Genomic DNA, 72,089 nt, shown 5'->3' on the forward strand with positions numbered 1-72,089 from the left:
AGCCAAGATAAATATTATTAATTTATCCATATTATTAATTTTTAAATATTAACATAAAATTTTAATTGAAATAAATTACCAAAAAATGAGACTTTTTTAAATCGGGAGAAATCTTGATATATTAGGTAATACCGTCGAATACCAACTGCCAAGTAAATTTATTTTTATTTTTATTTATATATAGTTTAATTAATTTAAATTTATTTTTTTTATAATTTTAAATGTTATAATTTTATTTTTTTGTTGTTTTTTAGAAAATGTGACATGTCTTAAATGTGATAATTGATTGGAAAGAGGAATATGTAAAGTCATGTATAGATAATCAATTTTAAAATTTTGATTATTATTATTTATATAATTAATTAATTATTTAAATTATCTTTATTTTATATAGTTTAATTATTTTAAATTTATTTTTTATAATTTTAAATGTTATAATTTTATATATAACTTAAATGTTATAATTTTATTTTTTAACTTTATTTTTATTTGTTATTTTTTTAAAAATGTAATATGTCTTAAATGTGATAATTGATTGTCAGGAGAAATATGTAAAATCATGTATAATTAAATTTGAAAATTTGATTATTATTATTTATATAATTAATTAATTATTTAAATTATCTTTATTTTATATAGTTTAATTAATTTAGATTTATTTTATTATAATTTTAAATGTTATAATTTTATTTTTTAACTTTATCTTTTTTGTTGCTTTCTTAAAAATTTGACCTGTCTTAAATATAATAATTGAATGTCAGGAGAAATATGTAAAGTCATGTATGAATAATCAATTTTGAAAATTTAATTATTATTATTTATATAATTAATTAATTATTTAAATTATTCTTATTTTATATATTTTTTAATTAATTTAAATTTATTTTTTATATTTTTAAATATTATATATAATTTAAATATTATAATTTTATTTTTTAACTTTTATTTTTGTTACTTTCTTAAAAATTTGACCTATCTAATTGATTATTTAAATTATCTTTATTTTATATATAGTTTAATTAATTTAAATTAATTTTTTTATAATTTTAAATATTATAATTTTATATATAACTTAAATGTTATAATTTTATTTTTTAACTTTTTTTTTTTGCTTCCTTAAAAATTTGACCAGTCTTAAATGTGATAATTAATTGTTAGGAGAAATATGTAAAATCATGTATGGATAATCAATTTTGAAAATTTGATTATTATTATTTATATAATTAATTGATTATTTAAATTATCTTTATTTTACATACAATTTAATTAATTTAAATTTATTTTTTATAATTTTAAATGTCATAATTTTATTTTTTAACTTAATTGATTATTGTCGTTTATTTAATTCTCCTTTTTTCCTTAGTCTACTCTGAAGATGTGCTATATGTTGGACTTGGAGAAATTAAATGCAAATTAAATTTATGTTTTAAAAATTATGTTAAGTGAGTAAGATTCAAATTGTGTGACAAAGCGTGGGAAAAAAGAGAAATTTAATGGTGGCATGTAATTTGATAAATTAAGAGAAATATGAGAATTTGAAGAAAGATAAATTAATAAAAGAAAGCAAATATCTCTCTCTCTTCTTCCTCTCCATTCCCTTTCAACCCTTCAATTTCCTCTCTTCTCCTTTCTCAATTCTTCTTCTTAAATTTTCTCTTCTTCTTTACTTTTATTTAGTAAAATTTAACCATATATTTTTTACCCAGTTTGATCTTCTGGTGTAACATAGCACCACTATTCTGTCAAGTGAGTGATGTGAATACAACTAAGAAAAATTAGCCCTTGAGGGTTCGTGTGGTAAGCACATATGAGACAAATACATGTGAAAATCCCCCCCAAAAAAAATCTACCCTTGAATGCATATTTCAGAATAAAGATGTTGGTTATCGTTTATTCTTTTTTTTATTTCCTGTTATTGTGTAATTCTTTTTGTTTTTTACGCATTGTTTTATTGTATTACATGTTAATTTAGGTTTTTTTTTGTTATATGCTATTCCTACATCACCCCTTATGGGTCAGGCTCAGTCCAATGGGCCGGCTTAATCACCCAGAGCTCAAAAAATCACGGCGACCTCGTCAAATGAAATCCATACATCACCAAAGCCTGAAGCCCACAAAGCAAGCATTTTGCGAGCTCCTGTAAAACCCCCTAGCGAGCTCTCAAAGATCGACTAACGGGCTCGCTATAAAACCCTCAGTTCGCTAGACCGCCCAGGTCGCTGGCCTAAAATTGTCAGCTCGCATAAGTGATAAAGCTGTTGAGAAATCAGAGGTAAGGACTATTCACTTTATTTGCAACAGTCCATGCCCCTCGTAATGAGGATCCCACTCCCGATTTTATGTAGATGATAAGGGCTGTTTGTCCCCCATTATCTAATCATTGTATTTCTATATGTTATCTAAATTGTAAAAGCCCTTCAGTATAAATAAGAATCATAGATATCATAAGATGTAAGGACAAGGAGAATAATCAGACACCGTCATTCTGAAGGAATAATCAGAGTGCGGTCGTGGAATAGGCATCATTCTGACCGAACCACATAAAAATTTTGGTGTCGATTCATGTCCGAGATCTTTGTTTTCTTCTTCTTGGCACTTTGGACTTACTCACTGCGGCCCAAGATGAATCGGGGTCGGCTGAAATTGAATATCGACAATTTTTTACATGGTTTCGGGACAGAGTTATGTGCTTTTAATTGTTCGTCTACCCTTGAATGCATATAAGGAAATCTGTCAAAATATGTAATCCTTTTGTTATATTTTCATGATTGTAACACGATTATTTTATTTATTTTTTACTTCTTCATTGTGATTTTCATTTATTATAACTACTAAATTATATAACTTTCACTTTAACAATTTTTTTTTTTTTAAGATATCCATGCATCGCATGGGTGATCCACTAGTATATATTTATAATCATATTAAAAATATTTTATTACAATTGAAATTCGTTCATTATAATATTAAATAAGATGATTACATGTACTTAATCACAATAATGGATAGATGTTATAAAAGTAACATCTTAAAGAGAACATATATGCCTTTGCTGACTTCTCTAAGGTTTTGGTATGCTTCTTGAGATGGGGTCACGTAGTATTTGTTGAATTTTTCACGTAGCTTTGTCCAATGAAAACCCAAAGAATCTTAAACCAAAATTAGTCATCCTACTTTTATAACATTATTGTGAGAATACCACTTTAATGTAATGGTGTCAATTAAAATGTAATTAATATAAAATTTAATTTATTTTTTTAATTAAAAAAAATACTCCTCCAACCAAAACTCATAAAAGGTTTGACTCTTGCTAACGAGGGCGCTAGCGACAATCATGAGTTTTGGTGTTGGAACCCTTTTTATGTTGTAGCTATAGGGGAGAATAAGTTTTGGTGTTGGAACCCTTTTTATGTTGTAGCTATAGGGGAGAATAGATAGAGAGGGAAAACGAAAAAGAAGAAGAAGATGATGATTTTGAAGCATGAAAACGAAAAATATGGTCCTAAACATTTTTTTTGAGTTGTTTTTGTAATTTACAAAATGTTATGGGATCGTTTCACAAATTACGTAGAATGGCCAGAAATGTGTTTCTGGGGATGAGAGGCGACAGTGATGGATGATACAACAACAGAGGGAGGGGTGTGTAGTGATGGAAAAAGGTGGCGAAGAGGGAGGATGTAGCAGTGGCTAATGGCTAGAGACGAGGTGACGACAACATAGGGAGGATGTGCAGTAGCGACAAGAGATGAGGGTCAGGGCAGTGACAAGAGGTGAGGCAACGAGAAGGTCGAGGCATCGATGAGACAACGGTGAGAGGAATGTAGTGAGAGACGATTGCTGGAGAAAAAGATGAATAGACAGCAAAGGAAGGGAAGAGAAAGAGAAACAAAGTTTTTTGGAGAGAGGATTATAAATATATCATTTATATTAGAAAAATGATGTAATATCTAATATGTATGTATAAATTGTTGAAAAAAAAGAGGAATATGATAATGTGTATGTATATATATTAAATAATATATTTATAAAATATATATCTAATATGTACATACTAGGGAATGCCCGTGCCTAAAGGCACGGTGTAAATAATATTAAGATTAAATTTTGAATAAAAATAAAAATTAAAGTTATTGTATAACGTTGTATAATAAAAAATAAAAAAATTGAATTAAAAAAAATGCTCTATAATCTAAAGATAGAAACGCTCCAATCTCACTCCATTTGACAGAAACACTCAAATAAAAAGAGAAACACTCATTAATTAAAAATTTGACAAAAACGCCCATTAAGATTTGAAATGCTCATTTGACAGAAACGCTATATATATGCATTTCTGTTAATCTATATGGATTAAACATTATCTGCAAATGGATTAAATATTAAGATCTTGCATTAAGAATTATGTGAAAGAAATCTTTGCAGAAATGAGTGAAAAGAGGGAAACAGTTAAAAAATGAAGTGAAATGGAAAGTGGAGTGGAAATCAGTAGGAAAGAAATCTTGCATTAAATATTAATGCAAATGGAGTTCATTTGAGATGAGAGCGTTTCTGTCAAATGGATTAAACATTAAGATCTTGCATAAACATTAAACATTAGATTCCAAACGTAACTCGAATGAGCAGCAAACACACAAAATATATTTGCAAACATTAGATTCCAGAACACACAAAATATATTTGCAAACACAAAATATAAAAAGGAAACATTATATTGCTTCTATGCATACATAAACATTAAACAAAGAACAACAAATAGAAATGTATACATAGATTTGCAAACATTAGATTCCAAATTGAAAACATTAAACATTAAACATTTGACAACTTCCTTCACAATCTAATAATGAGCAACTAACACACAAAATATATTTAAACAACGAACACCATCATTTCTGGCGTACATTACATACATACACAGAAATACATACACATATGTGGCGTTGGTAGGGACGACGGGGACGGTGAAGCGAGCTGCATTGTGGCCGGGTGGCAGCGACGACAGGTGTGAGCAACTGCAGGGGCGATGACACACGTGTACAAAAAATTAATAATTTTAAAATATCAAATGTACAAAAAATACACTAAATTAATACACTAAATCAAATACACATAATTAACACATACACTAAATGAAATACACTAAATTAATAAACAAAACTAAATTAAATTAACATTAAATTAATTTACACTAAACTAAATTAAATTAACACTAAATGAATTTACACTAAACTAAATTAACACACTAAATTAACACACACACGTGTATATCTATATAATACACTAAATTAATACACTAACATTTTAAAATATCAAATGTACACAAAACATAAAACACTATAAAAATTACACAAAATAATAGGATAGAAATAATGAAATGTACATAAATTAACACACATATTTGTTTACATAAACAAAACTAAATTAAATTAACACTAAATTAATTTACACTAAACTAACACTAAATTAAATTAAATTAACACTAAATGAATTTACACTAAACTAAATTAACACACATAATCAAATATACATTAACACACACACACACACACACGTGTAATACACTAAATTAAAACATAAAACAGTAAACTAAACTAAATAATAAACTAAATAAAACAGTAAATCTATATAATACACTAAATTAATAATTTTAAAATATTAAATGTACACAAAACATAAAACAGTAAATTAACACACGCACACGTGTTTATCTATATAATACACTAAATTAAACATAAAACACTATAAAAAATACCCAAAATAATAGGATAGAAATAATGAAATGTACATAAATTAACACACATATTTGTTTACATAAACTAAAATAAATTAAATTAACACTAAATTAACACTAAATTAAATTAAATTAACACTAAATGAATTTACACTAAACTAAATTAAATAAACTAAACTAAATTAAATTAACACTAAATTAAAATGAAGACCTGGAAGTGAACACCAAATACAGAAATCTATATATATATATATATCTATATATATATAGAGAGAGAGGACCTTGGAAGTGGGCGGCGGCGACGTGGCGGGGGGCGACGGCAATGCGCAGACGCGGCGGCGACGATGGCGTGGGTGGGCTACGCGGAGGCGAGAGAGGGAGAGAGACAGAGAGAAGGGGGCGGGCGAGGGCCGGCGACGATGGGGTGGGTGCGTAAGGGCGGCGACGACGATGGCGGCGAGAGAGGGAGAGAGACAGAGAGAGAAAGATGGCGGGGACGATGGCCGCGGGCGAGGGGCGGGGACGATGGCCACGGGTGAGAGAGAGAAAGAGAGAGGGAGAGAGCGAGCGAGGGGCGGGGACGATGGCCGTGGGCGAGGGGCGGCGACGATGGGGTGGGGTGAGAGAGAGAAAGAGAGAGGGAGAGAGAGGGGAAAGAGAGAGGGACGATGGCTGCGGGCGGGTGGGAAATAGAGAGTGAGAGAGAGAGGCAGAGGGGGAAACAAAGAGAGAGAGGCGTGATGGGATGGTTTTGGGCGGGCGGCCACGCCGGTGGGGGGGGGAGACGTGGATCTTAGCCGTTGATTGATCTCAGTCGTGGATCGCAGCCACACAAAGATAGATTGTCTCTACACATTTTAAAAAACAGTCTTGCCTTATTATATAGATTTTTCATTTGTTGATGGGCGCAAGTCACCATCGTCAAAAGCGGGTCGGGACATTGGGATTTGATTTGACGTAGAATCGAATCGGACTCTGATTGGGCTAACCCGTTAAATGAAGCAACACATTGCTTTCAAACAAAACCCTAGCTCTCCCTCCCTCCTTCCACCTCTCTCTCCACCTCCTGCCCTTGGGCTGCCGACTAAGAAGCAGCAAGAGGGGACGCCGGCCACAGCTCCGTTCTCGTTGTCGGTATCTCTAGCTGCAGACAGTGGAATGGATTTTGAGGGAGATGGCGAAGAGTTTTCGAGGCGTGTGCAAGTCCGTTTCGTCACAAAGCTGCGGCCTCCTTTCAAGGTCCCAACGGCTTCCATCGCCATACCTTCCAATGTCACTCGCTTGGGGCTCTCCGCTGTCGTCAACAACCTTCTTCAATCCGGTAAGCAAACTCCTATATTGTAAATACATCCGTAATTGTATATATATACGCATATATATATATATAAATGTATGTGTATTTTTTATGTGATAGAAGTTTGTATTTTGTGTCTCCCTGTTATAATTTGAATCGACAATTAACTGGCGTAGAGATGACGAATAAAAGTCATAAAATTGGTTAATCAAATTGACAGAGTGGCTAACCTCCTCTGTTAAAGATTAGGCGAATGGTTTTTGTAGAGAGTTATAACTTGCATCGTCGTTACGGTATTTTACAGTGTTCTTTGATAGTTGTATCAAAATTAATCGGCTGTAAGGAAAGAACAACATTTTTTTGTTTATATATAGGGAATGCTGACTGGAAACCTGAACCATTTGATTTTCTGATCAATGGGGAGCTAGTTCGGATGTCACTAGAAGAATTTCTACTTGCCAAGGGGATTTCTGCGGTAATTCTCTTTCCTATTTATGGTATTTGGCGCATTTATGAGCCAGACTTCTTCTGCTCTATGAACACCTCTGCGTGGTGTTTGAATGCTAATTTTATGGTTTGTAACTAGGACATATGGTCTATTGCAGGAGAAAATATTGGAAATCGAATATGTAAAAGCTGTGGCTCCTCGAAAAGAGGAAGAGCCTTCATTACATGATGATTGGGTCAGTGCAGTTGATGGTTCAAATTCTGGGTGAGCTTTTAAATTTGTAGGACCATCAGGATTACTTTTTTCTTTCCCCCGTTACATGTATGTAAACACTATTTTTTTTCTATCCATGTGAACGGATTTGATGCAAGCCACTGACAGTTGGTCATTATCAGTAGTTTTGTCTAAGTTATTATCAATTTTTTTCTGTTTCATTTTATTTTCAGCATTCGACTTGTGTTTCTGTTCTTCACGGTTTGTGAAACTGGCAATTGCAAAGCAGCAAGATGAGCCAGTTATGCAATCTTTGTGAAATGCCTGAGATCTTACCTTTGTATCAATTCTTGAAAGAAATAGTTTACTTAGTGCAATGAGTAAGATGTGACAACAATCACAAAAATCACAACTGTTAATCCCACTAGGTACATGAATTTTAAACCTCCAGTCATCTCTCCATGCCTATATTCTCTATATGACCGTTATATTCTGTATTCCTATGTCATGTTTAAGGATCTTCCACCAAGTTTTCTTTGGTCTTTTTTTAAATAAATTCCTACAAACTTCCTCCATTTCATCCAATTGTCTCACTAGTGTGCTTACTTGTTTTATTCTCACATGTGCAAACCATCTTATCCTGTTTGATGTCACTTTAAGTTTATTACATATGAATCTCATTTCTAATTTTGTCTTTCATTATCAGGCCACACATCGACTGTAACTAGTCTGATGAGTAGGATGTTCCTGATAAAATTCTACATTAGGCAGTCATCAATTCTTAAATAATTCAGAAGCTTTCTTTGAACAGTGGAACTAACTGTGTGATGTGGAACAGTACTGATATTACTTCTTCATCCTACAAGTCTGGCTTGTTAATTTGGTTAATTGTTAAATCTGGCATGTTTCAGGTTCTTTGTGACTGGCTGCTATGATGGTCTAGGAAGGTAATACTGTGAGAACTATTTATTTATTTGTCTTCTCACTTGGAAAGAAATGAAGTTTGTTTCAGTCTTCTTATTTCTTCATGAATATGAACTTTACTAAATCTAGATCTTCTTTAAATTGTGTTATCTCATTAGGGTATGGAAAGCTGCTGGGTTGTGTACTCATGTATTAGAGGGACATGGTGGTGCCGTTACTTCTGTCAGTGTTATTAAGCCAAGAGGTAAAGAATAAAAACTAAAGAGAGTTTTTCAAACGTGCTTATTTTTGGTTTGAGTACATTGCACCAGTTTAACTCATGGCGTCTTTGAACTTAATTTTTGACTCTTAAGTGTTTGGAAAAATGAAAAAGCTAATGAATTCCTAAATAGTGAACATTTCTATTTTTATTATTTGAGTAAAGCTTTTTATTAGAGGTCCTTTTTTTTTTTTTTTTGATTTGGATAGCTCGTCTCTTATCTGAATTAAGTGTCATAGAAAACCTTGTTCCATTTGATAGAGACTAATAATTGAAACAAACCTGAACTCGTGCAATTAATAATTGTCATATATAGTTTTAAGTATGCCTTTTCAAATTGTTGATTAGTGGGTTCGTTTCATGGTTTATTCTTTAGAAATTTCGTAACATCATATTATGTTTATTAATTTGTGCACATTCATTCATCATCTTTGTGTTGTACGTTGATGTAGCTTTCCTGATTTACAGGAGCAGAGAGCAGCAGTGAAGTGGTTGTAGCCACTGCTTCCAAGGATAGGACACTTAGGCTGTGGAAGGTACTTGTAGATGCTGCCACTTTAAAAATAAAAAAATTTACTTCCCTATCAACTAAAGTTCCCTTGCCCCCCTAATATTGTGAATTTTCTTTTTAAAAGTTCGGTGTAGAATCCTTGGATCATCCTACAAAGGTTGGAGCTTATAAAATTCTGCGGGGGCATACTGAACCTGTACAAACTGTTGCAGCACGGCCATCTGGAGATATGGTATCATTTATCTTCTTCTCCCAACTTATCATCATCGTGTCATGCATAAATTTGATGTAGAAAATAGTGCTCACTCATGCACTTTATTTTGTTTGCTACTATTAATTAGGTATGTTCAGGTTCTTGGGACAGCAGAATCAATTTGTGGCAGACACATGAACTTGTTGAAGGAAGCGATCTGGTAACAATTAAGAGGAGAAAAATGGATAATGAAGATGAGGAATCTCAATCAGAGGTACAATGATTTCTGGAATTAGGGAACTTCATTGTTTTGAACTTCTATGGCTTCCAAATGCAGAAATTCATCTGTAGCATACTAGAAAGTATGGTTTGCTAGTGCCAAATTTGGTCTACAACTCTGTTTTAGTACAGTGTGTGTGTGTATATTTCCACCGTTATATATAATTTGGATTCACTTGAATTGATATGAAGTTCATAATCTACAAGTTCAATGAACATGCAAAATGCCATGAAAATGCTTAAATTAAGGGGGATCTGAGCTTTGAATTGATTAATGATTAGCATTATTCTATGACAAAGATGTTGCAAATTAATTTCCATTGGATCTTGCTTGTTTTGGTTATTGGTTTCTAACAATAACAGATATAAGAGGTTTTATTAAGTGAAAGTGAAAGTAGTAATAAAACCTAGGAATCTTTATTTGAGGTGCTTCCCATGCACTATCTTTTCTATCTTTTTTTGATGAATTTAGGCCTTAGTGTCAATCTAATTGCTTTATTCTACCTTTTTATTACATTATATTAATCTAAATGCTTTATTTAGCTCTTATCTCTCTGCATTAAATATTTTACTGCTTTTACATTACAACTCATATTTTCCTGTCTCATACAGGGAGAGGCTCTCTCTACACTGGTGGGTCATTCCCAGTGTGTGTCTTCTGTGGTTTGGCCACAAAATGAAACAATATATTCTGCATCCTGGGATCATTCAATTAGAAGATGGGATGTTGAAAGTGGCAAAGATTCAGTAAACATGGTGAGTGAGAATGACCTTATGTTAGCTTTCCTACGTTCTGTGCTTGCTTGTGGCTTTATGAACCCTTCATTTGCATTAAAATTTGATTATATGTTCATTAATGAAATTGTGTGAGCAGCCAATTATTACTTATAATAGGCGATTGACATGAAAAATCTCTGGTGCTACATATTTTTAGCTCTCAACTACAGTGAGTCATTATGAAAGTGATCCCAGAGAAGTCAGACAACTAACCTTAAAAAAAAATTTCTATCCCATCCTTTTCCTGATAGCTGCCATAAAAACTCTTGACTATGATTAATATTGATCTTATTCTTTAGCATAGAGCTTTTAGACTTATTTTTGAAATTCCTCAACCCAACTCAAGCAATTAATTTTAAAGCATGGACCAAATTTTTGATTGCATGGTCTAAATCCTATCTTCTTCTCCATGGGTGTTGCTTTGCTGTTATGGTTGGCAGCAGGGGCGGATCTACATATGTTGGAGGGTAGGCAATTGCTCCCCCCCCCAAACTTCTAAAATTGCACTTGACCCCTTGATGTTGTGCATATAAATTATTATGCCCTCAAACGCTTGCCTCCCTTGAAATAAAAAAGATAAGGGGCAATTAAATAATGCCAAAAAAATTTAGTACACAGACTTGGGACTTCTCTGCCCTGACCTAATTTCCTGACTCCACCACTAGTTAACAGTGTGTATCACACAACTTGAGAATGTAATCCTTTTTTTCTTGTTGTGAGATGAATCTTTAGTCATATAAAACACATTTCCGTTGGACTGCTGATAATCAGTTGTCAATCAACTTTGTGTCTATTGCCATGTGGAGCTGGCTAAATCATTTTGCTAGGCTTGAGCAATATGGTGAAGATAAAGCTGCATAACTTTTACTTTGTTGTACCGATTTTTTTTGTCTTTCTCATCTGGAAAAAAAAGAGAAACACGTGGGTTATTTAATAAATTATATAATAACTTTGCTAGGCTTCAACAATATGGTTGAAACGCATAATTTTTGTTTATTTTATTGATTTTGTTATTTGTAATCATTTATTTTTCAAGTCTAAAAAAGTGAATGCTCTTTCTCATTTTCTTTTTACTCAGCAAATAATAATAATAATAATAATAATAATAATAATAATAATAATAATAAAGGAGAAACATATTTCACTTTTTTAGATTTTAGAAATAAATAAGCATAAGTGCTACTGAAGCCTAATTATTGTTCGATTGGACATTGAAAAAGATATCTTTCTTTTCTTTTCTTTTCTTTTCTTTTTCTTTTTTCCTTTTGTTTGGGGGAAGAGGGACTCACTTGATCAGAACCGTTTTGCATATACTCTTTAACCAAGTCCTCTTACTTGTCTTCTTTGCTGCAATCATTTTTCTAATCCTTCACCTTCCTACAGTATTGTGGGAAAGTTATCAATTGTCTTGATGTTGGAGGTGAAAGTTCAGCTCTCATTGCTGCTGGTGGCTCTGACCCTATCCTTAGGATATGGGATCCCCGCAAACCAGGTATATTAAACTAGCAGAAACTTGTCTCTCTCTCTCTCTCTCTCTCTCCATGTATATATGATGGTATTGTTTTGGCAGGAACATTGGCTCCTGTACTTCAGTTCTCATCTCATACTTCTTGGATATCTTCTTGCAAGTGGCACAAGAAGTCATGGTTTCATTTAGTTTCTGCATCATATGATGGGAAAGTTATGTTGTGGGATTTAAGAACTGCGGTGAGCTATTGTCTCCAAATTGCGTATCCAATTCTAGTTTACATAATTGTCTCAATATCGGATTCTTGAAAATAAAGGGACAAGGGATAGACTTGTGGGCTAATACTATTTTCTGTTGCAGTGGCCACTGGCAGTCATTGATTTGCACAAGGATAAGGTACTACCATTTTTTTGACCTTACTGGGTCCCAAAGTATTCTAGCATTCAAATAAGTATTTCTTAAATATGATTCCGATTTCAATTTCAGGTATTATGTGTTGACTGGTGGAGAGATGACAGTGTGCTTAGCGGTGGGGAAGACTCGAAGCTTTGCATATCCTCTGAAATTTCAGTACAAACGTAGAGACATAATGCAAGTAATGCTAATCCTTGCTTGTTCGCGCGCATTAGTTTTTTTTTTTCCCATTCGCCCAGCCTCCATCCCCCTATATTCACGATTAAGATTTAACGTCTTCTTGTCCTTCAACTTAAAGAGAAAAGAGAGGGTCTCAAAAGCGCAACAATGCTTCCAGCTCTACTAGAAAGAGTTGTATTCGTACTCAGCCTTTGCTGTCTTCAATTCTAGTGACACAATTTCGTTTTCTCTTCAAACTAATTCTTGCAGCAGAGGGACATTCAATTCAAGGATGGTCTCCGCGATAGAACCACCCAAGACCACCTTCTTTTACATATAATAGTCGAAGAGACAGCGTGTGGACTGACAAAGCAAAGGCAAAAAGATGTCAATGCAGATACAAGAGGTGGGAACAAATTTTGATAGAGAGCCAGTTTTGTTGGGTGGCAATTAGTTGCTTATTATGTTAGAGAGAGAGGTTGGATAGAGTAAGATGATGATGGTACGCGCAGAAGTCAGTTCTTTTTTATGATTCTGAAACTGAAGTGTTAGTTAAGTTTAGTTGCAATGATGTTGATGCATGTACTCGCAGTGTTTACTGCAAATTCACATTTTGAGTTACCATGCATGCATGGTAATGTTGAATTAGATATGCCCCTTTCTTTCATGGGCTCTGATATCTGTGGCCTATTAAGTATTTTTTTGGGCCGAATGAGGGTTCGGGTTCGGTTCCGCGATGGGCACTGATATCTTCTAATTAATTTGAATTGGGCTAATATGTTTTCGGCCTATTAAAGATAAATTTTGTCGACTCTTGCACACGGGTTTGACCCAAAATGTCAGGTTCGGATGGGACTAAATATTATTATTACTATTTGATTTCCTGCATGTGAATGGCCACCAAAATTATGCAGAGATCTTTACCACATATTCAATTAAATAATAAATCCAAACCTAGTGCCATTTTACACTCTGTTGTGTTGTTTTAAATACAACATTCAATATCGATCTCGTCCAGTTGTGTTGTTGGTACTTTAGATGTTGCTTATTAAAGTTGAATTATACTCTCTTTGTTCAACTAAATATGCCCCTTTGAAGGACTGGTACTTTGATGGGATTAATTAACAAATATCACTGTAACTGAACTGTATTTGGACAACCATTTGAAGGATATCAGCACAACAATATCGGGAACATATATATATATATATATATATATCACTAGCTTTTGATGGCAATGTCGGGAACATATATATATATCAAGGCCTTGTGCCTTGCGGCTGCTTGCTTGCTGGCTTCACCGAATCTTGCAACGCCTTGCCTAGCTTGCGTGCTGTACTGCTGCTGCCTTCTCCTTCAGCTTCCTTCTGGCGGCTTGGCGTCTCTTCTCTCCAATTCAATCCTTTATATATAAAGCATGGCCGCTCTAATCCTCCTTCAAACCAATGCCTCCATTTGCCGCTCCCTCCCCATTTCTTGAATTTATCTCTTTTTGCTTGATTCCTAAAAAAAAAAATATGCTCAAACTATGTAAAATTTATATAAACACAAAAATAACATAAAGTTGAGATAAAAATATATATAAAATTAAGACCTATTTGATACCCCACACTTAACCTTTTACTTATTCAAGCAAAATAGAAAAAAAAATTAAAAAATAAACATTTTATTTTCACATTAGGCCAAAGTCAAGAAATCAGACAATATATCAATGCATAATTAATCACAAAATTAATTACCATCCATATTATCATATCAATTCCAAAATCCGGCAGTATTAACTGAATGACTTAATCATGCAAAATCACCACTTTTGCTTCCATGCATGCTTTAAAATTGATTCATTAAACCTTGCAATTAATACAATTAAATCATGCAATAGTTTTCTTATAATCACTTCTCTCCACTACTACAAACATAAGGAGTGATAGGGATGGTCTTTTTGTTTTTTTGTTTTTTTTTATTTCTTTCTTAAGCATTACTTGACTTTTGACGCGAATGTCGACATTTTGTGATGAAGACACCCGGTTACTCCCCAAAATAATTGCTTAGGATGCATTTGCATACTCATATCTTGAATCACCGTTTGACGTGAAGGTTGATGCAGGAGCATACTGTCAACCCCTAGTTACTAAGCAGCTCAAAACATAAGAGTAGATATATAGCAATGATTTTTTTTGTTTTTTTTTTTCTTTTTCATCATCCTTTTTTACTTCAACTCTGTTTAGGCCTAGTTTTAAGAAATAATCATAATATTATTCTCACATAATCAATCATGCATAATCACAAAATCCCATGAGTTTTGTCAATAAGCATATATTTCAACAATCATAATAATCCGGCATAATCAATTCATTTTTCTTAACACTACTAAATTTAGAATCAATAATCAAATAAAATAATTCTCAATTTTGAATTAACTATGCATTGACAAAAGTTAAATAGGAAACATGAATTCGGCCTAGATATGAAAATAAAATATTTTTCTAAACAAAATCACTATTTAAGCATATTATAATTTAATTTTCAAACAATCAAGCAAAATATAATAAATATTTAATTTCTCACTGCATACTTAAATTAAACATTATTCTCAATGTTAAAAAAAAAAAAAAAAAGAAAAACAATGCTCCCCTGATGAGGACTTCCTTGGACTTCATTTTGGCAGAGGAGGGACTGAATTTCTGCAAGTAGCAAGTCCAAAAAGAAATAAAAAAAAATCAATACTATTTGAAATAAAAATCAATAAAAATTGAGATAAAAAGAGAGAAGGAATAAATACCATTTGAAATTTGAAGTTACTTCATCTTTATATGTGAATCATTCCATGCTTTGGTTTTTGGTTTGGGCCGTATAAATTTTATCACTCTTGCATGTGAAAAAGTTTCCTTCTTTCTGTCAGCAGCTTGTGCATGTGAAAGCTTCCTTCCAACCCAACTCGGCCGCTTCTGGTTTTGGTATAATCTTCTCCAACCTGCAGCCTCCAACTGTTCGTGGATCCATTTATCATCGCAGTTACTGGAACGTGCAAAACATGGCATTGCCTTGTTGTTGTTGTTCATCTGTTGATCTTGTAACCGTGCAGACTCCTTCACCTGCTGGAGGAAAGGGTGATTCAAAAGCATGTCGGCCGTCCATCTCAACTTGGGATCCTTAACCAGACACTTTCCCAAGAAATCTTTTCCTTCGTCAGACATGTTCTGAGGGATCTTCGGCGGTCTTTTCCCTAACGCAATCTCACGTAGCAGCTCATTGACGCCCTTGAGTTCGAATATTGCCGTCGGCCACACTGACTTTCCTGTAACCATCTCAACTACCGTGCATCCCAGAGACCAGATATCCACAGAGGCTTTGGTCGAACCAAACAGAATCGATTCGGGCGATCGGTAAAGAAGGGTACCCGGGCTTCCTTCCACCTTGCAGTCACTCCACTTTGCCGACAACCCAAAATCCGCAATCTTCACGTTGTTCCCGCCATCTTTAGACGGGAAGACAAGAATGTTGCCCGGTTTAATATCGCAATGAACGTAGCCTTTTCCATGCATGTAGCTCAGGGCTTCGAGGATCGTACGAGTGTATTCCGCAACGTCAGATTCCGGCAAGTGCCCTCCACTTTGTCTGATCAGATCCCCGAGGGAACCTCCGGGAGCAAACTCGAGTAACATGTTGTACACTCTCTTGCCGTCCTCGACGGTGACATCTTCCCCAAAACAGCGAACGATTCCAGGGCAATCGCGCAGTTCGTACAAGATCTTGGCTTCTTTCTGAAGCGATGAGGAGTTCTTGAAATCCGCAGACTTCACCGCCATTGCAGGGATGTGCAGTGAGTCCTTGGGGAAGCAATTTACTGCCAGACTAACAGTGCCAAACGTGCCCTTTCCCAGAACTTGTTTCTTCACCCAAGAACCCATGGCTGATCGATCGATCGATCGATGATCTTCTTCTTGTTTCTTCAACAACTCTCTCTCTCTCTCTCTCTCTCTCTCTCTCGTTAATTAACAGAGATTAAAATGGCTTCTCTGGTGACCCATATATATAGATTAATTAACGGAGTAATAATTTAAAAATTATTAATATCAAAATTATTATTAATATCTTATTAGAGATGGTAGAGAATTAAATTATTTGTAAATATATTTTACCCATTTTAAAAATTATGAATATATCTAACAAGTTTATGATATTACTGTTAATTCCACGTTATCTCCACTGCACTCTCTCTATCTCTCTATTGCATTTATATATATATATATATATTTTTTTTTTATAGCAATGGAAAGTTGTAGGTTACTTAGTTTTGTAAATAAAATTTAGATAATTATAAAAATTTAATGTAGTGGTAAAATAAATTTAAATAATTTTAAAAACCCCTTCTCCTTTTTTGTAATATCCAACGATAACAATAGCTTTTTCAATGGTAACAACGATGAGTGACTAGCTTTTATTGGTTTTTCCTTGGCTTACACAGACATTGGTAACAGGGTGTTTGGCTTATTGATTTAACTGTTTATAAGCTCTATTTAGCTTATAAGCTACATAACTTATTTAATTGTGTTTTTGTTAAAATTTAAGAGCTTAAACGCTGTTAAACTTATAATTTGTTTTAATAGCTTTTTCAATAAACTACACCTCCAGCTTTTCTAAATAAGCTATTGTGGTAGCTTATTTCGTTGAACAAATCAATTACCAATTTGTTCTCAAACAACTTAACTATTTCCAACACATTACCCTTTCATCCTTTCATGATATCATCGCAGCTTCTTCCAAGGCCAGTGTTTATCATCGTAGCTTTCATCTTTGGTCGTCGCCTCTATCTCTGCTGCCTCCATCATTCGTTGCCTCCATAATTTATTGTCAGCTGCCTACTACAATTATAAATAGGGGTTTGGTTTTCTCTACCTTGTACATAAAAGTAAATTATAATTCTATTTTTCATCCATCATCAAGATCAAGATTAAGAGAGATAAATCAAATCTGCTTATTTTCTTCTTCAACTAGTAGTTTAGATTATGGCCTTGAGCTCAAATGGATCAAGATTCACTTTTATTTATCCATGTTATGTGAAATAATATGTTATTTTTAAGAAAATAATTTAATAATTTTCATTTTAATTAATTTAACCCCTCTTTTCGTTTTGCTTCTTTAGTGAATCCCTTTATACATTTTTCATTGGTTAAATAAGTTAACCCAATGATTATTAGAGAGTCTCACCCTTAATTTATTTAAAAATATAATCATTTATTTCAAAGTCATAATTAAGAATGATAATTAGAGTTTCAAAGCATCTAAACACGTTTAAATTAAATCTTAGTAAAGTTACTAATTTATATTCTTTTCAAATCATTTGAGCCCACCCTTAGGCTTAAGAGGCTCATAGAATTTTCTTTAATATGTTTATTATTTAATATCCCATCAAAGTCGAATATTTAAAATATATAAATAGTTATCAAAATTCATGAAAATTTCACAAAAATTACAACACAAACACAGAAGGTGACTTTGTGTACAAATTTCAACTTCAAATAACATCATTTGACACTTTAAAAAATTACATAAAGTCGGTTGTTCACAATTTCATTCTTGTTGTGATATATTTATGTTTTTCGAGTATTTGACTAAGTAAATCTCCACCTTTTCATGACGGCCATGCCTCATTAGAAAACTCACTTGTTGAGCTACAATACACCCAAAAATAATTTTATTTTATTAAGATTTGATTTTTTTTTCAAATAAATCAAAAAGATACAAAACTAAGTTTGCTAAAAACTAGACTTCCTTACTCATCATCAAGAATTTAATTGTAATTTAATACATTATCTACTATTCTCAGGAAGTAGTCAAAACAAACTATTTGTATTAGAGCAACTCCAACGGGAGTTGCCACCCATGGTGTCATTCTCGTAATTGTCGAAATGGCACATCGAAATAGAAAATTTCCACTCCAACAGGAGTGGCATATAGCGTTGCTAAATGACAACAATTCTCTTATAGTACAATTTTTCCAACCCTTGGAGAGAGAAAAAGAAAGAGGTTGCATTTGCCAATGGTAAAGTCTAATGGCTATATTTGAAATTCTATATATACATATATTTACCTGAAATAGGGGAGGCGGGACAGAGTGAGAGAGAGCCAGAGGCAACGATCGACCAGCGAGCGATAAAGGGCTAGAGCCAGCGAGGGCAAGGCCTAGGCTGAGGTGACGAACAACAAAGTGAGAAAAATAGCCGACGAGGGCGAGCGGCGATGAACGACCGAGCGAGAAGAAGGTAAGGAGGCAAGAGAGGCGCAGAAGAAGGAAGGTTCTGGAGGTATGTATTATATATACATAATTGTTTTTAGGGTAAATTATATGAAACCCCCTGTACTTAGGGTCATGTGCAACTTACCCCCTGTGCTTTTGATTGCATCAAATAACTCCCTTACACTTTCAAAATGTTGCAATCAGCCACAATTTGTTATTATTTTACACAATTTTATGCAATCTATTGGTTAATTAATGCAAAATTTTTATATTTTTTTGATATATTGAAATTCTATATGTAGAATTATGTATTTTGTATGTAAATTATTGTACAAAATAATGTAAAATAACAACAAATTGTGGTTAATTGCAACATTTTGAAAGTGTAAGGGGGTTATTTGATACAATTAAAAACACATGAGGGTAAGTTGCACATGACCCTAAGTGCAAGGGAGTTTCATATAATTTACCCTTGTTTTTATTTTAGTTAATCAATTATTAATTATATATATAAATGTTTTGAGATTTAAAATTTAAAATTTTAATTATATTTTTTAATAAAAAATATTAAAATGGCACCCCCTAATTGCAACCTCCATTGAAGCAGATGTAGAATTCAAATGTGCCATATCACTATTCAAAGTTACAAATTGATAATTTAGCACTCCAAAATAGCAAATCCCTTTTAGTGTTCTATTTTAAACTATTTAGACAAGTTTCACAGAAAATTCATAACTAAATGTACAAAGATCCTTTTCAATGATTTTTACAACAAAAGTTCGAAAAAACACTCTAGTTTTTAGAGAAAAAAAAAAAACATAGTTAACTACAAAACTCAACATTAAAAACTACGTTTTAAGACAAAAATAGTAAGTATTACGTAACATAAGTATTTAATTCCAGACACATAATAATGTTACTTTACATCTTAATTTTTCAATGGACTACATGTTATTGTTATTATTATGTAATTGAGGAAGCGATAAGTCTATAGCACAAGTCATCTTGCATTACTGAATGCCTAGACATAAGTCCTTGGGTCAAGTCCAACAATCAAGATAGATAAAAGGTTGAAAATTGCTACTTTGCTCGATTGTATGATCGAGAGGATGATTGAATGTAATATTTTGATAATAAAATTACGAAAATACGCATCACCCCTTCGCTTAGCCACATTCTCTCTACTCTCTCTCCTTCCCATAGTGGCTGGTCACTTTCCTCTCACCATCTTCGCCTCGTCTCGCACCGACTGTCATTACATCATCCTTCTTTGTCGCGGACAGAGAAGATGCAGCGATAGTCAGTGCAAGGAGAGGCGACAAGTCGAAGGCGACGAGAAGTGGCCATAAAAATGAGAGAAATAGTAGAGAAGAGATGGTCAAGGGTGAAGGGTATTTTCATCATTGCACGTGTATATATAAAACTACATGTGAAGCTCTTAAGCAATGTCGCAAAGTCTTCCCTGAATGACCCAAAACTTGTTTAGTCAACCCACCTTCTCCCTTCCTCTCTTTAATCTGCAATTTTTCTATCTAGCGATCTACTTGTTGGATCAACGATTCGACATCAAAGCCATCGTGAAACAGACCTTGATTAACCCAATTACGATCTTGAAGTCCATATCTGGCGAGTCACTGTTGCCAACAACTGCCCATTGAAGTACTCCCACCACAAGGTAAGCAATTTTGGCCATTTTCCAATGGTTTACGATAATATTCTACTGAGTAAAATTAATAAACACTCATTTAACTATAAAGTTGTAATTATTTACTCGAACTTTAAATTGAGGGAACCTCCGAGAGCAAACTCCACTTTGTCTAATTCCGGCAAGTGCCCTCCACTTTGTCTTATTAGATCCTTGAGGGAACCTCCGGTAGAAAACTCGAGTAACATGTTGTACACTTTCTTGTCGTCCTCGACACTGACATCTTCCCCAAAACAACAAACGATTTCAGGGCAATCGCGCAATTCGTACAAGATCTTGGCTTGTTTTTGAAGCGATAAGGAGTTCTTGAAATCCATAGACTTCACCGCCATTACATTGTTGGGATGTGCAATGAGTCCTTGGGGAAGCAAGGAATTGCCAGATTAACAGTGCCAAACGTGCCCTTTCCCAGAACTTGTTTCTTCACCCAAGAACCCATGGCTGATCAATCGATCGATCGATGATCTTCTTCTTGTTTCTTCAACAACTCTCTCTCTCTCTCTCTCTCGTTAATTAACAGAGATTAAAATGGCTTTTCTGGTGTAACGACCCACTCTCACTTACGGGCGCCACCGGTAAATAATCGACCGGATTACTCACCTATCAAACCACAACTAAAGGGTTGGACTATGTTTCAACAGGAAAAGCCCTAGGTGGGAACTAGGCTTCGTCCTTCCCTTCGCTTCACTCAAGAATCGGTCTCAACACAAACAAGGAAAAACTCAGCGGACCGAGACCCGAAACCCGAGTGAGCTTCACCTCTCTTCAGCTCGTCCCATAGCAAGCTAGAGGTGACCCAGGCACAAAGCTAGCATAATAAACATTTCGCTGAGTATTGGGGATTTATGAGAACATACCTCGCTGATCTTTACTCGATCCGAAACTTGGATTTACCAACTAAGCCATATACAACGAACAATCTCACGATCATTTATCACACTACGATGATTTCAACAATTAAATATATCTAGTACTCAATATCGTTAACATTCAATTACATGAATACATATAAAAATTATAGGAGATTATACAACAACACATCTCAGGCAACAAGCTAATTGCCACAATAGCCTCCCAGTACCATCCCTGCTTGCATCTGGACTTACATCATCTACACATGAGGTAAAACCTCATGAGTCATAAAGACTCAGTGAGGGTGCAATGCATGTAAATATGAATATAATCATGTTTATGTATGTCAAATGGATGCAAATGAGGCTAGGTCCACTCATCCTCACAACCCACTAAGGTTTGAGGCATCAACCTATCAGCCCCCACCACACTAGTCCTCCTGATGGCCACAGGTCCACTAGAGCTTGCATCACACAAGATATAACCACTACATGCCAATGCAACATAAAAATATTATCAAACATATTTACCAACTTGCAAGGCAACCTTCACATGGGGCCGTCCCTTACCTAGCTCGAAGCCTCATCTCTGCTTTGGCACGAACTCCAGCCCCAACTCCGAGCTCTTCTAGGATCATCGTCTACCCGGCCTAACCTAATTTCCAGAACTTTCCCCAATTTTTCTGGAATTTTCGACTATTTTCCCATTTTCCATATTTTTCTTTTTCTATTTTTCTTTTCTTTTTCTCTTTATTTTTCTTTCTTCTTCCCTGGTTCTTCTCCCACGCAACATTGTTTTTCTTCCTTCTTCGTGCACGGCTACGCACCAACAGCCACCGCCGCCTTGCTCTGATGCCCTTCGTCGCTCGCAGCACCGCCCTCGGCGGCCACCGACTACATCGCGACCATCCTTGCTGGCTGCCTCCGTCGCAGCAACACACGGCTGGCAGCTCCCCTGCGCGCTGCAACTCGCGTCCGCCATGGCCGACCTTGGGAGCTTGCGGTTCAGCCACCCCAGGTTGCCTTCGGCTTGGCCAGCAGCCACATCGGCCCCTACCAAGCTCACCAGATACCTCCATGGCCACCACTAGCCTCTTCGCAGCTGTTCCAGCTCTACTTAACGTGCTGCTCTTGCTGCCATGGCAGCCTTCGCTGCAACTGTCGACTGCCATGGACGATCGGCCTTAGTTGCAACCGCCCCTACTGCTGCGTCCAGCCACTGCCGCCGCCTCCGTGCGCCACCGCTCCACCGCGCGTTTGCTTCCTTACTTGCTCGTTTTTCTTAGCCACGCCATAGCAGCTCGAGGATGGTTCGGCCATGGCGAGTTCGGCCATCTCCCTCTCTCTCTCTCTCTCGCAATCTCTCGGCTCAACTCCCTCTCTCTAGGCAATGCTCTCTTTCCCTCTCCCGCGAGCTCTCTCTTCTCCACTTTCTGGTTCCTTCCTCTCGGCCATTTCAAAAATGGCAGATACAGAGACCAACGAAGCTCCAAGGAAGCTTTCTCACGCTTGCATATAAAAATATCTATAATTATATTACACATTAAACCCCCACATATCTCATAACTCCACTTTAGAAATTAATAATTGCAATTGGGGGATTTTATAATTACACTTGGACCCTCCAAGTTTTAATTATTTATCATCAAAGCCACACAATAACTTGATTTCTCAAAAATTAATTGTCCACATTTACTCGAGAATATCGATTTCATCCCTGCGCCTGCATGGGACCTTTATTTGACCTGAAAACACTTAAGGGTTGCCTTACTCAGAAAACCAAACCACCCCTAGGGTCCCCTCAGCTACCAGGAGGTCCCCTCCGACTATTCGGTATTGGCACCCACTCGGGCTTATACAGAATTATTTCCGAAAATTATTCTCGATCGGACTACTTCCAGCGTCCTTAATCTCATCTCAAGACGCTCATCAATCTCTTACCCTCTTCCCTGAACATCCAAGTCCCGAGGCACTCATAGCAGCCAATTCGGCAATTTCATTAATTAATTTATCGAGATTGACCCTTGGGCTTTTCGGACCACCCGGGGTCCTGACAAAATAATCCAAAAATTATTTATTTTCAACACCATGTAATACCGGGTATTACATTCCACCCTCCTTAAAGAATTTCGTCCTCGAAATTCACTTTACCTTACTCTTCAGCCCAAGCCAATCACATTCTCAGGCTACTTGTCAAATTCCCATGCTCGAGAATTTCGTAGCCAAACCACTTCTCAGCCTTTACCTCAGGTTATTCCCACCTCAAGGTTTCAGTTAAGCATTTGATCATTCGCCTCTCGAGGACATTTATCAACCAAACACTGCTTTGGCCTCTCGCCAAACCGCACCATTGGTCACTGGTCATGCTTACTGCAACGACATTCATCTCTAGATGAATTTTCTCTGTCTCGAAGCATTGCTTTGCAGATTTATTTCCCATTTCCCCTTTTTCGCATCAATCGAAACAACTCTCACTAACATTGCATTACTGATCAGTCTACCACGATTTTACGCCGATCACACACGGCAATGTTTCCCACTGTCAATCACACATGGCCACGATTTTACGCTGGTCCAACCAGCAACGTCTTAGCACTGATCATCAGCCGCAATGTTTCTTTTAGTGCCCACAAGACACTCAGACACCCATTTATCATGGCACACCGCCATTTATTACAAGCATGCAGAGTTTGAGTCGATCCTCATGGCAACCTCCCATTACCGATCAATTAACCATGTTAACACTATATGGGAAGCAACCATTTGGCCCACCTAGCCAACTTCGACCATTTCATACATGGTCTTCTACCTTGACCAGTCGACCCTCATTTATTGATACGATTACGCATAATCGACATACCCAACACCATGCTAGGTACTTACACATTTCGATCGTACGTGCACTACCCGAGTCCACCTCGAGCCTGGCGATGCATGTCTCATCACACTCTTGCCTCGAGCTTAACCATGCTCGGGCCACCACCTTCTCCCAACCAGGAGTTATTCACATTAAGCACACAGAGACACTTAGGCTTTTCTTACTAGCCGATATCACACGCTAGTAGGGGTCTCATACCCATACCAGGGAACTCTTCACTGAGTAACTCCCTTCAATACTTCACCCAATTCAGCTTTCACAATCATGCCCCATGCTAGGCTTTACCTTGGCTAATAAACCCTATCGCGAGTCAAGGATCCTACCACTTCGCTTAAGGTCACGGAACCATTAATCGACCCTCGTCATCACCCACGGTGCGTGGCACAAGTGATTGGCTTATTACCATCTGCACAATCACTTATTGCATCGCACCAGTAGGATGACTCGTGTCTTTGGTTCGTACCACAACAAGCTAACATGGTTACACCCCCACTCTTGTAGCAGTCTTCTAGCCAAATTTACTCGCCCAGCTTCAATTTCATTGGAACTTTTCAAATCTCACCATTTCTCAACAAAGCCTCTTACTCTTGAGGCACGAAACTTTTCGGCAATCCCAAAATCAGGTTCATTCTCAATTTGCGATAAACACATGATTTAAACAATGCATAATGGTTACCTTTAACCTTCCTAACAACATATTTTCCCTGACAGCAACGATGACACCACCATGCCATCTCAAAATACTCATTGCTTCTTGAATCTTACTGGTCATCGCAACCAGCATGCCCCCACTCTTAGGCCGCCTTCCTCATATCACTTTGCTATGCTGATAACAGCTAGTTAATTCCCTAAAGAGACTTTGGCTTCTTCCGGATTTTGCTTGTACCTTTTGCTTCAACTGGCTCACATCACCCAGTGAGCGACCATATTGTCTTTAATGCCACCGTCATCGGTTAGGATAACCTCTTGCCATCGCTTGGCGCCACATCCAGCCACAACCACGACTCCAAAGCCACCTACGCCACCGACTGACTACTTTCACGACGCCACACGACCATGGCAGTCGCTACTCGCCGCTGCCGATATCACTGGTTGACGCCTTCGGTCGCCACCGGCTACCCTCAGCCGGTCACCAATCGGCTCCACTAGCTGATTTCCTTTCACAACCGTTAACCTTTAGCCATGAGGTTAAATCTCATCAATTGCTCTCATACCCAGGCATCCCTCTAGCTATATCACTCACAGCTATCAAGTGATTTCATCACCTAAACACCATTCTTGGGATCCAATCTCGTACCATAAGCTCTTTCTTCGAGCTCTCTTTACCCATTGGCGACATCTTAAAGTCGCCCTCATCTTCCATCTAACCAACTTGATTAGCTCAAGCCGGATCGCCCGGCTCACAACCAACACATACTTCTTCCAAACACTACCCTTGCCATCATCAACTATGACTTTGATTTAAAGTCCACCCATTGGAAATCACCCCTGCCACTCATGTGGAACTCACACTTCCACTCAATGCCATATGACTCATCTTCCTACTCAGGCACTTGCCATCACGCTGGCTTTCCCCTAGTGATCCCTCCTGTTAGAGTTGTAGCGCCCTAGGAAGTTCATCCCACACTGTTGCCCCATGCTCAACTTTTCTTGGAAGAGCATCTCAAGTTCCACCCAGGCCACATTACAACACTACCATCTATAGCCCCCACTTCGGGGCAACATTCCTTTAGGCGGCACAATTCTGCCCCCAACAAACCATCTCTTAAAGTCTTGGATCTCATTCTCAAAATTTGTCTGGTCTAGCCACCAGGACTCGCTGAACCTTTATGTACACGGTCAATCAACAAGGCTTTAATTCACAGTCTTCGAGCCTTATGCTCTCACCATTGCCATCAGGTGCTACCACCTGGCAATTAATCTTGTGTCATCAATCGGAAATTCATCCAATGCTACATGAGGATACTTCCTCATTTTCGCATTGACACATCAGGATTAACACTAGACTGTGCACTTGTGAGCCTTCACGGATTTTGAACCGTGCCTTATCCACTTGTTTAGCCTACCACAACTCACATCACAAGGTTAGAGATCCCCATTACTTGAAACCTTTGCACGCTTCAATAACCCCATCTCATGGTTGGCTTCTAGCTTGTAAGTCTCGCCCTCCATGGCACTTACGTAGCATTCTCGAGTCATTTACCGACTCCACCAATCGACCCATCTTCTTGCATCACTGCAAGGTCACACAAGGTTTATCATCTCAAATTTTTCCCGGTTAACTGCGATCAATTTAACCACAACTGCGATAGCATCCTTTAGTAATGAGCATCGCCACACATCTTGTTTCCACACTACAAGATATCACCCACTCGATTCACAAACCTTCTTGCTGCCTAGACAACAAAAGGCACTACCGGGATTCTTTAACCCTCACGAAAATTTTAGGTCTGGCCCAGACATAACCTATAGCATACCCCAAGTCTTCGGCATCTAACCGTCTCCACCGCAGACAGGTTACTCTACATAGAAGGATGCAGTCCCTCCCGTGAACTAACCGTCTATATCCAGTGGTCCTTAGCATTAGACCCATCAACGATAGGCATCAACCGTAGCGTTATTCCCACGCTAGACCCGTTTCTTTTTCCATATTTTCTTTCTCAAACATCTTGAGGTGCTACAACACCTTAACATTCGCTTATTACTCGCAATTGAGTTATGGAACTGACCATAGCTTTCACCACTTCTATCGCGCATCTTACAAATCTTTAGCTCCTGACCATCTGCATAATCACTGTGTTGCCTTGTGCTTTAGGCGAGCCAACACCTGGTCACCATCATCGTGTCACTCCCATACACTGGCCCAACACTGGTTCCCCATCGTGTTGCCCTGTGCTTCAAAGAGTCAATACCCAATCATGTGTCACTCCCATATACTGGCCCAACACTGGTTCCCCATCGTATTGCCCTTTGCTTCGGAGAGTCAATACCCAATCATTATTACCGTGTTGCTCCCTTACACTAGCCCAACAACAATTCCCAACAGCATGGCTCAGGTCCAACACTGACTTGCTTCGCACCCGTAGCATCACCCCATCGAGATTCCTACTCGACTACTATTCCATCAGAACGTTACCGCGTTCCATGATTCTTCCCTTAGGACTACTCTAGATGTCCTATCCCTTGCAGGAGGCTATCGATCTCATCTAACCAAATCTCGTCAAGTGCTGCTCCAAATTTTCGGCATCTGATCATCACCTACAGTTCACTAAATTGCTTAGGCCCAAGGGCCACTTGCCCTCAATGCGAGCCAACTCATTAGTTCTCTGCCACACGGTCCATAGTATCAAATCCATTACAGCGAGCCTTACACCCTTAACATCAAGGCTACTTAAAGCCTTCCCGAGCTACGATGGTTCCACCACCATCTTACCAAAGCCATTCTACTTGGTTATCCTTGCCTTGATAACCTCAAGTTCATACCACGAGCATCGCTTCTCAAGACTCTGCATCTCTTACCGCTTAAGAGACTCTCAAACTACTTCACCTCTTGAGGCCTCATAATCTTACCCCACAAGATCATGCCTCACGGCCTTCAATCAATATTTGAAAGTTTCAACTTTCCACAAGCATGGACCCGAGTCCATCATGATTTATTTCGCCACCCAGCTCATCTTAGAGCTTGATTATCAACGATCTCTCAATCTACAACCGACAAGCTGAGCTTACCTCAAGCTCCGGCACCCATAACCATAGAGCACCTACCATTACCCTCCAGGTAAATAGAGACCTCTTGTCTCTCCTTGCACACTCACGTATGCATTCAGTCACTATGCTCGGTCTGGCTTTTCCGCACGCCTCGCTCGAGCTCCCATGACTTGAAATTTAAAATTTGGGACCTCTGCATTGCTCACCATGCCCCTACCCACTTGGCATCCGAAGTTGGCATTTTCATTGCTCGCATAGCCTATGGATGTCCTATTGCCACACACTCATCGCCCTTCGACCAGACACACCCGTTCAAACCCTTCAATGGGTGACCTCCGCGTCTCCCATCAAGGGTCTCATGACCTTAGGCGTCATCACAACCCCAGGCATCATGATGAGGGTCTATTCACCTCTCATCTCCCGACCTTAAGCGTCCCACCAGACCGCAAGCGTCATAATGAGAATTTTGATTGGCCCCTCATCCATCAATCACATGAACGGTCATTTGGCTCTTCACAACTAGGACTTCTAACCCTATGGCTCCTACGCGCATATCTACTCATGCCCAACTCTTTTATCCCAATTCTGGATTCCCTTGGATTCCAGCTCAACTCACTTGGGATTTCCATCTCATACAAACACCCGTTAGGGTCCACTTGCCACACGCCTATCATTCCCAAGGATAGACCTCGTCTCATCATGACACCAACTAGGGTCCACTCATGTCCTAGGCACATCCCTTCTGGGATCATCCTAACAATACGATCACATCACCTGATGTCGAATCTTTTCCTTGAGCCTCGAGCTAACACCTACCTTAGCTCATTTTATCTCAAGCGCACACGCCTTACTGCACCACTTCCAAGGGACAACTCTATTCCCTCGAACATGCTCGACAAATCCCTGACGTAGGGACGCTCCACTAATCCTCTCCCGGACTAGTCATGCTTCGGCTTTGTGTCCCCACACGAGCCTTAACACTTCAATTCCAAGGAGTTCCCATTCTTAAAACACTTCATATCCCCAAAATGCCACATTCGAGTTTTTTTTTTTTTGACACCAACACCCACACTCGAGTTTTTGGTTCCTCATTGCTTAACCTGTATACCTCTCACAAGTATATCATCTCAATCCAGGGTATTTTCTCATCTCTAAAACAGGAACATCCAAACATACCATTGACTTGACCCAATCCCTTAGGGTCCTCGGTCCACATGTCCAACATTCAAGGTTACCGGACCAACCTTACATTGAAATCTCAAATTTTCAAATCAATTGTTCTCGACACCAACTCAGCAGTTAAGACATTCCAACTTACATTCAATCATGCCAGACATCCTCTATTTCAAAACTTTGGTAATTACTCACATTAATCACTTAATCCACCATACTTAACACTTAAGCATGCTAGCCTTCCTCACTCATATAGCTAGCCATGCTCTGATACCAACTGTAACGACCCGCTCCCACTTACGGGCGCCATCGGCAAATAATCGACCGGATTACTCACCTATCAAACCACAACTGAAGGGTTGGACTATGTTTCAACAGGAAACGCCCTAGGTGGGAACTAGGCTTCGTCCTTCCCTTCGCTCCACTCAAGAATCGGTCTCAACACAAACAAGAAAAAACTCAGCGGACTGAGACCCGAAACCCGAGTGAACTTCACCTCTCTTCAGCTCGCCCCATAGCAAGCCAGAGGTGACCCAGGCACAAAGCTAGCATAATAAACATTTCGCTGAGTATTGGGGATTTATGAGAACATACCTCGCTGATCTTTACTCGATCCGAAACTTGGATTTACCAACTAAGCCATATATAACGAACAATCTCACAATCATTTATCACACTACGATGATTTCAACAATTAAATACATCTAGTACTCAATATCGTTTACATTCAATTACATGAATACATATAAAAATTACAGGAGATTACACAACAACACATCTCAGGCAACAAGCTAATTGCCACAATAGCCTCCCGGCACCATCCCTGCTTGCATTTGGACTTGCATCATCTACACATAAGGTAAAACCTCATGAGTCATAAAGACTCAGTGAGGGTGCAATGCATGTAAATATGAATATAATCATGTTTATGTATGTCAAATGGATGCAAATGAGGCTAGGTCCACTCATCCTCACAACCCACTAAGGTTTGAGGCATCAACCTATCAGCCCCCACCACACTAGTCCTCCTGATGGCCACAGGTCCACTAGAGCTTGCATCACACAAGATATAACCACTACATGCCAATGCAACATAAAAATATTATCAAACATATTTACCAACTTGCAAGGCCACCTTCACATGGGGCCGTCCCTTACCTGGCTCGAAGCCTCATCTCTGCTTCGGCACAAACTCCAGCCCCAACTCTGAGCTCTTCTAGGATCACCGTCTACCCGGCCTAACCTAGACACAACCACACACAAAATCCCAACTCCATTAACATCCGGCATTCAATCAATGCCCTCAACTACGCCGCACATCCCCAAAATCATCCATCAACAAAATTTCAAATACCGCAACACAAGGTTTAATCCAACCAATACTACACAATTCTTTAACTCATTTAATGAAAATAACAAGGGAAGAATTAACTCAATATACCTCAATTAATTCTGGAGAAGACATCAGGAAAATGCTCACCCGGCGTTGCTTCCTTGGCCGTAAATCTTGCGCCTAAATCTCATTCTCGGCCTCTAGCACACTCCTCGGGCCCCAAATTAATTTCCAGAACTTTCCCCAATTTTTCTGGAATTTTCGACTATTTTCCCATTTTCCATATTTTTCTTTTTCTATTTTTCTTTTCTTTTTCTCTTTATTTTTCTTTCTTCTTCCCTGGTTCTTCTCCCACGCAACATTGTTTTTCTTCCTTCTTCGTGCACGGCTACGCACCAACAGCCACCGCCGCCTTGCTCTGATGCCCTTCGTCGCTCGCAGCACCGCCCTCGGCGGCCACCGACTACATCGCGACCATCCTTGCTGGCTGCCTCTGTCGCAGCAACACACGGCTGGCAACTCCCTTGCGCGCTGTAACTCGCGTCCGCCATGGCCGACCTTGGGAGCTTGCGGTTCGGCCACCCCAGGTTGCCTTCGGCTTGGCCAGCAACCACATCGGCCCCTACCGAGCTCACCAGATACCTCAATGGCCGCCACCAGCCTCCTCGCCGCTGTTCCAACTCTACTTAACGTGTTGCTCGTGCTACTATGGCAGCCTTCGCTGCAACTGCCGACTGTCATGGCCGATCGGCCTTAGCTACAACCGCCCCTGCTGTTGCGTCCAGCCACTGCCGCCGCCTTCGTGCGCCACTGCTCCATCGTGCATTTACTTCCTCACTTGCTTGTTTTTCTCAGCCACGGCACAGCAGCTCGAGGATGCTTCGGCCATGGCGAGTTCGACCATCTCCCTCCCTCTCTCTCTCGCAATCTCTCGGCCCAACTCCCCATCTCTCGGCAATGCTCTCTCTCCCTCTCCCTCGAGCTCTCTCTTCTCCACTTTCTAGTTCCTTCCTCTCGGCCATTTCAAAAATGGCAGATACAGAGACCAACGAAGCTTCAAGGAAGCTTCCTCACGCTTGCATATAAAAATATCTATAATTATATTACACATTAAACCCCCACATATCTCATAACTCCACTTTAGAAATTAATAATTGCAATTGGGGGATTTTATAATTACACTTGGACCCTCCAAGTTTTAATTATTTATCATCAAAGCCACACAATAACTTGATTTCTCAAAAATTAATTGTCCACATTTACTCGGGAATATCGATTTCATCCCTACGCTTGCACGGGACCTTTATTCGACCTGAAAACACTTAAGGGTTGCCTTACTCAGAAAACCGAACCACCCCTAGGGTCCCCTTAGCTACCAGGAGATCCCCTCCAACTATTCGGTATTGGCACCCACTCGGGTTTATACAGAATTATTTCCGAAATTATTCCCGGTCAGACTGCTTCCAGCGTCCTTAATCTCATCTCGAGATGCTCATCAATCTCTTGCCCTCTTCCCTGAACATCCAAGTCCCGAGGCACTCCTAGCTGCCAATTCGGTAATTTCATTAATTAATTTATCGAGATTGACCCTTGGGCTTTCCAGACCACCTGAGGTCCTGACAAAATAATCCAAAAATTATTTATTTTCAACACCATGTAATACCGGGTATTATATTTGGTGACCCATATATATAGATTAATTAACGGAATAATAATTTAAAAATTATTAATATCAAAATTATTATTAATATCTTATTAGAGATGGTAGTGAATTAAATTATTTGTTAATATATTTTACCCATTTTAAAAATTATGAATATATCTAACAAGTTTAAGATATTACTGATGATTCCACGTTATCTCCACAACACTCTCTCTATTTCTTCATTGCATTTATATGTTTTTTTTTTTATAGCAATGGAAAGTTGTAGGTTACTTAGTTTTGTAAATAAAATTTAGATAATTATAAAAATTTAATGTAGCGATAAAATAAATTAAAATAATTTTTGAAAATAGGGGTTTTCTCCTCTATCGTAATATCCAACGATAATAATAGCTTTTCCGACTATGGTAGGGGTGTGTGATTAGCTTTTGTTGTTTTTTCCCTCGCTTACAACACTAGTAAGAGGGTGTTTGACTTACTGGTTTTACGATTTATAAGCTCTAGTAAAATGGTGTTTGACTTACCTGTTCAACTTATAAGCTACATAACTTATTTAATAACCCATTTGTTAAAATTTAAGAATTTAAATGCTATCAAACTTATAAACTAGTTTAACAGTATTTTCAATAACCTACACTCTCAATTTTTTCAAATAACCTATTGATAGCTTATTTCATTGAGTAAGTCAATTACCAATTTGCCTTCAAACAATTTAACTATTTCCAACACATTACCCTCTCATCTCTGTGCCTTTCATCATTGCAGCTTCCTTATTCGGCCGTCGCCTCCTCTATTGTTCGTCATCTTACATCTATCGTTTGTCGCCACCATCGCTTGCTCTATCATCCGTCATCGTCGCCTCCATCATCCACCACCCACTACCTCCTCCTCCATCTCTCTATCTCTCCATCTCTCTCTCTCTCTCTCTATATATATATATATATTTAACTTGTATATATATTACATTAACATTTTTATGAATTAAACTTAAATTTAAGTATAAAGCATTACATTAATATATTTTTTTAATAATTATGTATAATTTATCAATATTTATTGTAACAATTTTTTCAGTTGAATATCAATTTATAATTTTTTATTAAAAATTAATATTTTTATAAATTTTATTTGTATTATTCAGTAATATGTCTATTTTTATTTTTTCTGTTAAGTTATGATAGATTATCAAATCTTTCAAATGAAACACATAACTATATAAATGATAGATCAAATCACATTTAACTAAACATGTTATCAACTTAAACGCTACCTAGTTTTTAAGCTTTACACAACTTATAAGCTATAAAAAAAATGAAAAAGCAACTGAATTCCTAAATAGTGAACACTAGTTCTTCACTCGTGCGTTGCACGGAAAATGAATTCACAAACGGATGGCGTGCTTTTGGAGCACCTTTTGCCTCAGACTTTGATTTCAATTGGAATTGTTCCTTTTTCTATTTCATGTACCTGTTTTGTATTCTTTTTATGTTGTTTTGATCCTGTCGTGTGTGGATCTTGAGTATCTGTTTCCGCCTATGTGATTATTGTGTTCTCTAGGGTATGCCCTAGATTGTGTTCTGTATAGACATTTTAGTTCTATCTATATATATCTCTACTTAAAAAAAAAAATAGTTTTATTAGATTGTAAATATCATAAGAAATGAAATTTATAATAAGATTAAATATTATAAATTTTGGAAAACTTATTTGATTACAACGTTTGTGGTTGAGTTTGTTTGTTCTTCTTCTTTATTACATATTAGTATTTTTAAACCATTTCGACTTGTAATTCTAGATACAACTATGTATAACTAACCATGACTGAATATTGGTTTTTTCAAATAAAGTCCTACATGCAACAATGATTTTCCCTGACTTTTGTTTGATGATCATAGCGTAGGATACAATCAAAGGAAATTGTATTCTCTGAAACTTGAACGACAATATTGAATCCGATGGAGTCAATAACATCCTTTGAATGAAAACCTTATGTCCTGATACACATTTTTCAATATTAGATAATAGAGCAGTCCATGCGTAAAAATCGAACAATCCAGAATCTGAATATTGCGTAACACATTTTCAGAGTGATTCAATAACACGATTTTAACTAGAAGGAATATAACTTCTTGAAAGAAAAAAAAAAAAACTAAAGGCAACTTTTTTGCAGTGCAATAATATTGAAAATATGGATTTTGATTTATACTATTGAAATTTAATTTATGCAATAATAACAATATATTGAAAATAATGAAAATATTAAAAAATATGGACAATTTTTTTATGACTTAATTAATAGTTTTAAATTGTCTATTCATATTTCTCAAAAATAATATTTATTTTTGATTGATTGAGTGATTAATTGATAAGAAGATATGACATAAAATATTTATTTTTGATTAATTAATTACATTGAAAAACCGATTGGTTATTACTGATACACGTTTTTCAATTTTCAATATCAGATAATAGAGCAGTCAATACATGAAAATCGAACAGTCTATGATCTGAATATTGCATAACACGTTTTCAGAGGTATTCAATAACACGTTTTTAATTGGAAGGAATATTACTTTCTAAAAAAAAAAAACTAAAGGCAACTTTTTGGCGAAGAAACTATGTAATAATATTGAAAATATGAATTTTGATTTATACTATTGAAATTTAATTTATTCAATAATAATAAATTATTAAAAATATTGAAAACATTAAAAAATACGGACGATGTTTTAAGACTTAATTAATAGTTTTAAGTTGTCTATTCATATTTCTTAGAAATAATATTTATTTTTGATTAATTAATTACATTAAAAAATCCATTGGTTATTACTAATGCACGTTTTTTAATTTTCAATATCAGATAATAGAGCAGTTTATATGCGAAAATCGAACAGTCTATGATTTGAATATTGCATAACACGTTTTCAGAGAGATTCGATAACACGTTTTTAATTGGAAGGAATATTATTTCTTGAAAAAAAAAATTGAAGGCAACTTTTTGGCGAGAAACTGTGTAATAATATTAAAAATATGGATTTTGATTTATACGATTAAAATTTAATTTATGCAATAATAACAAAACATTGAAAATATTGAAAACATTTAAAAAATATGGACGATTTTTTATAATTTAATTAATAGTTTAAGTTGTCTATTCATATTTTTCAGTAATAATATTTATTTTTAATTAATTGAGAGATTAATTGATGAGAAAATATAATAGAAAATATGTATTTTTAATTAATTAATAACATTGAAAAATTCATGCAAATTTAATACAAATTTTCGAGGCAATTTTTGGATGAGAAACTATTTGCAAAAACTCTGTTACTTTAATATATATTAAGATTTCTATTTTTATTACTTGAGTAAAGCTTTTTGTTAGAGGTCATTTTTTTTTTCGGGATTTGGATAACTCGTCTTTCATCTGAATTAAGTGTCATAGAAAACCTTGTTCCGTTTGATAGAGACTAATAATTGAAACAAACCTGAACTCGTGCAATTAATAATTGTCATATACAGTTATAAGTATACAATTATAAGTATGCCTTTTGAAATTGTTCATTTAGTGGGTTTATTCTTTAGAAATTCCGTCTACTTCGAATTATGTTTATTAATTTGTGCACATTCATTCCACATCTTTGTGTTGTATGTTGATGTAGCTTTCCTGATTTGCAGGCAGAGAACAGCAGCGAAGTGGTTGTAGCCACAACTTCCAAGGATAGGACACTTAGGCTGTGGAAGGTACTTGTAGATGCTGCCACTTTAAAAATAAAAAAATTTACTTCCCTATCAACTAAAGTTCCCTTGCCCGGCCCCCTAATATTGTGAATTTTCCTTTTACAAGTTTGGTGTAGAATCCTTGGATCATCCTACAAAGGTTGGAGCTTATAAAATTCTGCAGGGGCATACTGAACCTGTACAGAGTGTTGCAACACGGCCATCTGGAGGTATGGTATCATTTATCTTCTTCTCCTAACTTTATTTTGTTCGCTACAATTAATTTGGTATATGTTCAGGTTCTTGGGACAGCAGAATCAATTTGTGGCAGACACATGAACTTGGTGAATGAAGTGATCTGGTAACAATTAAGAGGAGAAAAATGGATAATGAAGAAGATGAGGAATCTCAATCAGAGGTACAATGATTTCAGGGATTAGGGAACTTCATTGTTTTGAACTTCTATGACATCCAAATGCAGAAATTCATCTGTAGCATACTAGAAAGTATGGTTTGCTTTAGTACGGTGTGTGTGTGTGTGTATAATGTATATATTTCCACCGTTATATATAATTTGGATTCAAAACTTGAATTGATGTGAAGTTCATAATCTACAAGTTCAATGGACATGCAAAATGCCATGAAAATGCTTAAATTGAGGGGGATCTGAGCTTTGAATTGATTAATGATTAGGATTGTTCTACGACAAATTGATTAGAAGGCTGTTTGGCTTAGCGGTTTGACCGCGTATAAGCTACATAAGCAGCTTTAAAGCTATACAACTTTCTATGATGAAGCATTTGGTAAGCATTAACAGCTTTAACCCTGTATAGCTTATCAGCTGTTTTAATAGTGTTGCTAGAAGCTGCTGCCCCCAGCTTTGGGAAAAAAAGCTAGAGAGTTGATCAAGAAAAATACCATTTTGCCCTTTGTTACCGTTGCATCTTCTTCCCCTCTTCCCCAAACCTCTGTCTCCCATCATCTTCTCCCATCTTCTCTAGAAGGTTTGCCATTAACGTGCTGCTGCCGTCGCCCCTCCGCCATTACCGCGCTGCCGCCGTCGCCGTCGTCCAGCCTGAGCTGCCGCAAGCAGCCTCGTGTTGGTGGGTCCCGCCATCGCAACATCTGGTTCCATATCCGCTGCCTAGCGCCGTCGATTGACCCTCCTCCATTACCGCCATCTCCATAGCCCATCTCGGCCGACGCTTCCCTCCTCCTTCTCCAGATCCGCCGTCGCCGTCGCCTTGTGGGTCGCCTCCTCGCTCCGCCACTGTTCTTCTTCATGCAGCGTATATATATATATGTATATATATATAACACAAATAATATATATTATTATTATTATATATAATATATATAGAAATATTGTATTAATATATTTTTAATAATTATGTATAATTTGTTCACATTTAATAATAAAATTTTACATCATTCAACATTATGTCTATTTTGGTCTTTTGGTCAAATTTTAATAGTTTATCCGCTCTTTCAAACCAAACACATAAATATTAATTGATAGCTTAAAAGTATATTTATCCAAACACATTATCAGCTTAAACACTATCTAACTTTTAACTTGAAAGTTAAATACCTTAAAAGCTATGAAAAAAATCAATGAGCCAAATAGCCTCTAGGACATACAAAGATGTTGCAAATTAATTTCCATTTGATCTTGCTTGTTTTGGTTATTGGTTTCTAACAATAACAGATATAAGAGGTTTTATTAAGTGAAAGTAGTAATAAAACCTAGGAATCTTTATTTGAGGTGCTTCCCCACGCACTATCTTTTTTTGATGATGAATTCATTGTTTTATTCTGCCTTTTTATTACATTATATTAATTTAAATGCTTTATTTAGTTTTTGATCTCTCTATATTAAATATTTTAGTGCTTTTACATTACAACTCATATTTTCCTGTCTCATACAAGGAGAGGCTCTCTCTACACTGGTGGGTTGTATCCAGTGTGTGTCTTCTGTGGTTTGCCCACAAAATGAAACAATATATTCTGGCTTATTCAAATCTAAACAATACAATAGCAGCACACAAGTCTTCCTCAACTCTTCTGTGTGGTATTATTTTTTAGTTTACCATCGCTGATGCATTTGCATTTATAATTAACACACTCAGGAACAGCATTGAAGTCGTCACAGAAGCAGTCATCATCAACATAACAACTTATAGACATTGCGGTTTGGAAAACACCTGCAATCACATATGTATAGTTGTGAGGATGCCAAACTTACACAGGCGCATATGATTTATGCATTATCTCAAGTTGAGAGACTAACCAGAGACGGCTGCAAATAAGAAGATAACTAGGAAAATCTTGTTGAAAACAGCCTTGGCCATGTCTTTTGTTTGTAAATTGGCAAGAAACAAAGAGAAATTGGATTCCTTTTATGCTTGTTATACACTCTTTCTGCAGTGAGTCCCCCTTTACATATATACATAGAAGAAGGAAACGTGGTGGAGCTTTGGAGATGTATTTGGTCTATAGTGCATTAATTTTCTATACATATGGCAAAGAAACGGACAAATTCCCCTTTCTTAATGAGGTTTTATTGCATAACCTTTGAAGTTACAAAGCTTTGTTCTAATAATCCTTTAAAAAGTGCTTGAATTAAGTGAATATACAATCCTCATTTACTGTATTTATGTGAATCGGTTACATTCTTTAATTGTATTTGTGAAGAGAGGAAAAAAAAAAAAGGATCGTTGAACCGATTCCTTGACAAGTGATGTCAAATTGGATGCCTAAGAAATGGTCTCAAACTTTCAGGAGAGCTGCTTGTTTCAATATATAGAATCTCTGAATACAAAAATTTTTCTATTTAGAAAAGGAAAAATTTATAGTGCAACCCATCAAGGATCGAACCCTTGTGTCATCTAGGTGACATTGTTAAATAGCTACATGTGGCATGGGATGATGGCCCTGATGGGTGGCTAGTGATGGTGTAAGAGCTGAACTGATTGAATATGGGATCATTCAATTAGAAGATGGGATGTTGAAACTGGCAAATATTCAGTAAACATGGTGTGTGAGAATGACCTCATGCTGGCTTTCCTTCGTTCTGTGCTTGCTTGTGGCTTTATGAACCCTTCATTTGCATTAAAATTTGATTATATGTTCATTAATGAAATTGTGTGAGAAGCCAATTATTACTTATAATAGGCAATTGACATGAAAAATCTCTGGTGCTACAAGCAGTCATTATGAAAGTGATCCCAGAGCAGTCAGATAACTAACCTTAAAAAAATTTCTATCCCATCCTTTTCCTGATAGTTGCCATAAAAACTCTTGACTATGATTAATATTGATCTTATTCTTTAGCATAGAGCTTTTAGACTTATTTTTTAAATTCCTCAACCCAACTCAAGCAACTAATTTAAAGCATGCACCAAATTTTTGATTGCATGGTCCGAATCCTATCTTCTTCTCCACGGGTGTTGCTTTGCTGTTATGGTTGGCAGCAGGGGCGGATCTACATATGTTTGAGGGTAGGCAACTGCTCCCCCCCCTCCCAAACTTCTAAAACTCGACTTGGGGCAGATCTACATATGTCAAATTTAGTATACAGACTTGGGACTTTTTGGCCCCCAACCTAAGTTCCTGACTCCACCACTAGTTAACAGTATTTATCACACAACTTGAGAATGTAATCTATTTTTTCTCGTTGTGAGGTGAATCATTAATCATATAAAACACATTTCCGTTGGACTGCTGATAATCAGTTGTCAATCCAATTCAAGTCATGGTTTCATTTAGTTTCTACATCATATCCTTTGAAATTTCAGTACAAACATAGACATAATGCAAGCAATGCCACTCCTTGCTTTCCCCGTTAACATTTAACGTTTTCTTCTTCTTCAACTTAAAAAGAAAAAAAGAGCGTCCCAAAAGCGCAACAATGCTTCCAGCTCTACTACAAAGAGTTGTGCCTTACGGCTGCTTGCTTACTTAATTACATTGAAAAACCTATTGGTTATTACTGATGCACGTTTTTCAATTTTCAATATCAGATAATAGAGCAGTCTATACACGAAAATCGAACAGTCTATGATCTGAATATTGCATAACACGTTTTCAGAAAGATTCGATAACACGTTTTTAACTGGAAGGAATATTACTTCCTGAAAAAAAAAAAAAAACTAAAGGGGACTTTTTGGCGAGAAACTGTGTGCAATAATATTGAAAATATGAATTTTGATTTATACCATTGATATTTAATTTATGCAATAATAACAAATCATTGAAAATATTGAAAACATTAAAAAATACGAACGATTTTAAGACTTAATTAATAGTTTTAAGTTGTCTATTCATATTTCTTAGAAATAATATTTATTTTTGATTGATTGAGGGATTGATTGATAAGAAGATATGACAGAAAATATTTATTTTTGATTAATTAATAACATTAAAAAATCCATTGGTTATTCTGATGCACGTTTTTCAATTTTTAATATTAGATAATAAAGTAGTCTATACGCAAAAATCGAACAGTCTATGATTTGAAAATTGCATACCACGTTTTCAGAGGAATTCGATAATACTTTTTAATTGGAAGGAATATTACTTCTTGAAAAAAAAAAATAATAAAGGCAACTTTTTGGCGTGCAATAATATTGAAAATATGGATTTTGATTTATACTATTGAAATTTAATTTATGCAATAATAACAAAACATTGAAAATATTGAAAACATTAAAAAATATGAATGATTTTTTATAACTTAATTAATAGTTTAAGTTGTCTATTCATATTTTTCAGTAATAATATTTATTTTTAATTAATTGAGAGATTAATTGATGAGAAAATATTTATTTTTAATTAATTAATAACATTGAAAAACTAATGCAAATTTAATAGAAATTTTAGAAGCGTTTTTTGGGCGAGAAACTGTTTGTATTACTTTAATAAATATTAAGATTTCTATTTCTATTACTTGAGTAAAGCTTTTTATTAGGGGTCCTTTTTTTTTTTTCCAGATTTGGATAGCTCGTCTTTCATCTGAATTAAGTGTCATAGAAAACCTTGTTCCATTTGATAGAGACTAATAATTGAAACAAACCTGAACTCGAGCAATTAATAATTGTCATATACAGTTATAAGTATGCCTTTTCAAATTGTTGATTTAGTGGGTTTATTCTTTAGAAATTCCGTCTACTTCGTATCATGTTTATTAATTTGTGCAGATTCATTCATCATCTTTGTGTTGTATGTTGATGTAGCTTTCCTGATTTATAGGAGCAGGGAGCAGCAATGAAGTGTTTGTAGCCACTGCTTCCAAGGATAGGACACTTAGGCTGTGGAAGGTACTTGTAGATGCTGCCACTTTAAAAATAAAAAAATTTACTTCCCTATCAACTAAAGTTCCCTTGCCCGGCCCCCTAATATTGTGAATTTTCCTTTTACAAGTTTGGTGTAGAATCCTTGGATCATCCTACAAAGGTTGGAGCTTATAAAATTCTGTTGCAGCACGGCCATGTGGAGATATGGTATCATTTATCTTCTTCTCCTAACTTATTTGTTGGACTAAGCGGAAGACTCAACAAGTTAGAATCTCAAACATATTCGGTAGAACAAGAAGCATAACAGAAACCATTAGCAACCAACACATAAACCCTAGGCAGAAATAAAAGAGCTGAAAAGCAAAACGAGGACATAAGAAATTTACCGTGGTTCACCCGAAATGGGCTACGTCCACGTTGAGCTCAGTAAGGAAAAGCTCACTGCACTATATCGAGTAGGGTTACAAGAATACGAATAAGTAAACTGTACATCAATGGTTCTTCTAACAAAACAGCCCCACAATCACCAAATACAGATTAGAAGCAAACCTAAGAACCAGAGATTACAACAAGAAGAGTAGTCTATACAGAGATAAACAGAGCTTACTCAAAGCGAAAAACCCTATCCTAATAATCCCCTTCTTTCTCTTTTCTTTCTTCGATCTTTCTGTGTTGTTCACCATCTTGAGGCACTGTACCATTTATATGAGATTTGAGCGGCTGGGATTGAGGTTAATAAAGGCAGCATCGATAGTCCTTAGATAATCGTAGAACACGATTAACAACAAAGGCAGAGAGGACAATCGAGAGAGGCATCGGGTAGAGCAAGGACAATCAAGGGGCGTCGGGTATCAGAAGGCGCCTTTAGGTTGCAAGCTGGCCATCCATCAGCCATCCACGTGGACTGCTGAGGTTGCCTAAAATGCCCTCCAAAAGACGACAGCATTTTGATGCTTCACCCACAACAATCTCCACCTTGAAGCATCAAGGGAAGAGAGAACCCAAATACTCAGAACATAGTGCAACATGCTTTCATTCCTTACCATCATCGCTCTGGTCAGTTGAAGGATCAACCGACATCAATGTGAAACAAATTCAAGCAAAGCTTAAACTTGGTGCAGTTAAAATCTTGGTTCCCACATCAGCTGGATTTTTCTCAGTAGATACCTTTTTAATCATCATAGTGCCATTTGCTATGAGTTCCCGGACAAAATGAAATTTTACCTCAATGTGCTTGGACCTCTCATGATAAACTGGATTTTTACTGAGATGGATAGCACTTTGACTGTCCGAGAACACCACCACCTTACTTTGAAGTAAATTGATTTCCTTCAGGAGGCCTTGAAGCCATGTGGCTTCCTTAAAGGCGTCAGTGATTGCCACATACTCTGCTTCGATGGAAGACAATGCAACCAAGGGCTGCAATTGTGACTTCCAACTGATGCAGTTACCTCCTATTGTGAAGAAGTAAGCTGTAGTGGATTTTCTAGAGTCTTTATCACTTGCAAAATCTGAGTCTACATACCCCACCAGATCAAGATTATCATATCTTATTTTATAACACAAACCAATGTCAATCGAACCATTTATATATCTAAACAGATATTTCAAGGCGTCCCAATGAGGTTTCCCAGGGTTTGACATGTATCTACTTAATAAGGAAATTGAATAAGCAAGGTCAGGCCTGGTACTAATCATAGAATACATAATGGTTCCTATGGCATTTGTATAGGGTATATTTTCCATATTGATGATTTCAGAATTTGTGGTGGGACACTGAGCTTTAGAGAGTAAAAAATAACCAGCTAAGGGAACTGAAACAGCTTTACAATTATTCATTCCAAATCTTTTCACAGCTTTTAACAAATAATCCTGTTGCTGAATTTTTAAACTGAAGTTGCTTCTATTCCTTTCTATTTTCATTCCTAGTATTTTCTTAGCATGCCCTAAGTCTTTCATGTCAAATTTCATATTTAACATAGACTTTAATTCACTGATTTTTGACTTGGATTTGCTAATTAACAATATGTCATCTACATATAGAAGCAAATAAATAGGAATTTAAGAAATGGTGAAATAGAAGCAATTATCATATTGGCTTCTAACAAAGCCAATTTCAGAAACAAATTGGTCAAATTTCTTATACCACTGTCTAGGTGAGTGCTTTAGACCATACAAAGATTTCTTCAATAAACAGACATGCTGAGGTTTAGTGGGGTCAGTGTACCCCATTGACTGGACCATATAGATCTGTTCTTTCAAGTCACCATGCAGGAAGGCAGTTTTGACATCTAGTTGTTCGAGTTCTAAGTCAAATTGAACAGTAACAGCTAGCATTAAACGAATAGTTTTGAACTTGACAACTGGAGAGAATATTTCATTATAATCTATTCCCTCTCTCTGGGTAAAACCCTTTGCAACTAACCTTGCCTTGTACTTAATTGATTCAGAGGGTGACATACCCTTTTTTAGTTTGTACAGCCACTTACATTGTATTAATTTTTGATCCTTTGGTCTGGGAACAAGTTCCCAAGTCCTATTTGCAGCAAGGGATGACATTTCTTCATCCATAGCTTGCTGCCATTTAACACTGTCTTGAGAGTTGACAGCCTCCTCAAAAGTATAAGACTCACTATCCCTCAACTCATACCCAGCAACTAGGGCACAGTAAACTAAATCTGAATATGCATATCTTGAGGGTGGTCTTACTGCCCTTCTGCTCCTATCCCTAGCTAATTGATTGTCACTTAGATTTTGTTGAGGAACACTAGTTTGTTCCTCCTCAACCTCAGGGTTTTCTGATTGTTCCTCTTGATCAGAATTTAGATAAGAGGTATGGTCAGTGGGAGAAGGTTCATTTCCCAAATCTGGTTCACCTGTGGTCGGAGTACCAGATGTGTTATTTCCCACAGCTGGTTGCTCCACCTGAATCTGAGTATCTCCTATAATAGTATGATCATCTAGATTTCTGTTATCAACAGACATTTTTGTGTTTGTTATCTTACAAGGGAATTTAGACTCGTTGAATATGACATCTCTACTAATAATTATCCTAACTCCACCTGAATTCCTATCCCACAATCTATATCCCTTAGTGCCTTCTTGATATCCTACAAACACACATTTTTTGGATCTGGGTTCTAACTTTCCTTCAGATTGTTGAGCATATGTCTCACATCCAAAAACTCTTAAGTATTCAAAGTTTACTCTCTTACCAGACCATAGTTCTTCAGGGCATTTGAATTTTAGGACTGTTGAAGGGCTCCTATTAATTAAATAAGATGCAGTCGACAGGGCTTCAGCCCAAAAAGTTTTAGGCATTCCTGAGGTAAAGAGAAGGCACCTAACCTTTTCAAGTAAGGTCCTATTCATTCTTTCAGCCACCCCATTTTGTTGGGGTGTATTTCTGACAGTCTTATGCCTAAGTATGCCTTGTGAATTACAGTATGCATCAAATTCTCTATTGCAAAATTCCAATCCATTGTCAGTTCTTAACACCTTAATTCTTTTATCAGTTTGGTTTTCCACTAAAGTTTTCCATGTTTTGAATTTTTCTAGTATCTGATCCTTGGTCTTTAGAAGAAATACCCAAACCTTTCTTGTGTAATCATCTACAATGGAAAGAAAGTACCTGTTACCACCATGAGAGGGAACCTGGGATGGACCCCACAAATCAGCATGCAGGTATTCTAGGCATACCTTCGCCAGGTGAGTCCCTTGATGGAAACTCAACCTGTGTTGCTTGCCCATAATACATGGTTCACAAAAATCCAAAGATCCAGTAGACATTGATCCAAGGTAACCTTGGTTTTTCAGTGCCTGCAGGCCTTTCAGGCTCATGTGACCAAGTCTCAAGTGCCACATATCTGTCTCATCAGATTTTATAATGCAAGCAGAATGTATATTAACAGAGGGATGATAGCAACCATTTAAGATATACAAACCATGTTTCTTAGAGCCGGACATGATTAGATTATCATCTTTAAGAACATGCATAAATCCATTTTCTGCTTTATATAGGAAACCTAACTCATCTAGTATGCCTAATGAAATTAAGTTTCTTTTCAAGTCTGGTACATACCTCACATCAGTTAGGATTCTCACTTTGTTATCATGCAGTTTTAAAGGTATATTACCGATTCCTTGTATACTACATGATTCATTATTTCCCATATAGACTGTACCAATTTCCCTTTGATTAAAGTTTTGAAACCATTCCCTATTAGGGCACATGTGAAAGGAACATCCGAAATCCATTACCCATTTATTTTCAATAGATGAGCTAGAGACAGTAAGGACTTCAGCTAGACAGTTTGAACTACCTGCATTTACATTAATGTTACCCCCTTGTTTCTGTTTTCTAATAAAGTCATAGCAATACTTTTTAATGTGTCCCTCTTTACCACAGTGGTAGCATTTCCATTTTGATTGTTTCGGTTTTCCCTTCTTATCCTTTTTCTTTCCTTTAAACCCTGTACCACTAGATTGATCACTATTTCCTATGTAGTTCTTTTTATCATTTTTAGCCTTTACAAACAAATTGTTGCCAGACTTCTTTGTTGTGTTTAGTTCAAGCTTTCTTGCTTTAACACCCGAGATTACAAGATCTAAGCTAGGAACTATTCCAGTATAACGTAATGCATGTTTAACAACATCATATTCATCAGGCAAAGAGTTTAATAAAATCATGGCCTCACTAGTGTCTCCTAGTGCTTGGTCAGTACCTCTTAACAATAGAGCTAATCTAGTGAATTCATCTATATTTTCATCCATTGATTTAGAGGTATCCATTTTAAAGTTAAACAACATGCCTTTTAAATATACAAGATTAGGAGCAGTCATCACAGAAAACAAAGAATCAAGTTTATTCCAGAGATCTATAGGGTTAGATATACCATCTACCTTCCTTATAACACTGTCACCAAGGTGAAGAAAAGTGAGGTTGTATGCTTCCTCCCTAATCTCCACAGTGTGAGCAATCTGGTTTATAGACCATTTCCGATCATCTGGTTCCAGTGCAATAAGCACTTTGTGATGAGAGAGCAGAACCCTCATCTTCTTTTTCCAACTACCGAAGTCTCCTTTCCCGTCAAATATTCCGATTTCAAATCGGGTGGATGACATCTTCGCTTTGCACGAAGGTAACCTAGACCTCTAATTTAAGATTCTCTTAGCACACACCCACTGACCGAGAATCGAAGAAACCCTAGAGTCTCGGTTTACTCTACAGAATGAAAGTCACAGACACCCAAACACAGAAACCCTCAAGCTCGAATTCTGACTCAACCTTAGAGCACGATTTATGAAACCGAGCTCTGATACCACTGTTGGACTGAGCAGAAGACTCAACAAGTCAGAATATCAAACATATTCGGTAGAACAAGAAGCATAACAGAAACCATTAGCAACCAACACATAAACCCTAGACAGAAATAAAAGAGTTGAAAAGCAAAACGAGGACACAAGAAATTTACCGTGGTTCACCCGAAATGGGCTACGTCCACGTTGAGCTCAGTAAGGAAGAGCTCACTGCACTATATCGAGTAGGGTTACAAGAATACGAATAAGTAAACTGTACATCAATGGTTCTTCTAACAAAACAGCCTCACAATCACCAAATACAGATTAGAAGCAAACCTAAGAACTAGAGATTACAACAAGAAGAGTAGTCTATATAGAGATAAACAGAGCTTACTCAAAGCGAGAAACCCTATCCCGATAATCCCTTTCTTTCTCTTTTCTTTCTTCGATCTTTTTGTGTTGTTCACCATCCCGAGGCACTGTACCATTTATATGAGATTTGAGCGGCTGGGATTGAGGTTGATAAAGGCAGCATCGATGGTCCTTAGATAATCATAGAACACGATTAACAGCAAAGGCAGAGAAGACAATCGAGAGAGGCATCGGGTAGAGCAAGGACAATCAAGGGGCGTCGGGTATCCGAAGGCGCCTTTAGGTTGCAAGCTGGCCATCCATCAGCCGTCCACGTGGACTGCTGAGGTTGCCTAAAATGCCCTCCAAAAGACGACAGCGTTTTGATGCTTCACCCACAACATTATCGTTATTGTGTCATGCATAAATTTGATGTAGAAAATGGGGCTCACTCATGCACTTTATTTTGTTTGCTACTATTAATTAGGTATGTTCAGGTTCTTGGGACAGCATGATCAATTTGTGGCAGACACGTGAACTTGGTGAAGGAAGCGATTTGGTAACAATTAAGAGGAGAAAAATGGATAATGAAGATGAGGAATCTCAATCAGAGGTACAATGATTTCAGGAATTTGGGAACTTCATTGTTTTGAACTTTTATGGCATCCAAATCCAGAAATTCATCTGTAGCATACTAGAAAGTATGGTTTGCTTTAGTACAGTGTGTGTGTGTGTATAATATATATATTTCCACCGTTCTATCTAATCTGGATTCAAAACTTGAATTGATATGAAGTTCATAATCTACAAGTTCAATGGACATGCAAAATGCCATGAAAATGCTTAAATTAAGGGGGATCTGAGCTTTGAATTGATTAATGATTAGGATTATTCTACGACAAAGATGTTGCAAATTAAGTTCCATTTGATCTTGCTTGTTTTGGTTATTGGTTTCTAACAATAACAGATATAAGAGGTTTTATTCAGTGAAAGTGAAAGTAGTAATAAAACCTAGGAATCTTTATTTGAGGTGCTTCCCCATGCACTATCTTTTTTTATCTTTTTTTTATGATGAATTCATTGTTTTATTCTGCCTTTTTATTACATTATATTAATTTAAATGCTTTATTCAGCTTTTGATCTCTCTACATTAAATATTTTAGTGCTTTTACATTACAACTCATATTTTCCTGTCTCATACAGGGAGAGGGTCTCTCTACACTGGTGGGTCATACCCAGTGTGTCTTCTGTGGTTTGCCCACAAAATGAAACAATATATTCTGGCTTATTCAAATCTAAACAAAACAGTAGCAGCACACAAGTCTTCCTCAACTCTTCTGTGTGGTATTATTTTTCAATTTACCATCGCTGATGCATTTGCATTTATAATTAACACACTCAGGAACAGCATTGAAGTCGTCACAGAAGCATTCATCATCAACATAACAACTTATAGACATTGCGGTTTGGAAAACACCTGCAATCACATATGTATAATTGTGAGTATGTCAAACTTACACAGGCGCATATGATTTATGCATTATCTCAAGTTGAGATACTAACTAGAGACGGATGCAAATAAGAAGATAACTAGGAAAATCTTGTTGAAAACAGCCTTGGCCATGTCTTTTGTTTGTAAATTGGCAAGAAACAAAGAGAAACTGGATTCCTTTTATGCTTGTTATACATACTCTTTCTGTAGTGAGTCCCCCTTTATATATAAGCATAGAAGAAGGAAACGTGGTGGAGCTTTGGAGATGTATTTGGTCTACAGTGCATTAATTTTCTATACATATGGCAAAGAAACGGACAAATTCCCCTTTCTTAATGAGGTTTTATTGTCTTAAACCCTTCAATTTTGCATAACCTTTGAAGTTACAAAGCTTTGTTCTAGTTAATCCTTTAAAAAGTGCTTGAATTAAGTGAATATACAATCCTCATTTAGTGTATTTATGCGAATCGGTTACATTCTTTAATTGTATCTATGAAGAAAGGAAAAAAAAAAAAAGGATCGCTGAACCGATTCCTTGACAAGTGATGTCAAATTGGATGCCTAACAAATGGTCTCAAACTTTCAAGAGAGCTGCTTGTTTCAATATATAGAATCTCTGAATACAAAAAATTTTTTACTTAGGAAAGGAAAAATTTATAGTGCAACCCATCAAGGATCGAACCCAACTCTATCGTTGTAATACCCTAACAAATGATATCAAGGCCGAAGGCCTGGCAGTTACTTGTGTCATCTAGGTGACATTGTTGAACAGCTACATGTGGCATGGGATGATGGCCTTGATGGGTGGCTAGTGATGGTGTAAGAGCTAAACTGATTGAATATAGGATCATTCAATTAGAAGATGGGATGTTGAAACTGGCAAAGATTCAGTAAACATGGTATGTGAAAATGACCTTATGCTGGCTTTCCTTCGTTCTGTGCTTGCTTGTGGCTTTATGAACCCTTCATTTGCATTAAAATTTGATTATATGTTCATTAATGAAATTGTGTGGGAAGCCAATTATTACTTATAATAGGCAATTGACACGAAATATCTCTGGTGCTACATATTTTTAGCACTCAACTACAAGCAGTCATTATGAAAGTGATCCCAGAGCAATCAGGCAACTAACCTTAAAAAATTTGTATCCCATCATTTTCCTGATAGCTGCCATAAAAACTCTTGACTATGATTAATATTGATCTTATTCTTTAGCATAGAGCTTTTAGACTTATTTTTGAAATTCCTCAACCCAACTCAAGCAACTAATTTAAAGAATGCACCAAATTTTTGATTGCATGGTCCGAATCCTATCTTCTTTTCCACGGGTGTTGCTTTGCTGTTATGGTTGGCAGCAGGGGTGGATCTACATACATCTGTTTGAGGGTAGGTAATTTCTCCCCTCCCAAACTTCTAAAACTTGATGTTGTGTATATATCACACCACTAGTTAAGAGTATTTATCACACAACTTGAGAATGTAATCTATTTTTGATAGAGAGCCAGTTTTGTTGGGTGGCAATTAGTTGCTTATTATGTTAGAGAGAGGTTGGATAGAGTAAGATGATGATGATACGCTTAGAAGTCAGTTCTTTTTTATGATTTTGAAACTGAAGTGTTAGTTAAGTTTAGTTGCAATGATGTTGATGCATGTACTCTGTTGTGTTGTTTCAAATAAATCCAAACCTAGCGCCATTTTACACTCTGTTGTGTTGTTTTAAATACAACATTCAATATCGAACTCGTCCAGTTGTGTTGTTGGTGCTTTAGATGCTGCTTATTAAAGTTGAATTATACTCTCTTTGTTCAACTAAATATGCCCCTTTGAAGGACTGGTACTTTGATGGGATTAATTAACAAATATCACTATAACTGAACTATATTTGGACAACCATTTGAAGGATATCAGCACAACAATATCCGGAACATATATATATATCACTAGCTTTTGATGGCAATATCGGGAACATATATATATATCTCCCGAATCGATTCGGGCGATCGATAAAGAAGGGTACCCGGGCTTCCTTCCACCTTGCAGTCAGTACTCCTCTTTGCCGACGACCCAAAATCCGCAATCTTCACGTTGTTCCTGCCACCTTTAGACGGGAAGACAAGAATGTTGCCCTGTTTAACATCGCAATGAACGTAGCCTTTTCCATGCATGTAGCTCAGGGCTTCGAGGATCGTACAAGTGTTTTCTGCAATGTCAGATTCCGGCAAGTGCCCTCCACTTTGTCTGATCAGATCCCCGAGGGAACCTCCAGGAGCAAACTCGAGTAACATGTCGTACACCCTCTTGCCGTCCTCGACAGTGACATCTTCGCCAAAACAGCGAACGATTCCAGGGCAATCGCACAGTTCGTACAAGATCTTGGCTTCTTTCTGAAGCGATGAGGAGTTCTTGAAATCCCCAGACTTCACCACCATTGCAGGGATGTGCAGTGAGTCCTTGGGGACTACAAGAAAATCATAATTTAGTGATGGGGGCCCACCCGTCACTAATTTATGACGGGTTTAGTGACAAAAATTTGTCACAAAAAACATGGCACAAAATTTAGTGACGGGACTGCAATGCCCATCATTGATTAGTGACGGGCGTGCCTTGCCCGTCACTGATTAGTGACGGGACTGCAATGCCTGTCACTGATCAATGACGGGCCTGCCTTGCTCGTGACTGATCAGTGACGGGCCTGCCATGCCCATCACTGATCAGTGACGGGACTGGCACTACAAAAAAATTGATTTTTAGCGGCTGTTTTTTTGCGGCGATTTTTAAAATCGCCACAAAATACTATTTTAGCGGCGATTTTTTTTAACATTTTGCGACGGTTTTTAAAAACCGTCGCAAAATTCATTAAAACATTCAATTTTGCGGTGGTTTTCAAGAAACCGTCGCTAATTTTAGAAAATAATTAAATAATTAAAAAATAAAATTGAATTTAGCAGTGGTTTTTGAGAAACCGTTGCTAAATTAAAAAATAATTAAATAAATCAAAATTAAAATTAAAATACATTTGCGACGGTTTTGAAAAATCACCGCAAAATTCATGAAAAATTTAATTTAGCGACGGTTTCAAAAAACCGCTGCTAAATTAAAAAAAATTAAATAATTTATAATTAAAATTAAATTAACATTTGCAGCAATTTTTAGAAACCACCACAAAATTCATTAAAAAATTTAATTTAGCGGCGGTTTTGAAAAATCGCCGCTAAATTAAGAAAAATAAATAATTTATAATTAAAATTAAATTAACATTTGCGGCGGTTTCCAAAAATCACCGCAAAATTCATTAAAAATTTTAATTTAGCGGCAGTTTTTAACCGCCGCTAAATTTAAAAATAATTAAATAATTCAAACTTAAAATTAAATTGAATTAAATTAATAAAAGGAAATATAAAATCTTAAAAAGAAATTGAAAATTTAATTTAAATTAATTGAAAAATCTTTATATATATAAAAGTAGGATAGTCTTGAAAAAAGAAATTTTCTCCCAAAACTTGCATTAATTAATGATTTACAATTAACACTTATTGCATTAATAATTTACTTTTTGTAATTTGCATCTTTATATATATAAAAGTAGGATAGTTTTGAAAAAAAGAAATTTTCCTCCAAAACTTGCATTAATGATTTACAATTAATACTTATTGTATTAATAATTTGTATTTTGTAATTTGCATTAAATATACGAGTTTTTCAATGCTAATTGTTTTGTATTAAATTTGCATGAGTTTTATGAGAAATATTAATAGACAACTTAAACTATTAATTAAGTCATAGAAAATTATCCATTTATTTAAAATATTATTTTTATATCTTTATTCTATGTATATTTATATAATATTAAAATATGATAGTCAAATAAAGTATTTTGCCAAGTGTCAATCAATGGTGAATTTTTTCCCTCAAAAACTTGCATTAAATCAAAAGTAGTGATTAATTAATTATTAATTACTTTCATAATTATATTATAGTCTTGAAAATGTGATGTCTTAACAAATTCATAAAAAATTATTTAAGATTGTCAAACGCTAGGGTTTTTCAATGCTAATTAATATTTAAGGTATCACATTTTTAAGACTATGGAAGAAATCAAAATTAATTTTTTTAAAATTTGTTATTATTGAAAAAACTTTTTCTTACTCATATTTAAGAGTTTTAATTTATATTTATAATTATAATACAATAAATAGAAAATAATGAACATTTTTAAGTGGAAATATTTATTTATAAATAAATATAATATAATAAAAAAAATTTATAAGTATTTTCTCAAGTGAGCTATTTAATATGTTAATTATTTTTTAATATATTGAATGACAGTATATTGAATTAAAAGTGTTCTCCATTAGTATATTGAATAGTAAATAATTAAGTAAACTTAAATTTTTTCAACATGATTAAAGATTAAAAAAAAATTATAATTATCAATTCTGTTAAAATTATTTAAAATAATAATTTTATTTTTTTATTTTTAAATTAAACTCTACCATATATCACATGGGTTCACCACTAGTTAATTAAAAATTTAATTTAAAAATTAAAATAAAAATAAATTTAACAAAATTTTAATAATTTAAAAAATATATATTTTTTATTTTTAATCAATTAATTTAGTTAATTTAATTCAATTAATTTATTTTTAATTTATTCCTTTACTCTTTTAAAAAATAATAAATTAATTAATATTTTTTAATTTATATTAAAAATATAAAATATAATTATGGAAAGTAGTGGTTATTTTGGTATATAATTATTTTGGTAAATTAATTTATGTCAATTAGACAGTCGCGCGCCCACACATGCACAATGGAGGTCGCGGGTTTAAAACTCTAGGGAAGGGGAGGTTGGAAATTTAATTTCCAGCCTCGCAACGTGGCGCGCGGACATGCGGCCATGTGGCTGCGCGGCATAGGCGAGTCCAAGTGGGCGGGTCAGCGGATGGGAGAAATAAAAATTTTTAATTTTCTTTTAATTTTAGCGGCAATTTCAAAAACAGCCGCTAAAATTAAATTTTTTAATTTTTTTTTAATTTTTGCGGCGGTTGAAAAACTGCCGCTAAAATTAAAAATTTTAATTTTTTTTTATAATTTTCACAGCGGTTGAAAAACCGCCGCAATATATTTTATAAACCGCCGCTAAATCACTAATTTTGCGACGATTTTAAAATCGTCGCAAAAAATATGATTAGCGGCGGTTATTCCAGCGGTTGGTCAAAACTGCCGCTAAATGCTCCGCAACGGCTGATTTAGCGGCAATTTTGAAAAGCTCGGCTAAATCACTTTAACCGCTGCTAAATGCAAAAAAAATCGTCGCTAAATGCCAATTTTTTTGTAGTGTGACACACTTGCCACTAATTTAAGTTTAAAACCCCCCTCCCGAACAGCCATTCTCCCCCTTCCCCTCTCTGGTTCTCACTCCTTCTCACCCCCTATTCTGACGCCATTTCTCTATTCCCCCTTGGTTCTCTTGATTTTTCTGTAGTTGCTGTCTCCCACCGATATTGTTACTGCTCTGATCCCATTGCTGCCACTCTTTCAGTCAATGAAATAATTATATTGTGTTGTTTATTTTTATTTATTTTGTGCTGTTTAGTTTTAGTTATTTTGTGTTAGTTTAGTTTAATGATTATTTTGTGTTAGTTTAGTTGTAGTTATTTTGTTTTAGTTTACTTATAGTTATTTTGTATTAGTTTAGTTTAATTGTTATTTGTGTTTTTTTCACTTTTAATTAAAATATAATACTGTAATTTTAAATAAAATACATAGGAAATATTGATGTAATACTGTAATTTTTAATAGTTTACTTTTAAATGTAATACAGTTTACTTTTATTGTTATAAATAAAATATACACATTAAAAAATACAAAAAATTCTATTTGACATAAAATATTAAAAATAATAAATAAAATTTCAATTCAAATATTTAAAACTAACTTATGAAATAAATTAGATAATTATTTTAATTCAAATATGCAGGTAATTAAATACTAAAAATTAAAATAGTATTTAAGAAAAATATTATTTTTTTTTATAAAATATGTAGAGAACACTAATAGATTTTAAGATTTTTATCTAAAATAAAACAATAAAAAGAAGAAATAAAATTTCAATTCAAATATTGAGAATTAATATTATAAATTAGATAAATATTTATTTTATTTTATTTTAAAATTAAGTTTAATATTTTATATATATATTTTTTATTATTTTAAATGATCTGTGACGGGTATTCCCGTCATAGATCTGTGACAGGGCTCTGTACCCCGTCATAGATCTATGACGGGTGACCCGTCATAAATCTGCGACGGGATTGCTCAACCCCGTCACTAAAATTTTGTGACACCCTTTTTGTGACGGATTTTTACCTCGTCACTAAACCCGTCACTAAAAATTTAGTGATGGATTTTCTGTTTTTAGTGACAGATTTTTCCGTCACTAAAATCGTTTTTTCTTGTAGTTAAGGAACTGCCAGACTAACAGTGCCAAACGTGCCCTTTCCCAAACCTTGTTTCTTCACCCAAGAACCCATGGCTAATCGATCGATGATCTTCTTCTTGTTTCTTCAACAACTCTCTCTCTCTCTCTCTCTCTCTCTCTCTCGTTAATTAATAGAGATTAAAATGGCTTCTCTGGTGACCCATATATATAGATTAATTAACGGAGTAATAATTTAAAAATTATTAATATCAAAATTATTATTAATATCTTATTAGAGATGATAGTGAATTAAATTATTTGTAAATATATTTTACCCATTTTAAAAATTATGAATATATCTAACAAGTTTAAGATATTACTGATAATTCCACGTTATATATCTCCACAACACTCTCTCTATTTCTTCATTGCATTTATATGTTTTTTGTTTTTATAGCAATGGAAACTTGCAGGTTACTTAGTTTTGTAAATAAAATTTAGATAATTATAAAAATTTAATGTAGCGATAAAATAAATTTAAATAATTTTTGAAAGTAGGGGTCTTATCCTCTATCGTAATATCCAACGATAATAATAGCTTTTCCGACTATGGTAGGCGTGCGTGATTAGCTTTTGTTGTTTTTTCCCTCGCTTACAACACTTGTAAGAGGGTGTTTAACTTACCGATTTAACCGTTTATAAGCTCTAATAAAAGGGTGTTTGACTTATCGGTTCAACTTATAAGCTACATAACTTATTTAATTACGCTTTTGTTAAAATTTAAGAATTTAAACGCTGTCAAACTTATAAACTAGTTTAACAGTATTTTCAATAAGCTACACTCTCAATTTTTTCAAATAACCTGTTGATAGCTTATTTCGTTGAGTAAGTCAATTACCAATTTGTCCTCAAACAATTTAACTATTTCCAACACATTACCTCTCATCCATGTGCCTTTCATCATTGCAGCTTCCGTATTCGGTCGTCGCCTCTATCCCCGCCTTCTCCATTGTTCGTCTCCTTACATCCATTGTCTGTCGCCACCATCGCTTGCTCTATCGTCCGTCGTCGTCGCCTCCATCATCCACCACCCGCTACCTCCTCCTCCATCTCTCCATCTCTCTTTCTCTCTTTATATATATATTTAACTTATATATATATTTAACTTATATATATATATATTAATGTATTTAACATTTTTATGAATTAAACTTAAATTTAAATATAAAGCATTACATTAATATATTTTTTAATAATTATATAAAATTTATCAACATTTATTGTAACAATTTTTTCAGTTGAATATCAATTTATAATTTATTTTTAATAAAAATTAATATTTTATGAATTTTATTTGTATTATTCAGCAACATGTCTATTTTTATTTTTTTTTGTTAAATTCTGATAGATTATCAAATCTTTTAAATGAAACACATAACTATATAAATGATAGATTAAATCACATTTAACCAAATATGTTATCAACTTAAAAGCTACCTAGTTTTTAAGCTTTACACAATTTATAAGTATTAAAACTTATAAGCTATAAAAAAAATAAAAAAGCAACTGAATTCCTAAATAGTGAACACTAGTTCTTCACTAGTGCGTTGCACGGAAAATGAATTCACAAAGGGATGGCGTGCTTTGGAGCGCCTTTTGCCTCTGACTTTGATTTCCATTGGAGTTGTTCCTTTTTCTATTCCATGTACCTGTTTTGTGTTCTTTTTATGTTGTTTTGATCTTGTTGTGTGTGGATCTTGAGTATCTGTTTCCGCTTATGTGATTGTGTTCTCTAGGGTATGCCCTAGATTGTGTTCTGTATAGACATTTTAGTTCTATCTATATATATCTCTACCTTAAAAAATAAAAATTAGTTTTATTAGATTGTAAATATCATAAGAAATGAAATTTATAATAACATTAAATATTATAAATTTTGAAAAACTTATTTGAATACAACGTTTGTGGTTGAGTTTGTTTGTTCTTCTTCTTTATTACATATTAGTATTTTTAAACCATTCCGACTTGTAATTCTTGATACAACTATATATGTATATGTAACATCCCGTTCGAGCGATAGGAAGGAACGGAACAACTTATCATGATGGGCCTACGCGAACTTCCCAGGGGGGTCACCTATCCCTGGATTACCCTAGGTTAAGCACGCTTAACTTGGGAGTTCTTTGCCAACATTCAGCCCAAAAGGTAAACAGCTGGTATTGTTTCCTTTCTTACACTATCCTCGATATATACTAATCTCTCTGGGCTCTCGGGGTATTACAGTATAACTGACCATGACTGAATACTGGTTTTTTCAAATAAAGTCCAACATGCAACAATGATTGCCCCTGACTTTTGTTGATGGTCATAGCGTATAATACAATCAAAGGAAATTGTCTTCTCTGAAATATGAACAACAATATTGAATTCGATTGAGTACTCAATGAACAACAATATGTCCTGATACACATTTTTCAATATTAAATAATCGAGCAGTCCATGCATGAAAATCGAACAATCCAGAATCTGAATATTGCATAATATATTTTCAGAGTGATTCAATAACATGTTTTTAACTGGAAGGAATATAACTTCTTGAAAGAAAAAAAAAAAAAACCTAAAGGCAACTTTTTGGCAAGAAACTGTGTGCAATAATATTGAAAATATGGATTTCGATTTATACTATTGAAATTTAATTTATGCAATAATAACAACATATTGAAAATAATGAAAATATGAAAAAATATGGACAAATTTTTATGACTTAATTAATAGTTTTAAGTTGTCTATTTATATTTCTCAGAAATAATATTTATTTTTGATTAATTGATGAGAATATATGAAATAAAATATTTATTTTTGATTAATTAATTACATTGAAAAACCCATTGGTTATTACTGATGCACGTTTTTCAATTTTCAATGTCAGATAATAGAGCAGTCAATACACGAAAATCGAATAGTCTATGATTTAAATACTGCATAACACGTTTTCGGAGAGATTCAAGAATACGTTTTTAATTGGAAGGAATATTACTTTTTGAAAAAAAAAAAAAACTAAAGGCAACCTATAACACCCGGTGTTACCAGTGTTAAGAGAATAAGAAAGGAAGTGTGAAACTTCCAAAAATACCCTTGAGAAGGTGTTAGATCCTTGAGAATATTGGTGCCATATGAGAGGGGCATTTTGGTAATTTGGATAGTGAAGTCCAATAAAGGGCATTTTGGTAAATTAAAAATAATTCCTATGTGGAGATAGGTGTGTAGGTGAATTAAATCTCAATTTTGTATTTATGTGGAGATAAATGGGATTAATAATTCACAAAGAGTATTTTGGTAATCTTGGAATTAATTTTATAAAGGAATTTAATTATGGAATATTGGGAAAATGGTGGATATTCTATTATTTGAGAAAATAATTAATTTTCCTTATATTGGAGAATAAATGTGGTGATGCCACATGGATCGATGAGATTAGAACTTGGAAGCCAAAGTTAGTGTCTTGGAGTGACACGTGGCTTAATGTGGTCAAAGTTAAAAGAGGGAATTAATTAAATGCAAAAGATTTGAAATTAGTCTTTCAAGCATTAAAGGAGAGGCATGATAGTTTGGATTAAAAGAAAATCAAAAAAGAAATTAAATTAGTCATGCATTAATGCCTTGGAAAATATGGGATTTATTTAAATGCTTAAGAAATGATTTATGTCTTTCATGATGATGGGTTGAAAATAGTCAAAACAAATTAATTGAAAATAAAAAGGAAATTTCCAAGTGATCCAATGGTTGTGCTTGAGTTTTGGAAGTAGAATGTGTAAGAATTATCTTGTGACTCACATGATAATTAAGTAAATATCTCTTTGGATATTATGGTGTTTATCTAATGAGACAATCAAGTTCATTATCAGATATAATTGTATTAATCTAATAAGATAAATATAAAAATTTAATAAGATAATGGTCAATCCTAATTCTATTTGGTTTAGAAGATGTTAATGATAACTCCTAAGAGTCTTGATGGTAGACTACTTCTACTATTATAAATAGGGGTCTAGTCCTCTCCCTACCCAACACAATCAAAAGCATTACAGTTATATTATTTCATCATTACGGTTGAGGCCAAGGGGGAGAAATCAAATTCTGGCATTTCATCATCAGCTGGTATTTTTCATTACTGTATTTTCTCTTATGGATTCAGGTACGCATTTAATTACAGTTTATGTGATTTACATGAGTTTTACAATTATGGGCATTAATGATTAATTGTATGTTATGTTCATCATACAATATTATGGAAAAGAAGAAGAAGAAGAAGAAGAAGAAGAAGAAGAAGAAGAGAAGGAAGAAGAAGGAAAAAAAAAAAAAGAAGAAGAAGATGGAGTTGCAGGTCGCGCGGGAGGGAGGAGGAAGAAGAAGAAAGGGAGGAAAAAAAAAGAAAAAAAAAGAAAAAGAAAGAAAAGAAAAGGAAAAATAAATGGAAAAATATCGAAAAAATCCCAGAAAAATCCCAAAAGATAGGAAATTATATTTCGGTAATATCTCAGAGATTTTGGTAGGAAAAATTGTCCGGGCACGCTTTTCGAGATCAAGGCACGCATACCGAGGAAGTTAGAGATGCTAAGTTAAGGTGAGTAAAATTCCCTAGAAAATTCTAAAAATTCAAGAATATTATTTTATAAATTTTTGTAGTGAAATATTTGAGAAAATATTTTAGAAATACTTAGTTTGGATTTATTGAGGAAAAATAGGAAGAAATAGAAAGAAAATACTAGAAATTTATGGAAAAAATAGGTTTTAATATTTATTTAAATAATATGGTGATTAGGATGCTTTGAAGCTTGAATTGAAGTGGCTTGTGCGAATTTTGAGGTTGGCACGCAAATCGAGACAAGGTACGGATATCGAGGTAGCTCGATAAGCTTGAGAAGGTAAGTGGTACTCCCCAATTAAAGTTAGTTTATAGAAAATGCTTGGTTTGTAAGTGGTTTTATTCCTCGAAAATGTTTTCATCATATTGGCATGCCCTGATATGTATCCATCACCTAGACTGCATACATGACATGACTATGAAATGCATAAATACACGTTGATGTCGTTGATCACACGCATATGAGGCCGTAGGGAGTACGAATTGGCACCGCTGCCTTACCAAGGGTGCACCCATACACCCCGACTTCAATAGAGGTGGCCGCTAAAATGGTAGGTAGAATGAGGGTGCAATTGACACCTACGAGGTAAGACATTGCATACACACATGACATAGCATTATGTACCCTTACTTAGATGATTCATCATCTAACTTGGGTTTTGCCACTGGAATATTCAAACGTTCCAGGTGGAGACTGTAGCAGATTTGAGGATAAATGAGGCATGAAACGACACTTAGCAGAGAGAGTGTATGAAGAGTGAAATGTATGTTGTACAGCCCATGTATTTAAGTTCTACTACTTTAGATTCTGAACGTTTTGAGGAATGTTGAATTTATTTACGATTAATGTTAAGATATCAGGTTTCAATCATTGCTTCCTCATTTGATGTGTATAGTGATTCTCTTTCGAGAAAAAAAAAATGCATGGGAGTTTTGGGACGGATTCGAGGTATGATGTGGTTTAGCTTTAGTGTTAGAAAGAAAAAAATTTATTGTCCCGGAATTGTCCCAAGATATAACACGCCCGGGAAAGCGGGGTGTTATAGTCTCTACAAGTTTAAACTTGATAATGTTGTTGTTGAGACTCTGATAATCTTGCATCATAATGTTGGTACTAAACGCAGTTTAGTTAATGAAAATTCAGCTTACTTGTAGCATAAACGTTTGGGTCATATATCTAAAGAAAGGATGGAAAGATTAGTAAAGCATGAAATCCTTCCATATTTAGATTTTACTGACCTTGAAGTGTGTATTGATTGTATTAAAGGCAAACAAACAAAACACACTAAGAAAGGAGCCACAAGAAGCACACAACTTCTTGAAATTATACACACCGATATTTGTGGGCCTTTTGATGCTCCATCTTTTGGTGGAGAAAAATATTTTATCACCTTTATTGATGATTTTTCACGTTATGGTTATGTTTATCTATTGCATGATAAGTCTTAATCTATCAATGCACTTGAGGTGTATATTAAAGAGGTTGAGAGGAAATTAGATAAAAAGGTGAAAATTGTAAGGTCAGATAGAGGTGGTGAATATTATGAAAAATTTGATGAATCAGGTCAATGTCCAGGACCGTTTGCCAAATTCCTTGAAAGACATGGTATTTGTGCTCAATACACAATGCCAGGTACCCCACAACAAAATGGTGTTTATGAAAGGCGTAATCGTACCATAATGGAAATGGTTAGGAGTATGATGAGTCACTCATCTTTACCCTTATCATTGTGGATGTATGCATTAAAGACTGCTATGTATTTGCTTAATAGGGTTCCTAGTAAGGCAGTTCCAAAAACTCCTTTTGAACTGTGGACGAGTAGGAAACCTAGTTTAAGGCACTTACATGTTTGGGGTTGCCCAGCAAAAGTAAGGGTTTACAATCCACATGAAAAGAAATTGGACTTTAGAACTATTAGTGGTCATTTCATTGGATATCCAGAAAAGTCCAAAGGGTATAGATTTTATTGTCCTAATCACAGTACTAGGATTGTTGAAACTGGAAATGCTAGGTTCATTGAAAATGGTGAAATTAGTAGGAGTGATAGAATGCATAATGTCAGCATTCAAGAAGTCAGGGTGGAAGTTCCTATGCCCAAGACTGATAAAGTTGTTGTTCCTCAAGTTACAATCCAACCAAATAACAGTCAAGAACAACAAACACTCCTTGATGAACCGGCAACAATTGAATCATAAGCAATGGCATTAAGGAGATCTCAAAGAGACAGAAAATTTGCTATTTTTGATGAATATGTGGTTTATCTACAAGAGTCTGAATTTGACTTAGGAATTGATAACGATCCAGTTTCATTTAAGCAAGCCATGGAATGTGATGATTCTACTAAATGATTAGATATATGCCATGAAAGAAGAGTTAAAATCTATGGATCAAAATCAAGTCTGGGATCTCGTTGAATTTCCTGAAGGGTATAAAAGAGTTGGATGTAAATGGGTCTTTAAGTCTAAACGTGACTTTAAAGGCAATATTAAACGACATAAAGCCAGGCTTGTTGCCAAAGGTTTTACTCAGAAAGGCGGCATCGATTATAAGGAGACTTTCTCACCAGTCTCTAAGAAAGATTCTCTTAGAATCATCTTAGCTTTAGTGGCTCATTATGATTTGGAATTACATCAAATGGACGTAAAAACTGCCTTTCTTAATGGGGATTTGGAGGAAGAGGTCTATATGGATCAACCTGAGGGTTTTTTAGTTGAAGGAAAGGAACACATGATGTGTAAATTAAAGAAATCAATATACAAACTTAAGTAAGCCTCTCGCCAATGGTATCTAAAGTTTAATAATACCATTACGTCTTTTGGCTTTCAGGAAAACACCGTTGATCGGTGTATATACATGAAGGTCAGTGGGAGCAAATTTATTTTTCTAATCCTGTATGTTGATGACATTTTGCTTGCTACTAATGATCTTGGTTTATTACATGAAACCAAGAGGTATCTCTCTGAGAATTTTGAAATGAAAGATATGGGAGAGGCAACTTATGTAATAGGAATAAAAATATTCCGTGATAAATCACAAGGATTGTTAGGGTTGTCTCAGAAAGCATATATTAATAAAATTCTAGAGAGATTCAATATGGATAAATGCTCATCAGGGGTAGTTCCAATTCAGAAGGGGGATAAATTTAACCTTATGTAATGCCCGAAAATTGAATTGGAACGAGAGCAAATGCAAAATATTCCTTATGCATCTGCAGTTGGGAGCCTAATGTATGCTCAAACATGCACCAGACCAGACATAAGCTTCGCTGTCGGGGTTCTGGGTAGATATCAAAGTAATCCAGGCCTTGATCACTGGAAAGTTGCAAAGAAGATTTTCAGATACCTACAAGGAACTAAAGATCACATGCTCACTTACAGAAGATCCGATCATCTTGAGGTGATTGGCTATTCAGATTCAGATTTCGTCGGATGTGTTGATACCAAAAAATCAACATTTGGCTATTTGTTCCTATTAGCCAGAGGAGCAATCTCATGGAAAAGTGCGAAGCAGTCCGTCATCGCTGCATCCACTATGGAAGCTGAGTTCGTGGCTTGCTTTGAGGCCACCATTCATGGTTTATGGCTACGAAATTTTATTTCAGGGCTTCGGATTTTCGACAGTATTGCCAAGCCGTTGAAAATTCATTGTGATAACTCCGCAGCAGTATTCTTCTCTAAAAACGACAAGTATTCTAAGGGTGCTAAGCATATGGAAATCAAATACTTGGCCGTTAAAGAAGAAGTTCGGAAACATACAGTGTCAATAGAGTATATTAGCACCAACCTTATGATTGCAGATCCTATGACAAAAGGACTGCCACCCAAAATATTTAATGAACATGTTGAAAGGATGGGTATTTTGGATATTATGTAATTTGACTCTATTAAAGTTTATGCATTTGACACTTTGATTTCATATGTTTCTGATATTCCTGTTTTCTATTTGTATACTTAACTGTTTAGAATAAAGTTGACAGGAATAATTAAAGTTGGACCGTCATGATCATTTTCATTAAAGGTCATGTTAAGTTGGAAGTTAGTGTTGTGGTACATGGAAGGGACTGGGTCAGAAAGAATTGACTCACAACTGCCATGACCTGCATTAATATTTTAACTTAATAATGACGTTATGGTAACCAAAATAAAGGATGATTGTTTGTGCACATTATGTTATTTCTTATTAAATCATAAATGTAATATCATATGAGCCAAGTGGAAGAATGTAAGAATTATCTTGTGCCTCACATGATAATTAAGTAAATATCTCTTTGGATATTATAGTGTTTATCTAATGAGATAATCAAGTTCATTACTAGATATAATTGTATTAATCTGATAAGATAAATATAAAGATTTAATAAGATAATGGTCAATCCTAATTCTATTTGGTTTAGAAGATGTTAATGATAACTCCTAAGAGTCTTGATGGGAGACTACTTCTACTATTATAAATAAGGGTCTAGTCCTCTCCCTACCCAACACAATCAAAAGCATTACAGTTATATTATTCTATCATTACGGTTGAGGCTAAGGGGGAGAAATCAGATTCTGGCATTTCGTCATCAGCTGGTATTTCTCATTACGGTATTTTCTCTTATGGATTCAGGTACACATTTAATTACAGTTTATGTGATTTACATGAGTTTTACGATTATGGGCATTAATGATTAATTGTATCTTATGTTCATCATACAATATTATGAAAATTCAACTTACAGAATGAATCCAAAGGTGGGGATTCAAAGAGGAGAAATGGCATGGATTGTGTTTCTTCCAAGAGAGATGATTTTAATCTAAAGAGATGGATGGTTGGGATTTAACCCTCCTTAAGCACATGGATTGTGCTTTTAGTGAATGGCCTAGATTCATTCTTGAAATATGGAGGCCTAGTATAAAATGAAAAGTGTGGAAGACTTATCTCCCTTTGGCCATTTGTAGAAAGAATGAAAGAAATAAGAGATGAGAGGAAAGGATGAAGAAGAAGAAGAGAAGGGAATCAAGGTAAGTTATATTTTTTTCTTCTCTTTATTTTAGTATGCTTGTATGCAAAGTAAGTGGCTTGTTGGAATGTCATCTTAGATAGGAGAAGATGATGATGAGAGCTCTCTTGAGATGAGGATTTAAAGGTTCAAAGAAAAGAATAAGATAAGGGATGGCCCCATGGGAGGGTGGCCTTGCAATGTGTAGTAAGTATGGTTCATAAATGTATATGTTGCATTTGGCATGTTCTTTGTGTTCACGAGACCTATGGCCATAGGGTAGTTTGGGAACATGGTTGAAATGGTGGGTTGTGAGGGCAAAGATACCTAGCCACACTTGCATGCATTTGGCATCATATAATCTTGTTATGTTCATATTTATTTTGCATTGCACCCATATTGAGCTTAATAGCTCATGAGGTTTTTACCCTCACATATAGGTTGTGAAAGCATGGGAAAAGTCAAAGCAATGGTGGAATGGCATGTGGAAGCATGGAAAATAAGATCCAAGAATAGTGTATGGCTTATGAGAAGCCTATGTTGTTGTGTTTGATTCATGTCTTGTAATTCATTTGGTTGGTAATGGCTTAATAAAGCTTAGGACCATGGGTATATTTCATTTTTGGAATGTATGACTTTATTGTGAAATGAGATATTGGCTTATGGCATGTTGAAGCCTAGGCTTGGGTGGAAGTCTCATTTTAGTGTGTATTGTGGGAAGTACCAAAGAAGTAAAATAATATGATTTTTTGTTTGTGGAAGGAGGCTTTTGGGAGGTGAAAAGTGGATATTTTTTATGTATGTATGGGGGGTAAGAATTCTGGAAAATATGGGTTAAAGCCCAAGAAAAAAAAATAAAGAAAAGATAGTGGAGGCAGTAGCAACATCTGTCGGGGCTCGTGCATGGCCCGCAGGGGGCCATAGCGGGCAACAGCAGGAGGGCAGGGGCGCGCGGCCGGCTGCCAGCCTGCGCGACCAACTCACAGCGGGGCCTCGCGCGGGCGGGGCGCGCTAGTAGGCTCCACCGACTAATTTTTTTTAAAAATTCTGAAAATTGGGGATTTTGGGGGCATTTCTAAATTGATTTTGGGCCTCGGAAGAATTTTCAAAATAAAGTTATTTTTTAGGCATTTTTGGTGATAAATGCCGAATTTTGAAAAATGGAAATTTTCAATTTTCCTCAAAATATTTGAGAAATCAATGGGTTAATTGAAATTGTGAATTTTATGGAGCCCGGTGGAAGTCTTGGATGGAAGAAGAATTAAATATAAATATAAGAATGGCGGTTGGGCATCCTAATGAGATTTCTTTTAGTCAAGTGCGGTGTGGTTAAGCCCAATTCTGTTAGTGAATCCTGGGATTGAGGGAAGGGAAGGACGAGCCTAGTTCCCACATAAGGTGTTTCATCTTGAAACGTGGTCCGCCCTTCACAAAAGGCCGGGCAGGTGGACAATTCGGGTAATTGTTCACTAGTGGCACCTATAAGTGGGAACGGGGCATCACAGTTTGGTATCAGAGCGGTGGTTAGAGCATCAAGTGGGGGATGCTTGGAGTAATGTGGTTGAAGATTGATCAGAAGGCCTTGGAAGTAGGACCACATGTAACTCGAGGACCCAAGGAGTTAGGTTGGGACATTGAGGCTTGTGGTAATGTGAATGGTGTGCTCGAATATTCTTGTTATGGGAATAGAAAAATATCATGGGTCGAGATGATATTCCATAAAAAGGTATACGGGTCGAGCAAAGAAGAGTCAAATGCCCAAGTGTGGGTATTGGTATCAAGAACTCAAATGTGGAAATTTAGGGGTTCTTGAGGCATTCTAAGGATAAGAGTTCCTTGTGATTGAAGTGCTGAGGCTTGTGTGGGGACACGAAGCCGAATCATGACAAGAGTCATGAAAGGGCCTGGAGGGATCGAGGTATATCTAATCTGGGAAGGGATTAGTGGAGCATCCCTATGTTGGGGAGATGGTCAAGCATGTATAAGGGAATGGAGTTGTTCCCTTAGAGGTGGCGCGATAAGGGTTGTGTGCTTGAAATAGAGTGAGCTAAAGTGGAAATTAGCTCGAAGTTCAAGGAAATGAGTTATCGTCGAGTTGTGTGATGAGCTCCAGGGATGGAGTAAGCTAAAGTTGCTTGTAGAAAGGCTCTAGGTGGAGCGAGCATGTGAAGCATATGCCTGTCATGGCCGGGGTAGGCATGACGTTGGTAGCTTGCAGAAAGACTCAGAAGGGGTCGGGTGTGAGCTATGCATGCTAAATGTGTATGGTCTGAGGTGATCATATGGTTATAGCAATCCTAGAGGGAACGTGCCTAGGGTATGAGTGGACCCTAGTTAGTTTCATGATGAAACGGGGTTTATCCTAAGAAAGGATAGGTGTGTGGCAAATGGACCCTAACGGGTGTTTATATGAGATGGAAAATTCCTAGTGGGTCGAGCTGGAATCTAGATTGGGGATAAATGAGTTGGGCATGCGTCGATATGCGTGTGGGAGCCATGGGATTAGAAGTCCTGGTTGTGAAAGGCTAAGTGACCGTTCATGTGAATGATGGATGAGGGGCCAATCAAAACTCTCATTATAATGCTTGGGGTCTGGTGGGATGCCTAAGGTCTGGAGATGAGAGGTGAATAGACCCTCATTGTGATGTTTGAGGTCGAGATGACGCCTAAGGTCACGAGACCCTTGATGAGAGATGCAGAGGTCACCCAATGAAGGGTATGAGCGGTGTGTGGGCTGAGGGTAATGAATTGTGGCAACAGGACATCCGTGGGCTATGCGCGAGTAAGAAATGCCAACTTTGGATGCCGAGCGAGCAGGGGCATGGTAAGAGATGTGGAGGCCCCAGAATTTTAGGTCCAAGTCATGGAAGCTCGAGCGAGGCGTGCGGGAAGGCCAGGCTGGGCCTAGTGACTGAATGCATTCAGGAGGTGCAAGAAGAGACGAGAGGTCTCAATTTACCTGGAGGGTAATTGTAGGTGCTTTATGGTTATGGGTGCCAAAGCTTGAGGTAGGCTCAACATGTCGATTGTAGATTGAGAGATCATTGATAATCAAGCTTTGGGATGAGCTAGGTGGTGAAATGAATCATGATGGATTTGGATCCATTGTCATGGAAAGTTGGAGCTTTCAAATGTTGAGTGAGAGTCGTGAGGTATGATCTTGTGGGGTAAGATCATAAGGCCTCAAGATGTGAAGTGGTTTGAGAGTCTCTTGAGTGGTAAGAGATGTAGAGTCCTGAGGAGCGGGGCTCATGGTTTGAGCTTGAGGTTATCAAGGCAAGGATAACCAAGTAAGATGGCTTTGGTAAGATGGTAGTGGAACCATTGTAGCTCGGGGAGACTTTAAGTAGCTTTGATGCTATGGGTGCAAGGCTCGACGTGACAGATCTGATGCTATGGACCGTGCGGCAGAGGACTAATGAGTTGGCTCGCGTTGAGGGAAAGTGGCTCATGGGCCTGAGCAATTTAGTGAACTGCATGTGACAATCAGATGCCGAAAGTCTGGAGAAACACCTTAAGAGATTTGGTCAGATGAGATCGATAATCTCTTGTAAGGGATGGGACATCTAGAGTAATCCTAAGGAAGAATCGTGGATGGCGATAATGATCCGATAGATTTGTTGCCGAGTAGGAAGCTTGGTAAGGATAATGGCTGCAAGCGTGGTGGGATAGTCATGCCGGGATCGATATCAGAGGTTGGATCAGAAGGCTGAAAGTCACACTACGGGGTGCGAAGCAGATCAGTGTTGGACCTGAGCCATGCTGTTGGAAACTGTTGTTGGGCCAGTGTAAGGGAGCAACACGGTAATAATGATTGGGTGTTGACTCTCCGAAGCATAGGGCAACACGATGGGGAACCAATGTTGGGCCAGTGTATGGGAGTGACACGGTGATAATGATTGGGTGTTGACTCTCCGAAGCACAGGGCAACACGATGGGGAACCAATGTTGGGCCAGTGTATGGGAGTGACACGATAATGTGGACCAGGTGTTGGCTCGCCTAAAGCACAGGTCAACACACTGATTATATAAATAGTCAGGGGCTAAAGATCTGTGAGATGCACAATAGGGGTGGCGAAAGCTGTGGTCAATTCCACAACTCAGCTACGAGTAATAAGCAGTGTTAAGGTGGTTTAGCGAATGTTAAGGTGTGGTAGTGTCTCGAGATGTTTGAGAAAGAAACCGGGGAAAAGAAATGGGTCTAGCGTGGGAATAACGCTACGGTTGATGCCTGTCGTTGACGAGTCTAATGCTAGGGACCACTAGATAAAGATGATTAGTCCATAGGAGGGACTGCAGCCCTCTACGTGGAGTAACCCATCTGTAGTGGAGATGATTAGACGTTGAAGACCTAAGGTATGCTGTAGGTTATGTCTGGGCCAAACCTAAATTTCTGTGAGGGTTGAAGTATCGTGGTAATGCCTTTGTTGTCATGGTAACAAAAAGTTTGTAAATCGATTGGGTGATATCTTGTGGTGTGATATCAAGATGCGTAGCGATGCTCCTTGCTAAAGGATGCTAACGTAGTTGTGGTTAAATTTGACCAAAATGGTTATGGTAAATTGAGATGATAGATCCAGTGTGATCTTGTAGTAATGCATGAAGATGGGTTGATTGGTGGAGTCGATAAATGGCTCCAGGATGTTAGGTAAGTGCCGTGGGATGAACTTCCTAAGGCTCTACAACTTTATTAGGAGAGATCACCAGGGAAAAGCCAGCGTAATGGCGAATGCTTGAGTAGGAAGATGAGTCCTACGACATTGAGTGGAAGTGTGAATTCCACAACAATGGCAGGGGTGATTTTAAATGGATGGAATTTATATCGAAGTGGTAGTCGATGATTGCAAGTGTAGTGCCTGGAAGAAGGTTGTGTTAGTTGTGAGTCGGGCGATCCGGCTAGAGTTAATCGAGTTGGTTAGATGAAATATGAGGGCGAATTTAAGATGTTACCAATGGGTAAAGAGAGCTCGAAGGAAGAGCTTATGGGACGAGATTGGTTTCCAGGAATGGTGTTGAGGTGATGAAATCACCTAATAGCTATGAGTGATACAGCTAGAGGGATGCCTTAGTGTGTGGGCAATTAAGGAGAATTAACCTTGTGTCTAAGGTTAATGGTTGTGAAAGGAAATCGGCTAGTGAAGCTATTGTGGTGTTAGAGCCCATGTGGTCGCTCACCTAGTGGTGTGAGCTGGTTGTAGCAAAGTGTATAAGAAATCTTGGAGAAGCCAGAGTCTCTTAGGGAATTAGCTAGCTACTATAAGTATGGAAAGTGATATAAGGAAGGCGGCCTAAGAGTGGGGTCGTGCTGGTTGCGATGACTAGTGAGATTTAAGAAGCAGCGAGTCTCTTGAGATGACATGGTGGTGTCATCGTCACTGTCAATGAAAGGATGTTGTCAAGAAGGTTAAAGGTAACCATTGTGCATGGTAAGACCTCGAAGCCGGGTATGAGTGGCCATAAAGGCTGGTGCCTGTGAAATTTAAGATGCAACGACCGTGGGGGGAAATTCGTTGCTGTCATGGTGTTGTCCTTGCCGAGGAGGACAAGGGGAACCATTATGCATGGTTTAAATCAGGTGTCTATTGCGGATTGAGAATGAACCTGATTTAGGATGGTTGAAAGTTTCGTGCCTCTAGAGTAAGAGGCTCTGTCAAGAAATGGTAAGATTTGAAAAGTCCTAAAGAAATTGAAGCTGGGCGAGTGAAATTGGCTAGAAGACCGCTATAAGAGTGGGGGTGTAATCATGTTAGCTTGTTATGGTGTGGACCAAACGCACGAGTCATCTTACAGGTGTGGTGCAATAAGTGATTGTGCAGATGGTAATAAGCCGATCACTTGTGTCACGCACCATGGGTGATGATGAGAGTCGATTAATGGTTCCAAGCCTTTAAGCGCAATGGTAGGATCCTTGACTCGCGGTAGGGTTTAATAGCCAAGGTAAGGCCTAGCATGAGTTGTGATTGTAAAAGCTAAAATGGGGCGGAGAATCGAAGAGGGTTGCTCAGTGAAGAGTTCCCTGATATGGGTATGAGACCCCTACTAGCGTGTAATATTGGCCAGTAAGGAAGGCCAAAGTATCTCTGTGTGCTTGTGTGAAGAGCTCCTAGTTGGGAGAAGGTTGTGGCTCGAGCATGGTTAAGCTCGAGGTGAGGTTGTAATGGTGCGTGCATCGCCAAGCTCGAGGTGGACTCGAGTAGTGCACGTGTGGTTGAAATGTGAAATAGCCTGGCATGGTGTTGGGTATGTCGATTATGCATAATCGTATTGATAAATGAGGGTCGGCTGGTCAAGGTAGTAGACCATGTATGGAATGGTCGAAGTTGGTTGGGTGGGCCAAATGGTTGCTTCCCATGTAGTGCTAGCATGGTTAGTTGATCGATAATGAGAGGTTTCCATGAGGATCGACTCAAACTATGCATGCTTGTAATAAATGGCGGTATGCCATGGTGGAATGGGTGTCAGAGTGTCTTGTGGGCACTAAAAAAGACATTGCGGCTGATGATCAGTGGTAAGACGTTGCTGGTTGGACCAGTGTAAAATCGTGGCCATGTGTGATTGGCAATGGGAAACGTTACCGTATGTGATCAACATAAAATCGTGGTAAACTGATCAGTGATACAATGTTAGTGAGAGTTTGTTCGATTGATGGGAAAATGGGAAGTGGACTGCAAAGCGATGCTTTGAGGCAGAGAAAATCAATCCGGAGATGGACAGCATTGTAGTAAGCATGACCAGCGACCAATGGTGCGATTTGGCAGGAGGCCAAAGCGATATTTGGTTGGTAAATGTCCTCGAGAGTTGGGGGACCAAAACGCCTAAGCGAAGTCTCGAGGTGGGTATAGCCCGAGGTAAATGTGAGGAATGGATAGGCTATGAGATTCTCGAGCATGAGAATTTGGCATGTAGCCTGAGAATGTGATTGTATTAGGCAGAAGAGTATGGTAAAGTGAATTTCGAGGGCGAAATTCTTTTAAGGGGGGTGGAATATAACACCCGATGTTACTGGTGTTAAGAGAATAAGAAAGGAAGTGTGAAACTTCCAAAAATACCTTTGAGAAGGTGTTAGATCCTTGAGAATATTGGTGCCATATGAGAGGGGCATTTTGGTAATTTGGATAGTGAAGTCCAATAAAGGGCATTTTGGTAAATTAAAAATAATTCCTATGTGGAGATAGGTGTGTAGGTGAATTAAATCTCAATTTTGTATTTATGTGGAGATAAATAGGATTAATAATTCACAAAGAGTATTTTGGTAATTTTGGAATTAATTCCATAAAGGAATTTAATTATGGAATATTGGGAAAATGGTGGATATTCTATTATTTGAGAAAATAATTAATTTTCCCTATATTGGAGAATAAATGTGGTGATGCCACATGGATGGATGAGATTAGAACTTGGAAGCCAAAGTTGGTGTCTTGGAGTGACACATGACTTAATGTGGTTCAAGTTAAAAGAGGGAATTAATTAAATGCAAAAGATTTGAAATTAGTCTTTCAAGCATTAAAGGAAATGCATGATGGTTTGGATTAAAAGAAAATCCAAAAAGAAATTAAATTAGTCATGCATTAATGCCTTGGAAAATATGGGATTTATTTAAATGCTTAAGAAATGATTTATGTCTCTCATGGTGATGGGTTGAAAATAGTCAAAATAAATTA

General features: G+C 36.4%; 2 protein-coding genes across 2 annotated transcripts; one reads left to right on the top strand and one right to left on the bottom strand.

Moving 5' to 3' along the window:
• Nucleotides 1-6,746: 6,746 nt before the first annotated feature.
• Nucleotides 6,747-13,320, top strand: LOC127788501 (ribosome biogenesis protein WDR12 homolog). Its single transcript, XM_052316847.1, has 14 exons — nucleotides 6,747-7,052; nucleotides 7,400-7,500; nucleotides 7,631-7,737; nucleotides 8,598-8,633; nucleotides 8,769-8,854; nucleotides 9,338-9,405; nucleotides 9,505-9,612; nucleotides 9,722-9,847; nucleotides 10,465-10,608; nucleotides 12,013-12,121; nucleotides 12,200-12,336; nucleotides 12,458-12,493; nucleotides 12,584-12,692; nucleotides 12,941-13,320. Exons 1-13 carry the CDS (start codon nucleotides 6,890-6,892, stop codon nucleotides 12,677-12,679), a joined length of 1,317 nt encoding a protein of 438 aa, XP_052172807.1. The 5' UTR covers nucleotides 6,747-6,889; the 3' UTR covers nucleotides 12,680-12,692; nucleotides 12,941-13,320.
• A 2,148-nt stretch (nucleotides 13,321-15,468) lies between these two features.
• LOC127788201 (mitogen-activated protein kinase kinase kinase 20-like) lies at nucleotides 15,469-16,602 on the bottom strand. Its single transcript, XM_052316310.1, has one exon. It carries the CDS (start codon nucleotides 16,579-16,581, stop codon nucleotides 15,469-15,471), a length of 1,113 nt encoding a protein of 370 aa, XP_052172270.1. The 5' UTR covers nucleotides 16,582-16,602.
• Between the last annotated feature and the right edge of the window lie 55,487 nt (nucleotides 16,603-72,089).

The sequence above is a fragment of the Diospyros lotus genome, chromosome 13 (genome assembly GCF_014633365.1).
Source record: "Diospyros lotus cultivar Yz01 chromosome 13, ASM1463336v1, whole genome shotgun sequence".
NCBI classification, from domain to species: Eukaryota; Viridiplantae; Streptophyta; class Magnoliopsida; order Ericales; family Ebenaceae; genus Diospyros; species Diospyros lotus.

Coding starts and splice junctions, on each gene's coding strand:
- LOC127788501 (XM_052316847.1), top strand. CDS start 6,890: ATGGATTTTGAGGGAGATGGCGAAGAGTTTTCGAGGCGTGTGCAAGTC. Junction 8,634..8,768: donor TGCTATGATGGTCTAGGAAG/GTAATACTGTGA, acceptor TTATCTCATTAG/GGTATGGAAAGCTGCTGGGT. Junction 9,613..9,721: donor CACGGCCATCTGGAGATATG/GTATCATTTATC, acceptor ACTATTAATTAG/GTATGTTCAGGTTCTTGGGA.
- LOC127788201 (XM_052316310.1), bottom strand. CDS start 16,581: ATGGGTTCTTGGGTGAAGAAACAAGTTCTGGGAAAGGGCACGTTTGGC.